The sequence below is a fragment of the Nycticebus coucang genome, chromosome 10 (assembly GCF_027406575.1).
Source record: "Nycticebus coucang isolate mNycCou1 chromosome 10, mNycCou1.pri, whole genome shotgun sequence".
In the NCBI taxonomy this organism is placed as follows: domain Eukaryota; kingdom Metazoa; phylum Chordata; class Mammalia; order Primates; family Lorisidae; genus Nycticebus; species Nycticebus coucang.
In genome coordinates this window covers 49,089,738-49,161,429 of record NC_069789.1, presented here as the reverse complement: position 1 = coordinate 49,161,429, position 71,692 = coordinate 49,089,738, and the positions used below count along the sequence as shown (strand labels likewise).

General features: G+C 42.1%; 2 protein-coding genes and 1 non-coding gene across 3 annotated transcripts; 2 read left to right on the top strand and 1 right to left on the bottom strand.

Moving 5' to 3' along the window:
* Nucleotides 1-9,421: 9,421 nt before the first annotated feature.
* Nucleotides 9,422-9,526, top strand: LOC128597842 (U6 spliceosomal RNA). The gene has a single exon (XR_008383398.1). It is a non-coding gene; the product is annotated as a U6 spliceosomal RNA (small nuclear RNA).
* Nucleotides 9,527-10,226: 700 nt separating this feature from the next.
* Nucleotides 10,227-11,080, bottom strand: LOC128596956 (succinate dehydrogenase assembly factor 4, mitochondrial-like). Its single transcript, XM_053606835.1, has one exon. The coding sequence runs from the start codon at nt 11,075-11,077 to the stop codon at nt 10,757-10,759; it is 321 nt and encodes a 106-aa protein (XP_053462810.1). The 5' UTR covers nt 11,078-11,080; the 3' UTR covers nt 10,227-10,756.
* Nucleotides 11,081-21,867: 10,787 nt separating this feature from the next.
* FLVCR1 (FLVCR heme transporter 1) lies at nt 21,868-59,382 on the top strand. The gene is made up of 10 exons (XM_053607651.1): nt 21,868-22,647; nt 24,105-24,249; nt 34,346-34,486; nt 39,083-39,150; nt 41,975-42,078; nt 43,200-43,310; nt 44,606-44,711; nt 45,198-45,309; nt 55,755-55,819; nt 56,321-59,382. The coding sequence occupies exons 1-10, from the start codon at nt 21,940-21,942 to the stop codon at nt 56,393-56,395; spliced, it is 1,635 nt and encodes a 544-aa protein (XP_053463626.1). The 5' UTR covers nt 21,868-21,939; the 3' UTR covers nt 56,396-59,382.
* The last annotated feature ends 12,310 nt before the right edge of the window (nt 59,383-71,692 follow it).

Genomic DNA, 71,692 nt, shown 5'->3' with positions numbered 1-71,692 from the left:
ACTAGGAACACCATTCAGTTATTAAAATATGCACACACAAAAAATAGCCGAGTATTGGCGGGCGCCTGTAGTCCCAGCTACTCGGGTGGCTGAGGCAAGAGAATCGCCTAAGCTCAGGAGTTGGAGGTTGCTGTGAGCTGTGTGATGCCACGACACTCTACCGAGGGCTATAAAGTGAAACTCTGTCTCTACAAAAAAAAAAAAAAAATGCACACACACACACACTTATATATACACCGTTGATACACACAAATAACATGGCTGACTCTCTAGGGTGGCGCCTGTGGCTCAAGGAGTAGGGCACCGGTCCCATATGCCAGAGGTGGCAGGTTCAAACCCAGCCCCAGCCAAAAACCACAAAAAAAAAAAAAAAAAACCATGGCTGACTCTCAAAATATGCTGAGTGGAAAAATGCCAGTTCCCCTACCCAAAATGTTCACAAGCTGATTCCATTCATATAAAACTCTTGGAAGTACGAAGCACTCTAAGTGACAGAATGCAGATCAGCAATTGCCTGGGAATGGGTAGAGGTTGGGGTCAAGGGTGGCATGTAGTTTTCTAAGGAATTATCAGTAAACCTTGGGCAAGGTGATAAATATGTTTATTATTTTGATTATGGTGATGGTTTCTTGGGTGTATGCATATGTCAAAAACATCAAGTTGTACACTTTAAACATGAGATTTAGTGTATATCAATGACCATTCAATAAATCTATTAAATAAAATTGACCATTTAATAAAATCTATTAAATAAAAAACACCTAGCATATTGCCTAATGCATATCAGGTGGTTAATAAATACTTGTTGAATGAATGATTAGTATATTACTTATGAGTCTTGATTTTCTTTCACTTTCATATTGTATCATGAGAATTTTTCATGTCGTTATATATAGTCACCTTTTAAGTACTGCTCTTAGCCATCTGGTGACTGTGGTGATATTGAGCAATGAGGCATGTAGCACCTTTTCTGAGATGAGTTTGCGAACTTAATTGTCTGACCTTGTATATGTTAATCAATAATAAAAATCTCATATTTGATGACAGTGTAATAACCATCATAAGGATTTACAATAATTTATTTAATTATTGCCTTTATTATCAGATTTTTAGGTTATCTCCACTTTTCATTTTCTCTTTTTTTGAGACAGGGTCTCACTCTGTTGCCCTGGCTAGAGAGCAGAGGCATCATCATAGCTCACTGCAACCTACCTCAGCCTCCCAAGTAGCTAAGACTATAAATACATACCACCATGCCTGAATAATTTTTTCTTTTCTTTTCTTTTTTTTTTTTTTTTGCAGAAAGGGGGTTCTTGCTTTTGCTGAGGCTGGTCTTGAACACTTGAGCTCAAGGGTTTCTCCCACTTTAACCTCTCACTTTTTGATTTTAAAAATAATGCTTTGGAGCTTTCTCCCTATCGTAATAAACCTCTCTCCCTATTGTGACCATCCTTTTCTCTCCTTGCAAAAATCCTTTCAAATAGTTGGGCACAGTGGCTCATGCCTATAATCCTAGCACTCTGGGAGGCTGAGGCAAGTGGATCTCTTGACCTCAGGAGTTTAAGACCAGCCTGAACAAGAGCATGACCCTCCTCTCTAAAAATAGCCAGGCATTGTGGTGGGGGCCTGAAATCCCAGCTACTCGGGAGGCTGAGGCAAGAGGATTGCTTCAGCCCAAGAGTTGGAGGTTGCTGTGAGCTATGACACCATAGCGCTCTACCCAGAGTGACAAGGTAAGACTCTGTCTCAAAAAAAAAAAAAAAATTCTCTCAAATGAAGTCTTTCTTTACTAAATTAAAAAAAAATGCTTTGATCATTACTTTAAAAGGGATTTAGTTTTAAAAATGCTTTGAAAAAAGTTTAAGTGACAAAATCACACAAGCATACATTGCCTTCGGAGAGCCAGCAGAGCCATAAATTTTTTATTCTTAAACATACAAAAGAATGTAACCAAACTCCACAAACCCCTACATGATTTTTATAATCCTCTCCCTTAACTAACTACTTAATACTGAGTCATCTCTGAGAAATGATGTAAGAAGGATTGCATGAGGCCAGGAGTTCAAGACTAGCCTAAGCAATAGTGAGACCCCTGTCCCTACAAAAAAATAGAAAGATTAGCCAAGCATGGTAGTACATACCTGTTGTCCCAGCTAACCAGGAGACTGAGGCAGGAGGATTTTTTTTTTTTTTTTTTTGAGAAAGAGTCTCATTTTGTTGCCAGGTAGACTGCAGTGGTGTCATAGCTCACGTAATCTCAAATTCTTGGGCTCAAGGGATCATTTTGCCTCAGCCTCCCCGGTAGCTGAGACTACAGGCCTGCACCACCATGCCTAGCTAATTTTTCTATTTTGAGTAGAGATGGGTCTCACTCTTGCTCAGGCTGATCTCAGTCTCCTGAGCTCAAGCGATCTACCCACCTCAACCTCTCAGAGTGCTAGGATTACAGGAGTGAGCCAGCATGCCCACCTTGAGGCAGGAGGATTAATTGAGCCTGGGGATTTGAGGTTGCAGTGAGCCATGATGAGGTCACAGCACTCTACCTTGGGCAACAGAGTAAAACTCTGTCAAAAAAGAATAACAAAAAACAAACAAAAAAAGAAAGCCTGAGCTCAGGAGTTGGAGACCCCATCTCTAAAAATAGCCGGGTGTTGTGGTGGGCGCCTGTAGTCCCAGATACTTAGGAGCTGAGGCAAGAGGATCGCTTGAGCCCAAGAATTTGGAGGTTGCTGTGAACTGTGACACCACAGCATAGGAGGGGTTGACAAAATAAAAAGGAAAAAAAAAAAAAAGGAAGGAAGAAAGTAGGAAGTGAGGGAAGAAAGAAAGAGAAAAAAGAAGAGGGGGACTTGACTAAAAAAGGAACAAGAAAGCAAAGTAATTATCTCTTATGTACTTTTCAGTTAATTTGTATTTTGTTAAAAGCCAAGCCCGGGAGGTGCCTGTGGCTCAAGGAGTAGGGCGCCGGTCCCATATGCAGAGGTGGCGGGTTCAAACCCAGCCCTGGCCAAAAACCACAAAAAAAAAAAAGCCAAGCCCATTTTACAAGGTCAGACAATTAAGTTCACAAACTCATCCTAGAAAAAGTGCTGCTCGGCGCCGGTGGCTCAAGCGGCTAGGGCGTCAGGCACATACAACTGAGCTGGCAGGTTTGAATCCAGTCCGGGCCACCAAACAATGACGGCTGCTACCAAAAAATAGCCGGGTGTTGTGGCAGGCTCCTATAGTCCCAGCTACTTGGGTAGGCAGAGGCAGGAGACTCGCTTGAGCCCAGGAGTTGGAGGTTGCTGTGAGCTGTGATGCCACAGCACTCTAGCCAGGGTGGACAGCTTGAGGCTCTGTCTCAAAAATAAGAAAAAGTGCTACGTTCCTCATTGCTGAATGTCACTACAGTCACCAGGTGGCCAAGGGGAGTACTTCCATGGTGACCAAAGTGATATTCAGCAATGAGGTATATAGCATTTTTTATAGGATGAGTTCATGATCTCATCCTATAAAAATTGTCTGACCTCCTGTAAGTTGACTACAAATGAACTGTAGATGCCTTAGTTAAAAGTTCACTGAGAAGATGACAAAATTCAAACTCATTACAAATTACAAAAAAAACTGGAGCCAAATAAAACAAAATAGATTAGCAGTGGAGTCTAGTGGTAAGAGCATGGATTTTGAAGTCAGAAAGATTTGGTTCATATCCTACCTATGCTACCTATTAACTGTACGACCTTAAGTTACTTACCTCAGTGAGCTAATACAAATCAAGAGCTTAGTATAGCCGATCCTCAATAAATGATAACTTTATTACCTTAATTAGGCACTTTAAATAAAAGGATTTGTTCGATTTGATTAGTAAATAATATTTTCTAATCCCCCAGTTACTAATCTGTTTATTGCTATATGACTAGATACTTGGCTACATAATTTGTGGGTCCCAGTGAAAATAATACACTGGACCCATAGTTCAGAAACAATTGAGACTTTCAAGAGAGCAACAGCAAAACATTAAGCCAAGCATGAGACCCTTCTAAGTTATAGGCTCTGTGTGACAGTACAGGTCACATGCTTATGAAACTGGCCCTGCGTGTGAGGAATGGGCCAGTTTCCACAGATTAATTCCATTGGTTTAATAACCTCTCACATGGAGATCAGTAACGTGTATAACCCCCAACTCTGAAAAGAACTTTGAGAATATTAACATGCATATACGTGTAAAGTAGACCTTCATTACTCACAGATTCCCTATTGGCAAATTAGCCTGCTTGATAAAATTTGTTATCCCAAAATAAATACTCAGAAACTTCAAAATTCGAACTATGAGCTGATTGTGCTAAGAGCCTGTAGTCCAGCCACTTGGAAGTTTGAGGCAAGAGGATCACTTGAATCCAGGATCTGGAGGCCAAAGTGTACTGTGATGGTGCCACTGCCCTCCAGTCTGGCTAAAATATCGAGAATTCATCTCAAAACAAACAAAAAAAATTTCAAAAGATGGTCTTTACAGAATATATACTCCTTTTGCACCATTATAAACTCAAAAAATCTTATGTCAGGCCCGGCGTGGTGGCTCACACCTGCAATCCTAGCACTCTGGGAGGCCGAGGTGGGTGGATCTTTTGAGCTCAGGAGTTGGAGACCAGCCTGAGCAAAAGCAAGACTCCATCTCTACTAAAAATAGAAAAACAAGCCCAATGTCCTGGCACCTATATGCCCAACTATTGGGGAGGCAGAGGCAAGAGAATTCCTTGAGCTTAAGAACTACGATGATGCGTAGAGTGTCTCAAAAAGAAAAAAGAGTCATATGTCAAATTATCTTAAGTCAGGGACTGTCTGTATTCTTCCTAAGAGCAATTGTTCAGTACTTGGTAATTCACTATTTGTGATAATTTCACAGAACATAACTATCACAATGACGAGCATTGACTGTATGTATAGAGAAAATATACTACTATTTCTACAGGTATATTATTAGAAATTACCTTTAACACATAGCAACCCAAAGCCTATTTGAAGTCTACTGCTGTGGGTCAGGCTATTGGGATGCTGCCCTGGTGATGGAATATTCTATTCTGTGTCATTCCAACTTTGTTCCACTAATAGAACCTTGAATAAGACAAGTGGCTCTGGGCCTGGTGCAGTGGCTCAAGACTCTAATCCTAATATTCTGGAAGGTTGAGGCAGATGGATTGCTTGAGCTCAGGAGTTTGAACAAGACCCCATCTCTACTAAAAATAGAAAAAACTAGCCGGGCGTGGTGGTGCAGGTCTATAATCCCAGCTACTGGGGAGGCTGAAGCAAGAGGATCGCTTGAGCTCAAGAGTTTGAGGTTGCTGTGATGCTATGATGCCACGGCATTCTACCATGGGCAACAAAGCGAGACTCTATCCCCCCAAAAAAACAGTAGCTCTGGAATCAGAGAGAACATTTACTTTTCCAGCCATGTGTCCTTGGATAAATTACTCAGCCCTCTGAAATCAGTTTCTTCATTTATAAAATGAGAGTAACGTTGTGTATTTCATTAAGATGTGTTTGTGGGGGCGGCGCCTGTGGCTCAGTGAGTAGGGCGCCAGCCCCGTATGCCGAGGGTGGTGGGTTCAAGCCCAGCCCCGGCCAAACTGCAACAAAAAAATAGCCGGGCGTTGTGGCGGGCGCCTGTAGTCCCAGCTGCTCGGGAGGCTGAGGCAAGAGAATCGCGTAAGCCCAAGAGTTAGAGGTTGCTGTGAGCCGTGTGACGCCACGGCACTCTACCCGAGGGCGGTACAGTGAGACTCTGTCTCTACAAAAAAAAAAAAAAAAAATCAACGTTAAGATGTGTTTGTGGGGTAGATGTTTGGGTGGGACGTGGGATTAAATGAAGAATGCATGTAAAACTCTTTGTGTTGTGCCTGGCATCAAATTATTACATGCACTGATAGTTCTTGAGCATCTACCCTGTGAGGTGTGCTGTTTTAGGTATTGGGGACAAACAGGTAATTGCCCTCATGAAGAGGCGTTCTAATCTAAAGATTCATTGTAAGGCCGGGCGCAGTGGCTCACTCCTGTAATCCTAGGCTGCTGGGAGGCCAAGAGGGGTAGATTGCTGGAGGTCAGGAGTTCGAGACCAGCCTGAGCAAGAGGGAGACCCTGTCTCTAAAAAATAGCCAGGCATTGTGGTGGGTGCCTGTAGCCCCAGCTTCTCGGGAGGTAGAGGCAAGAGCCTAGGAGTTGGCTCAGCACCCGTAGCATAGTGGTTATGGTGCCAGCCACATATATTGAGGGTGGCAGGTTCGAACCTGGCCTGGGCCAGCTAAACAACTGGAGCAACAACAACAACAAAATAGCCGGGCATTGTGGTGGGTGCCTGTAGTCCCAGCTACTTGGGAGGCTGAGGCAAGAGAATCGCTTAAGCCCAAGAGTTTGAGGTTGCTGTGAGCTGTGACGCCACAGCACTCTACCAAGGGTAACATAGTGAGACTCTATCACAAAAAAAGTAAATAAATAAAGATTCATTGTAGGTAGTTATTTTTATTCGTTTTATTAAAACTTTGTATTTTACATAGAGAATTATTTTATTTATGTATCTATTTTCTTAGAAGAGGAGGTCTTCAGATTTTTAAATCTTCAGAAATAAATTTCCGAAATACAAAAGTCATAATTAATCTGTTTATAGGAATTAGTGGTAGAAGAAAGAAGACTGGTATTGGAGACAGACATTTTCCTTACCAGAGAGATCAGTTCCCTGAAGAACTACATGAAGAGTCAGGCAAAGCACACCAGACCCTCCAGGTCTGAGCCTGGGTGCAGTAACTGTGAAGACCAATGCAGGGCAGTTGTGAAGCTTCCACAGTAGGGGTGGCGCCTGTGGCTCAGTGAGTAGGGCGCCGGCCCCATATGCTGAGGGTGGCGGGTTCAAACCCGGCCCCGGCCAAACTGCAACAAAAAAATAGCCGGGCGTTGTGGTGGGCACCTGTAGTCCTAACTACTCGGGAGGCTGAGGCAGGAGAATCGCCTAAGCCCAGGAGTTGGAGGTTGCTGTGAGCTGTGTGAGGCCACGGCACTCTACCGAGGGCAATAAAGTGAAACTCTGTCTCTCCAAAAAAAAAGAAGCTTCCACAGTACTTTTTCATTGTTTTTGTTTTATTTCAAGAGATCTAGTGGGTTGGGCACAACTTTGGCACCTGAGGGTCTGGGGCTATACCTAAATTCTCCCTTCCTCCCCCCCTTCATCTAATAGTACAGCAAAAAACAAAGAAAAACAAGCAAACAAAAAAAAAACCCAACTTGTCCCTTCATAGAGTGCATCCTAGAGGAAAATGTTCTACATCCATGAGCATTTGCTTTCTTAGTTATATAATGGGGCTAATAGCAGTACAGGGCTGTTGTGGGGATTCAATGAGATACTAACAGAAAAGAAGGGAAGCATTCTGAGTTGTTCTACAAATGTATAATATTAGTTTAGCTTATTAATTCAGAAAGTTATGAAAAAAAAGAAAGAAAGTAAGTTATGGCCAGGTGCAGCGGTTCACACTTGTAATCCGAGCACTCTGGGAGGCCAAGGCTGGTGGATTGCTTGAGCTCACAAGTTTAGGACCCCGTCTTTTTTTTTTTGAGACAGAGTCTCACTATGTCACCCTGGGTAGAGTGCTGTAGCGTCACAACTCACAGCAACCTCCAACTCCTGGGCTTAAGCAATTCTCTTGCCTTAGCCTGCCAAGTAGCTGGGACCACAGACGCCCTCCACAATGCCTGGCTATTTTTTCCTTGCAGTTGTCATTGTTGCTTTAGCAGGCCCGGGCTGGGTACGAACCTGCCAGCCTCTGTGTATGTGGCTGGCGCCCTCCCCACTGAGCAATGGGCGCTTCCAGGACCCCTTGTTTACCATAGAAAAACTAGTTGGGCATTGTGGTGGGCACCTGTAGTCCTGGCTACTCCAGAGGCTAAAACAAGAGGATTGCTTGAGCCCAGGAGTTTGAGGTGTTGTGAGCTATGATGCCAGGACTCTATCCAGGACAGAGTGAGACTCTGTTTAAAAAAAAAAAAAAAGAAAGAAAGTTATGTGTGCTGCACCCAAAAGTAACACTGTATTGTTATTTATGGTGTGATAAATTGTCACATAAGAAACCCAATTTGGATAATTCTTAAGCAAACAATGTTTGCTTGCTCAGAGATTACACCCTCACCAGGGATTTCAGCGTGCATTCTAAGGCTGCTCTTACTCTCATTTTTCTGGACTTGCTTTGGTTTGCTACTTATTTCAAACCTCGTCAAGATCTTATTTCATTCCCACTCCAGAATTATAGGATGCAATACTAGGTATGCACTGCTTTAGCCAATTATGTGAAATTGAATTTAAACTATTTAGTTATATTTCAGAACAAGGGAGAACATGATTTAACTTGTAAAATAAATTGAATTTAAAATTTTGCCATAGGGCAGCGCCTGTGGCTCAAAGGAGTAGGGCGCCAGCCCCATATGCCGGAGGTGGCAGGTTCAAACCCAGCCCCGGCCAAAAACTGCAAAAAAAATTTGCAATAATGAGGCAGGCAACTTTCCTAATATTAGTCACTGCTCCTTTAAACTATTTGCTAAGTTAAGGGCAAGTGATTCTGTATGGCATGAACTACTAAGTGAAAGTGAAAAGTTTTCTAGATACCGAGGGTGTTATGAAATAAGATACAAGATATAGTCTATAGCTTCAAGAAGCTGGGATCTATATAAAAAATAAAAAATGTAAAGGAAAGGCTAGGTAATAGTGCCAGGAAGAGTTACATGAGTGGCAGTGACAGTGGTATGAGAGTCAGAAGAGGGAGAGGTTTCTAGGCTGTAGTCCTGGAGATAGATTTAGGAAGGAGCTGAGAGTTGAGCTGACGTGGACCGTAAAGGATGGGTAGGCTGAGGCCAGGCATGGTGGCTCATACCTGTAATACTAGCACTTTGGGAGGCCAAGGTGGGTGGATTGCCTGAGCTCAGGAGTTCAAGACCAGCCTGAAGGAGAGCAAGACTCCCCTCTCTAAAAATAGCTGGGCATTGTGGTGGGGGCCTGTAGTCCCATCTACTTGGGAAGCTGAGGAAAGAAGATCACTTGAGCCCAAAAGAGGGTGCTGTGAGCTATGATGCCACAGTGCTCTACCAAGATCCAGTGAGTGAGACTCTGTCTCAGAAAAAAAAAGGACAGCACCTGTGGGTAGGGCTTCGGCCTCATATACCAAGGGTGGCGGGTTCAAACCCAGCCCCAGGCAAACTGCAACAAAAAAAAATGGCCAAGTGTTGTGGTGGGCACCTGTAGTCCCAGCTACTGGGGAGGCTGAGGCAAGAGAATCACCTAAGCCCAAGAGCTGGAGGTTGCTGTGAGCTGTGACGCGAGAGCACTCTACCGAGGGCGACAAAGTGAAACTCTGTCTCTAAAAAAAAAATTAAAAAATAAAAAATGTTTAAAAAAAAAAAGAACATGGCTCGCTTCGGCAGCACATATACTAAAATTGGAACGATACAGAGAAGATTAGCGTGGCCCCTGCGCAAGGATGACATGCAAATTCGTGAAGCGTTGCATATTTTTTTTTTTTTTTGTAGAGACAGAGTCTCACTTTATGGCCCTCGGTAGAGTGCCATGGCCTCACACAGCTCACAGCAACCTCCAACTCCTGGGCTTAAGCGATTCTCTTGCCTCAGCCTCCCGAGTAGCTGGGACTACAGGCGCCCGCCACAACGCCCGGCTATTTTTTGGCTGCAGTTTGGCCGGGGCCGGGTTTGAACCCACCACCCTCAGTATATGGGGCCGGCGCCTTACCTACTGAGCCACAGGCGCCGCCCCGTTGCATATTTCTAGATGGAGACTTTACCTCTTTTATGTTTCTATGGGTGGAGGTGGAACATATCCCACTTAGTAAAGTATCTCAAGAATGGAGGAAAAGTATCCAATGTACTCAGTACTATTATGAAACCAATTTACAATCTTTCATATGAAGAATAGATCACAACTATGGCCCAGGATGAAGGAGGAAGGTGTGGTGGGAGAGGAGGGGTGCACGATAATTAAGTAAAGAGGGGAGGGATATATCAACCAGTATGATGTAAGCATTCCAAATTGTATATAAAATCAGCACATTGTGCCCCATAAATGCATTAATGTATATATGATCTACCTTTTTATGATTTAATAAAATAAATTTTAAAAAAGGGGAAATTATAAATAAAAAAGAACATGAAACAACATTGTAGAAGAAAGTATAGGTTTTATTTATTTATTTTTTTTTTTAATCATTTAAAAATATTTTATTTACATGTACCTTTTACAAGAAACTGATTAAACTGAAAAAAAACAATGAAGTAAAAGTTTACAGCTTGAATCATCTTTACATGCTGCAATAAATTTAAAGATACTAGGTGCTAATGTAAAAATATTTACCCTTTCCTAATTTATGGCAGCATATTTTTATCTAAAGCCATCAGATATATTTTTAAACACATTATGGAAATTACATGACTAAATGTAAGGGGAAAGGGAAGGTCAGGGTAAGGGAAGGATGGGTGGAGGGAGGGTAATTGGTGGGACCACACCTAGGGTGCATCTTACAAGGGTACATGCGAAACTTAGCAAATGTAGAATACAAATGTCTCAACACAGTAACTAAGAAAATGCCAGGAAGGCTACGTTAAACAGTTTGATGAAAATATTCCAAATTGTATATAAAACCAGCACATTGTACCCTACGACTGCATTAATGTACACAGCTATGATTTAATAAAATAATAATAATAATCATACTTCAATTAAAGAATACATGACTTAAAAATCAATACAACGGCCCTTTCGTTCCCAATCTCCGTATCGTGTAGGTTCTGGGCCCCTGGGTCCACCTTTTTCTTTGGTAACTGGATTAATATCATCTGGAAATTTTTCTAGTGGTTCCTTCTCAAAGTGGGAATCTTCGGGTGCATCAAAACGACCTTCTGGTAACTTTGGCTTCTTCAGTGATTGTTTGATGAGTTCCGACTTTTCTCCTGGAGAAGAACTTGTTTTCCTCAAAGAATGAAATAGAAGGGGTGATCTTGTCCGTGCCGTGGCCAAGGCGCGGCTAAGCAACCCCGGGAGACTCGATGAGGACATGGCGCGGACGCTCCAGCATTCCCCGGTTTTATTTATTTATTTATTTAATTGAGATCGTCTCACTTTGTCACCCTGGTAGAGTGCTATGGTATCATAACTCATAGCAACCTCAAACTCTTGGGCTCAAGCAATCTTCTTGCCCCTAAGTAGCTAGGACTGCAGGCATCCAGCACAATGACCTTCTATTTTAGAGATGGGGTCTCACTCTTGCTCAGGCTGGTCTTGAACTCCTGAGCTCAAGCAACTCACCCACCTCGGCCTCCCAGAGTGCTAGGATTACAGGTGTGAGCCACCACGCCTGGCCTTAAAGCATAGGTTTTAAAATTGCTTGTACTTACCTAACAAACACAAACATTGTAACCTGATCACAAGTACCCTTATAGTAATCTGAAATAAAAAACAAAGAAAGGGATTTTTGTGCTAACTGATGACCTGGGAGAAATCAACTTGAAATATAATGCTCAGGTCCAAGGTCCTTACCTAGGGCCTCTTGTCATAAACTCAACCAGAGATAATAAATTTCTTTTCTTGGTTTGATGACTTTACAAGAAAATCCAACTTATAATATTCCAATACCTTTGGTAATGTTTTTGTAATCATCATAATCATTGTGTGCTTTATTATTTTAGATACTTCAACATTTGGGCGGTGCCTATGGCATATAGGACCAGCACCCTACTCCTTTGAGCCACAGGTGCTGCCCTAGTGACACTGGTATTAACAGTTCTGACGCTGAAGGGATCTCTGAAAAGCAAAAAGCAGCTTCTGCCTATTATTCAGAGGGAATTCTGTAAAGCAGAGAGCAACCCTGAGGAAAATAGTTAAAAACTGGCAGAACAAAGCATAGGACCTGAGAAGATTAAGGTAGACATGAACTTATTCAACGGCGGAGGGAACAACAAGGCAGCGGACACGTGTGTAGACTGAGAGGGGGGTGTGAGAAGATGAGAGCAGTCATTTTTCTCCCAGAGTGAATGATGCTGTGTCTGAGACTGATTCCACAACAGATGTTAAACCTGCACCAGGGTAAAAGCACATGTAGTGAGAATAAGATAGAACCAGGCAGCTAAGGTGGACATGATACAGCTGGTCTGGTCGGTTTAGATCCTGCCTGACCTTCACCCTCTACCTCCCATTTGACACAGCTGGTCTGCTCAGTTTAGATCCTGCCTGACCTTTACCCCCTATCTCCCAACTTGACACAGCTGGTCTGGTTAGTTTGGGTCCTGCCTGACCGTCACCTCCTGTCTCCCAATCTTACTGTTTTATAAATTTAGCTTCCACCCTAAAGATGTGTATCTTGAGTAGTTTAGGTGGATTGATTTTGGAGATTAACTTTTTTTTTTTTTTTTGAGACAGAGTCTCATTTTGTCACCTTTGGAGGGTGCCATGGCATCACAGCTCACAGCAACCTCAAGCTCTTGGGCTCAATGATCCTCTTGCCTCAGCCTCCCAAGCAGCTGGGACTACAGGCCCTGCCACAAGGCCTGGCTATTTTTAGAGACAGGGTCTCACTCTTGCTCAGGCTGCTCTCGAACCTGTTAGCTCAGGGAATCCACCTGCCTTGGCCTCCCAGAGTGGTAAGATCACAGGCGTGAGCCACCGTGCCTGGCCCTGAATATTAACTTTTGAAGTGGAATGTTGTAAGAGGTCACTGAGTTATGCTAAGGATTAATGTGATCTTTGCTTTGAACTATACAAATTAAAAAAGAATACCACATTGGAAAAGGGGTAGCTTTGGGTATATAAGAAGTAAAAATTTGAGTAAGGATTAGTAAGCCATTTCAGCCACCCCTCTACTGTTAAGTTTTGTCTTAACTTTTGTAGAGTTTTTTTTATGTCTATCAATAAGGTGTGAATACTTTAATGTGGTGTGTACTCTTTATTTCATCCTGGTTTTTCCTCTCTGCTCAGAGGGGGCGTGTCAACGAAAGCATCTGGCCAAGGTAGGTGGATTGCTTGAGATCAGAAGTTAGAGACCAGCCTGAGCAAGAGTGAGACCCCATCTCTAAAAAAAATAATAATAGGGCAGCACCTGTGGCTCAGAGGAGTAGGGCGCCAGCCCTATATGCCAGAGGTGGTGGGTTCAAACCCAGCCCCAGCCAAAAACTGCAAAAAAAAAAAAAAAATAATAATAATCAAATTAATAATAATAATAATAGTAGCTGGGTGTTGTGGCAGGTGCCTGTAGTCCCAGTTACTCCAGAGGCAAGAGGATCACGTGAGCCCAAGAGTTTGAGGTTACTGTGAGCTATGACGCCATGGCACTCTACCAAGGGTGACAAAGTGACACTCTGTCTCAAAAAAATAAAAATTATTTATCTGACCACTCAAGATCCCTCTATTTAAAGCTCCAGCATGCTTTCAATACCATCAGACCAACCAAAACTTTTAAGACAGAACAAGCCAGCTGGGCATTGTGGCAGGTACTTGTCCCAGCTACTCAGGGTAGCTGAGGCAAGAGGAGGTTGAGCCCAACAATTTGAGGTTATAGTGAGCTACGATGCCAGGGCACTCTACCCAGGGTGACCAAATGAGACTCGAAAAATAAATTAATTAATTAAATAAAAATAAGACAAAACAAGCTAAAAGCATATTGGAAGTAAAACGATTTACCTTTAGAAAGCTAAGTGTTACAATCACAGCATTTTGTAAGCCAAGGTGGGGGGATCAAGGTAGGAGAATCAGGGTAGAAGATCAAGGTAGGAGGATTGCTTGAGGCCAGGAGTTTGAGACTAGGCTAGGCAAGATAGCAAGACCTCTGTTTCTAGGAAAAACAGAAAAATTAGCCAGGTTGGTGGCACACACCTGTGGTCCTAGCTACTTGGGAAGCTGAGGCAGGAGGATCTCTTGAGCCTAGAAGATTGAGGCTGCAGCGTGAGCAATGATCATGCCACTACACTCCAGCCAGAGTGACAGAGCAAGACCCCATTCCTAAAAAGAAAGAGAAAGAAAATCTGTTTTAATCAAAAGTTTTGACTTATTAAGTTTGTGAGTACGTTTTAAGTGCTTTGGATGATTTGCTTTGTTAAATGTAAGCAGTGCTGTACTGACAAATGTAGCGTTTGCCAATTTCCATTATATAAATATTCCCATTTTGGTCAATTTCCTGTTACCTTCAGTGATGTCACTGACACTGAAGTTGGAAAGAGATGTTCTCAATCAGCTTTCTACAGCCTGTGCAAGCTGGTTCCAACACACCACTGCCTGTAAGTCTTCTTGTTTTAGATCTTATGTTGTGTTCAGAATTACTAGGGTAATATAAACTCATGAATTTAAACTTAAATTGTGGGGTGGTGCCTATGGCTCAAAGGAATGGGGCACTGGCTCCGTATACCGGAGGTGTCAAGTTCAAACTCAGCCCTGGCCAAAAACTGCAATAAATAAATAAATAAATGATCTTAAATTGTATTAAAATGTTAGAAGAATTTGGCATTTTTAGATTTAATCTGATGTTAATCAAGTAACAAATAATTTTAAATGAAAATTTTTTTTTTTTTTTTTTGTAGAGACAGAGTCTCACTTTATGGCCCTCGGTAGAGTGCCGTGGCCTCACACAGCTCACAGCAACCTCCAACTCCTGGGCTTAAGCGATTCTCTTGCTTCAGCCTCCCAAGTAGCTGGAACTATAGGCGCCCGCCACAATGCCCAGCTATTTTTTGGTTGTTGTTTGGCAGGCCCAGACTGGATGGGAACCTGCCAGCTCCAGTGTATGTGACTGGCGCTTCAGCCGCTGAGCTACAGATGCTGAACCCATAGAAAGTAACAGCTTTAAATGGTGATTTAAACACAAGTAACAATGTTTTTTTTTTCTTCTTGAACACAATAGGCACCTGTGGCTCAAGGAGTAGGGTGCCAGTCCCATATGCTGGAGGTGGCGGGTTCAAACCCAGCCCCGGCCAAAAACCACAAAAAAAATAAAATAAAAAACAAGTAAAAATCAAAAATAAAATAAAATATCAAATGACAATTGCTGGGGAATGGGGAACAGCCAAGGCTAAATATGTAAATGGAAATCTCAGGTTATCTTGCTTCCTTTTTTTAAATTTGTCATTCTGAATCCATTATCTTTAAGGCCAACTTATTAACTAGCTAATCTGATCGATTAATTTATGCAAAAAGGAGAAAGAATAAGATATGACAGGGGCAACTTAGTTATGATTTGACATTGGTTATACTTAAATGACTCAACAGGGAAATTTTAAGCCAGACAGGAAAGGCAGATCTGCATCAGCAAATTCTTGGGGCTAATACAGGCAGTTGAGGTATTAGGCCATGTTCCAATGTTTAGTTTCTAACTGTGATGATAAAACTTGGTCACACTGGCAATTTCTTTTTTTTTTTTTCTTTTTCTTTTTTTTTTCTTTTTATTAAATCATAACTGTATACATTGATATGATCCTGGGGCATCATACACTCGCTTCATAAACCATTTGACACATTTTTATCACAGTGGTTAACATAGCCTTTCCGGCGTTATCTCAGTTACTGTGCCAAAACATTTACATTCTACATTTACCAAGTTTCGCAAATACCCCTGTAAGATGCACCACAGGTGTAATCCCACCGATCCCCCTCCCTCTACCCACCCCCTCTCCCTTTCCCACTTCCCCCTATTGTTAAGTTGTAGCTGGGTTATAGCTTTCATGTGAGAGTCCCAAATTAGTTTCATAGTAGGGCTGTGTACATTGGGTACTTTTTCTTCCATTCTTGGGATACTTTACTAAGAAGAATATGTTCCAGCTCCATCCATGTAAACATGAAAGAGGTAAAGTCTCCATCTTTCTTTAAGGCTGCATAGTATTCCATGGTATACATATACCACAATTTATTAATCCATTCGTGGATCGATGGGCACTTGGGCTTTTTCCATGACTTAGCTATTATGAATTGGGCTGCAATAAACATTCTGGTACAAATATCTTTGTTATGTTGTGATTTTTGGTCTTCTGGGTATATGCCCAGCAGAGGAATTACAGGATTGAATGGCAGATCTATTTTTAGATCTCTGAGTGTTCTCCATATATCTTTCCAAAAGGAATGTATTAATTTGCATTCCCACCAGCAGTGCAGAAGTGTTCCCTTTTCTCCGCATCGACGCCAACATCTCTGGTCTTGAGATTTTGTGATATAGGCTAGTCTCACTGGAGTTAGATGATATCTCAAAGTAGTTTTGATTTGCATTTCTCTGATGATTAAGGATGATGAGCATTTTTTCATATGTCTGAAGGCCACGCGCCTGTCTTCTTCAGAGAAGTTTCTGTTCAAATCCCTTGCCCAGCCTGCGATGGGATCCCTTGTTTTTTTCTTGCTGATGTGTTTGAGTTCTCTGTGGATTCTGGTTATTAAACCTTTGTCAGAGATATACCCTGCAAATATCTTCTCCCATTCTGCGGGCTGTCTGCTTGCTCTGCTTACTGTGTTCTTAGCTGTGCAGAAGCTTTTTAGTTTGATCAAGTCCCAGTAGTGTATTTTTGAAGCTGCTTCAATTGCCCGGGGGGTTCTCCTCATGAAATACTCACCCAGACCAATTTCTTCAAGGGTTTTCCCTGCATTCTCCTCTAGTATTTTTATAGTTTCATGTTTTAAGTTTAAATCTTTAATCCAATGAGAGTCTATCTTAGTTAATGGTGAAAGGTGTGGCACACTGGCAATTTCAAAATCACTAATGATCACAGACAGCTGGGAAAACTGTGAACCTCACAGGCAGGTTAAAGAAGTGGGGAGTGATCACTTTCAGTCTTCCCTCTCCCTCGTCAGAAAACACATTTCCAAAGTAAATTTGGAAGATGCTCCCAGTCTTGATGTGTAGCTCAGAGATTTAGAAAAATGGGAGAATAATCTGCTCCTCTTCTATCAGTTTGTTTTCATTGTACTGATGACCTCAGCTGGCAGGATCAACAGGAAACGAGATGAAAACATAGGAGAAAAAATCCTGGGACTTCCTTTCTAGGAATAGAATAAATACATACAATTAAAATGTCTCAATGGGTGAAAGAAGTATACACAGGAGGATTCTGAACTTTTCTGAGTCTTTTCTACTCCTCTACTCCCACCTTGGTCTTCCCACCAAGAGCCTCTGCTACTCAGGTGGCCAGAGCCTGGTGCTAGTGGATGCAACTGCAGGCAAGGTTGCCCCAATCTACCCACCTTCCCTGGGAATACCATGGATCAAACACCCAAAAGAATTGTTTTGGTTTCCATCTTAACCTCTGAACCTCTTAAACTGTAGGAAACCTTTGCGCAGAAACAGCCACGTCACTCCTACTTAGCATCTTGGACCTTGACTCCTGGATGATATTCAGATCCCGTATCACCAACCAATTTCTTATTCAAATCTTTCCAATCTGGCATCCCACACCCATAAGGTAGCTCAAACTCGACTCCTAGCCAAGTGATGCTCCCTGTAATGTCCTCTCTGACAGAGACTAAGGTTCATGTTATGTTACACATCCAAACATGATAAGTATGACTCATCCCTAAACTGGTTAATAAGTACCCACCACAGAAGGAGAGAGAGAAGGAGAGAGAAAAGGCAAGATTAAGGAATTAGAATGGCGTAGCACTACAAAGACACATGGCTGAGCATTCTCCTGTTCTATACTCCATTCTTTACTTTATGGAACTTTGCTGAAATAGGCAAGGAACTTAATCCTTTCATTAGAAATACTTTATTTATTTTTCATAAATCACAGCAACTCAAAGTCATAAGAAATCTTAGGGCCCGGTGCGGTGGCTCATGCCTAGCACTCTGGGAGGCTGAGACAGGAGGATCCGTTGAGCTCAGGAGTTGAGACCAGCCTCAGCAAGATTGAGATCTCATCTCTACTAAAAACAGAGGTAGGCACTGTGATGGGGACTTGTAGTCCCAGCTACTCAGGAGGCTGAGGCAAGAGGACTGTTTGAGCCCAAGAGTTTGAGGTTGCTGTGACCTATGATGCTATGGCACTCTACCCAGAGTTACAGAGTGAGACTCTGTCTCAAAAAAAAAAAAGAAAAAAAGAAAGAAAGAAATCTTAGATCTCACATAGGTAATTTTTTTATTGAACGCAGGAATCATATCTATAATATATCTGTCTGCCGTAGATGATCATCTAATGGCTCTCTGTATGGTGGTCTATTCAACTGTTGATCACCTTCCACACTAAAAAATCTGTCTCTTATTAAACGAAGAGTAGTTGAGCACACCCTTGTGTGCTGTCCTTCAGGGGCAGCCCTGCCAGCATCCTCCAGGGAGGCCCTACAACCATCAGTCTAATCAGAAAGATCTTGGAGTAACTCCAGGAGGATTCAAGCAGGCTTAAATAGACAAGATGGAGTCAAATCAAGGGGGATATGACTATGAGAAACACAAAGATATGAGTTGATAATAAGGGGTATGGGTAAAATTTGTAGAGGGCTAGTATAGATCAGACTTTAGGCCATTTAAATGCTTTATATTTACGAGTCATTTATTTCTCACAATCATCTCCCAAAGAATATTGTTCTCATTATACAGTTGTATATGCACACACACATATACACACACAGAATAACTAGTCCAAGGTCATACACTAGTAAGTGAAAGAGCTAGAACTTGAACCCAAGACCTTTGGTTCCAAAGCCTGAATACTTAACTGCTACACCAGATCACCTCACTACCTGTAACTGAGAATGCCTACCATGCCAGGTATGGGTGAAACATTTTAATCTTCATAACAATCCTAAAAAACATAATCCTATAATCCCATTAGAAAACAGCTAGGTAACTTACCCAAGGTCACATAACTACCCTGTTTCCCCAAAAATAAGACAGTGTCTTATTTTAAGGGGTGCTCCCAAAGATGTGCTAGGTCTTATTTTCAGGGGACGTCTTATCTTTCCTGTAACTAGGTCTTATTTTCGGAGGATGTCTTATTTTCGGGGAAACAGGGTAGTGAGTACTTAAGTTGGGATTCAAACCCATCTATCCTGTCTCTAGATCCGATGTCTTTCCCTACTTGGTGGTATACTCTAGGTAGGTGGCAAGAGAGTTAAATACTCGTACAGAGCTCTGTCATATGCAAGGAAAGCATCTGAGGAGGATAGGTGCCAGCTGGTAAAAATGTGGAGGGAAATTAGGAGCTGACTGGCTGTCCAGAATACCCAGGGAATTCCCAACCCAATCTCTCTTGCTGAGAACATAGAGAGACATGATCTCTGTGAGTACCAGGGGACATGATCTCAGGAGGACCAGGCATGGTGGCTCACCCTATAATCCTAGCACTCTAGGAGGCTGAGATAGATGGATTGCTTGAGCTCATGGGTTCCGACCAGCCTGAGCAAGAGCAAGACTCATCTCTACTAAAAATAGAAAAAACTAACTGGGCACTGTGGTACAGCCCATAGACCCAGCTACTCAGGAGACTGAGGCAGGAGGATCACTTCAGCCCAGGAGTTTGAGGTTGCTGTGAGCTATAATGACACCACTGTAATGGTGGTCACTGTTATCCAAAATAGCCATTATATGCAGGGTACTACTGGACAGTCCCTGGCAGGACCGCATGGGCCCATGTGCCGCCATCTAAGAGTTATACACATCCAAGGCCTTCTGTCATAAAGTTAGGAAACTGGACACTCCAAGGACCATGGTGCCAAGGACCCAGTGCAGGAAGTGCGCTGAGTAATGCACTTAGTAAAGTAGAGACTAACAGCAAATTTAGTTTAGAGTAGGAATGCTTTGAAGATAAAACCACTTTAAGATAAGGGGATATTGTGTAACCTTGTAACCTATGAAGGGGAATCTGTTTAACATAGACTGTGATGATTAATAACCTTACTTTTACTGTGAGAGTATAAAAATAACAAAGGGAAACAGGACAGCAGAGCAGGTCTTTGAAGAAATATATTCACTGCTCTCCAGAATTACTGGCTTTTCTGTACAATAAAGTGAAACTGCTGATCTCTTGTCTGCTTCTCCATTCATTGGCTCAGTGACAGGCAGACCTACTTCTTCTCTGGCAACAATGGTCTATCCCGGGCAACAGCCTGAGACTCTGTCTCAACAATGTTTGTTGAGGAAATTTAAAAAAATTTTTTTCTTTTTACAAAAAGAAATGGGTTTATTTGAAAAGCAAGTAATTTTTTAAAGTATTCAATAGTAACACAATGCTCATTGGCTGCATTCATTCAGTAAATATTTATTGAACACCTACTATATGCCGGGTATTCTTACAACTGTTGGAAAACAGCAGTAGCAGCAAAAAGCAACAAAACCTTCAGCCGTGTTCCCTTATTGAAGCTTACATTCTAGTGGGGAGGGAGGGGAAAAAACAACAGAAAAAGTAAATATAAGACATTCCAGATCAGGTGTCCTCAAACTTTTTAAACAGGGGGCCAATTCACTGTCCCTCAGACCGTTGGAGGGCCGGACTGTATTAAAAAAAAAAACAAAAAACAACTATGAACAAATTCCTATGCACACTGCACGTATCATATTTTGAAGTAAAAAACAAAACGGGAACAAATACAATTCACACCGCTTCATGTGGCCCGCGGGCCGTAGTTTGAGAATGCCTGTTCCAGATGCTCAGAAGAAAAAAAAAGCAAGATTCAGGAATGAGGGTGTGTCGGGGCAATTTACATAGGGCAGCCACAGATCACATTAGAATGCACAGATTCATCAGTTTAGGACATGTAGCAGTCCACCTGCACAGAGAGGTGCCTGATGTTTTATACATGACCAAAACCAAAATGTAAGAGGCAATAAGAAGACGTATAGGGCTTAGAGTTCTAAAGATCATCACTTTTTAAGATAAATCCATAGTGAGAACTCCTATACTACATATACTTAGTTTCAATTTCACTCTAAGAATGAATGGTTGGGGTCTCTTTGTTTTTGTTTTTACATATTGTTTCCTAAGGAGCAGCAGGGCTCCTTCTTTTCCTAAGGAGCAGCAGGGCAAGGCTACCCGTGCCCTGGAGAACAGAAATATGTCTCGCTTTTTTTTATTCTCCAGAGCACAAAACAGTGTCTGACACATACTGTTCCAACCAAGTTTGTCACCTGGAACCCGCTGCACAGCACTGAATAGACGTGTCCAGGAACTATTAACTACATGCGTTGGTCTAAGGGAGCCTGGACTGCTGTTCTCGTCTCCTCATCCAAGGCAGCAAGGTGGTGGCAGGGGAATTCCAGCTTCACAAGGGCAGATTTCCCACAACATCTTTCACTAGCTGGACTAGAACGTTTTCTGCAGTTTTTCCTCTGCCGAGATAGCACGTATTTATGAAACGTGGTCCTCTAAAGTCAGGTTCCCACCTAGAGGGACAGCTGTGTTAGGGCGAGAAGCCAAATCTGTCCCTGGCCTGCGCGCTGGACGGTGCCCTTGAGGAGTCCTTCTCGGGGGCGAGGGTGATCCACCCCGCTAGGTTTCTGCCGTCCCTTCCGCTGCCCCGAGCTGCCCAATCTGCAGGCCGCCTCCAGCCCACCCCCGGCGCGGAGAAATCCGAGCTCCCCAGCTCTTCCCGGTAGGAAGGCACACGGCTGGCCTCTCTCGCCAGCTTTCCTCTCTGCCTTTTCCCCGGCCTTCTTCCCTGCCTTCCCCGCCGGCAGCCCCTGGATTGGCTGCCGCGCCGGGCGAGGGCGCTCGATGATTGGTCGGTGAGCGGTCATCGCGCTGACGCGCCAGTGTCGGGGCGGGACCGACACTGAGTGGTCGCGGCGGCGGGTGGAGAGGGTTCCTTAACCTGCGCACGCTGGCAGCGCTGGCTGCGGTTCCCGTAGTGCGCCTCCGGGGAAGGAGCGGCGGGCCGTGGGGGGAGGGGGGAGGGATTCCGGGAGGGCCTCGGGCTCCGGGCCAGGGGTGCTGGGGCGGAGAGGCGGCGCCGGGGAGCCCTGGGACATGGCGCGGCCGGACGATGAGGAGGGGGCGGCGGGAGCGCCTGGGCACCCGCTGGCGAAGGGATACCTCCTAGTGCGGAGGGGCGCGCCCGCCGGGAAGGAGAGCGTGGATCCGCAGAACGGACTGAAAGCTGGCTGCCTGCCCCTGAATGGGGTCCCCCGGGGCGGGCTGCAGACTCCGCTGGCCCCGGAAGAGGAGACCCAGGCCCAGCTGCTGCCCACGGGCCCGGGAGAGGAGACCCAGGCGTTCGAGGGCACCCTGCTACCCCGGACTGCGCTCTCGGCGCGGCGCTTTGTGGTGCTTCTGATCTTCAGCCTGTACTCGCTGGTGAACGCCTTTCAGTGGATCCAGTACAGCATCATCAGCAACGTCTTCGAGGGCTTCTACGGCGTCACCTTGCTGCACATCGACTGGCTGTCTATGGTGTACATGCTGGCCTATGTGCCCCTCATCTTCCCGGCCACCTGGCTGCTGGACACCAGAGGCCTGCGGCTCACCGCCTTGCTGGGCTCCGGCCTCAACTGCCTGGGCAGCTGGATCAAGTGCGGCAGCGTGCAGCCGCATCTCTTCTGGGTCACCATGTTGGGCCAGTGCCTGTGCTCCGTGGCTCAGGTGTTCATTCTGGGCTTGCCCTCCCGCATTGCCTCTGTGTGGTTTGGGCCCAGAGAAGTGTCCACTGCTTGTGCCACCGCCGTGCTAGGCAATCAGGTAAGGACTAGAATGACAGGTGAAAGTCGGATAATTAAAGGACCAGAAAAAGTCCTGTTGTGGACTCTCATGATCTATATGGATGAGCCTTCAGGAGGCGTGAGTAGTCCAAAGAGGCAGTCTTGGATTAAAGATCAGTTTACATTTCTTTGTAAGGACAGAATTTTCAAAACCAGTTTAAAGTGACCACCTTGTCCTCTTGCTTTGGAAATTACCTATAAAATTATTAGCTGCATTGGTCTGTATATGCCTAACATGATAGAAAACTTGTCAGTGCAATAATGAGCAAGACTCAAGGAGGTATTGGTTTTTTCACCAGTGTATTCTTTGCTGGATTCTGGGAAGATTGTTTCTGTTTGAGTGGCCATTGTGAACAGCTTTTTAATTTTATATATTAGCACTCAGCAAAGTGCCTATTACATAAAAATGCTTATAAATGACTATTGCCAGCCTGAGCAACATAGCAAGACCTTGTTTCTACAAAAAAAATGAAAAAATTAGTTGGGCTTGTGGCTGTAGGCCCAACCTCTCTGGGAGGCTGAAGCAGGAGGATTACTTGAGCCCAGGAGTTTGAGGTTGCAGTGAGCTATGATGAGGCTACTGCACTCTAGCCCAGACAGGAGAGTAAGACCAGGTCTCCAAAACAAAAAAAAAAAAGAAAAGACTTCTAAATGGTCTGGTGGTAAGGACTTCACAGCATTACTGAGTCCAATTACCAATTTTTAACAGTAAGACAATGCCAGACAACTGACAGATTAGGAAATCCACTGTACAAGAGTGACTGACCTTGCCAAGCTCCATTAAAGAGTTAAGTAGTCTTTCCTAACACCATAGGTTCAAATTCTATTAGCATTCAGTTGCATTTCTAGATTAAGACTGATTATTTTCCTGTAATTTAAATTCTGTATAAGGTGTCTTATGAAACTTCATATAAGTTATATTCCTTCAGCTGGAAGGGAATCTAATTAAAAATCTGTATATCAAGAACTTCAGCTCTCTCTATATATATATCAATACATGTAGTTACTTAACAAAAAAAGTTATTGTTTTACTTGCTCTAACAAGATCACATTAAGATATATTTAAAATACATGAAAAGACTAACTGTACTTGCTTTTTGTTTGTTTGTCTTTTTCTTTTTTTTTTTGTACTGGCTTTTTGCTTTATAATTTACTTCCTTTATCTAAAAGTACAGAAGAAGGGGTACGTTGAGTCTTAGTAGTTATATATCCAAAATAATTTGACTGATAACTTAGTTGTTTACATCTGCATAGTTGAATAGGAACCTTTTCTTCTTTCACATTGATAAAATTATATTGAAGGTTAATATTTTCCCTTTAACAGCACAGTAAGAATAAAGACATTAAAACATTATAAACACTACCTGTCCTCTTTATGTCAGAATTGACTTTTTTCTGTAATGAGAATAGCTGTTAACAATACTATTTATTTTACAGCTTGGCACTGCGGTTGGCTTTTTGCTACCACCAGTTTTAGTGCCCAACACACAGAATAACACAAACCTCCTGGCTTGTAATATTAGCATCATGTTTTATGGAACATCAGCTGTGGCTACACTTTTATTTATTTTGACAGTAATCGGTAAGTGAATTATTTTCCCTATAGCTTGGATAAATGCACGACAAAAATTTGAAAATAACCCTGAAATTTTTTATTGATAAATGCCATTTGCTTGTTTCATTCTTACCATGCACTGCTTGCTCAGGTAACGAATGCTCTAATTCCAGGGGTATGTTATAGTCCACTGTCTCTATCTTAAACTGGGTTTGAAGACTAATTCATCTCATTCATCTCCCTACTAATTTTTCTTCTTGATAACTGTTGGTTTCAAACATATTACCTGCCACCTCTTCTCATATTCATCTATGTGGTCTGTATGCTATTCCTACCCAGCCAGAACTAAGTTCTTGTCATACTTTCAAGTGATGCAAACAGGCTGAGGTCTTCCTTTTAATGGCAAATCCTCCCAAGAATCCCCAATTTAACAGTTAACTGGATCTGAAAATATTGACCAGTGAATGATCCTGGCAGCAGCAAGCTGAATTTCAGCAGAATTTCAAACTGTGGCAACTATCTGCTTGTTAGGTTACTCCAGCAAAGCACGGCTGCCACCCTTTGTCACTGAGTCCTCTCATCGGGGCCTATCTCTTGAAGCAGTCAGTCAAAATGAGCTGCGAGCAGCCATCATCAGTTTGGAAGAAGCTTTGGGAAGGTCTGCCTTTTTAAGTTTATTTTTAATGGGAAGCAGTTTTGATCTCAGGGAAAAGGATAGGTAGGGATTATTTAAGTAATACTGCTGTTAACATAACTGTAATATTGCCCTTTAGATACTCTATATCTAAATTGATTTGAAGAGGGAAGTAACTACCTATAAAGGTGAAAGACTGTCTTTTCGTCATTAAAACTCATAATTAAACTGTATTATAGCTGGAGTTTTAAAAATTTACATATTTTTACTATGGTTATAATAGTAATGAAAAACTTATATTTTATGATCTCCAGATATGAAATCCTCAGGTTTCAAAGAAATGTATGCCGAAGACTCTAGAGTGTTTCAATAGAGCCTGCCTTGGTAGATGAACTGCAGGATCCAGGTATAGGAAGCTCAGCCCACATACTTAATTTCCCTTAAGATAATGAACAAAATGTTCTCCTGGTAGCATGTGAAGTGTTCTGGTGTGTCTGGTCTACTTATGGTTGGTTTTTGTTTGCAGTTAGTTAGGGAGTGGCATATTTGCTGTGTCCAGACTACTCAAAAAGGACAAATTACCCAGATACTATTTTAGTTTAGTTTAACAAAGTTTTAAAAAAAAGATACTGTTAAAAAAAAAAAAAAAAAAAAAACCTCTCCACCCCCCAGTAAAACCTTTTTAAGTGTGCTTTTCTGGTAGCCACATTTGATTTGCTAGATTAAATAAGAAATGCTGTTTATATATTTTGCATAAATGGACCTTCCATTGGCAGTAGGGATTTTTTTTTTTTTTTTTAAGAAGACATGCACTCGGCTCAGCGCCTGTGGCTCAAGTGGCTAAGGCGCCAGCCACGTACACCTGAGCTGGCCGGTTCGAATCCAGCCTGGGCCCACCAAACAACAATGTCAGCTGCAACCAAAAAATAGCTGAGCATTGTGGCGGGCACCTGTAGTTCTAGCTACTTGGGAGGCTGAGGCAGGAGAATCACTTTGAGCCCAGGAGTTGGAGGTTGCTGTGAGCTGTGATGCCATGTACTCTACCCAGGGCAACAGCTTGAGGCTCTGTCTCAAAAAAAAAAAAAAAAAAGAAGACACGCAATCAGCAACAATGTCTTTAAACCTACATTCCTTACTGATTCATGACTGAAACCATGCCATGGCCCTGGAGGGCTAAGGAGAATGATCCCGTATGTAGAATTTACCACAGGACTTCTTCTTTTTTTATTTTTTGAGACAAAGTCTTACTTGGTTGCCCTCAGTAGAGTGCTATGGTGTCATAGCTCACAGCAACCTCCAACTCTTGGGCTTAGGAGATCCTCTTGCCTCAGCCTTCTGAGTAGCTGGGACTATAGGAGCCCACCACAACACCCAGCTATTTTTTGGTTATAGTTGTCATTGTTGTTTGGCAGGCCCGGGCTGGATTCAAACTCACTAGCTCTGGTGTATGTGGCTGGAGCCCTAGCTGCTGAGTTACAGGTGCCGAGCCAGTAGTAGGAATTTTTATTTATTTATTTTTTTAGAGACAGAGTCTCACTTTGTCACACTCGGTAGAGTGCTGTGCCGTCACAGCTCACAGCAACCTCCAGATCTTGGGCTTAGGCGATTCTCTTTTGTCTCAGCCTCCCAAGTAGCTGGGACTACAGGCACCCTCCACAAAGCTTGGCTATTTTTTTTGTTGCAGTTTGGCCAGGGCTGGTTGGAACCCGCCACTCTCAGTATATGGGGTAGGGGCTCACGTGGGCCGATACCCTACTCACTGAGCCACAGGCGCTGCCCAGTAGGGATTTTTAAAGTACAAATTCTCTTTTGATGGCTGGTTTTAATTTTTTTATTTAAATCTACAATGCTTCTCTCTTTGGAAGAAGCGAGAATAATAGATTGTGTCATATGTGTCATATATGATGCATATGTTTAAATTGTTACAAATATGAGATTTTTATTTGTAAAAATGAGGGAACAAAGAGGTATAATAGGGTATGACCATTTTTGGTGTCATGTGTTGAGAAATTAAAAGAGAGGGCTGTTTGTGTACTTAATTATTTATGTACTTATAGCTTATGGATAGAGAGTAGAAATATAGATAGGAAAAATAATCAGGAAAAAGTGGAATAGAATAAAAAAGGGCTCTTTGTCAAGTTTTGTAGTTTATAATTTTAATCTTATGATACCAAGCATAGTGTAAAAAGCAAGATAGAATGTGGTTGTAATACAAAGATGTTAAGTTGGAAATAGCATTTACATGAAAAATCTACTTGTTTTTCTTGTACCCAAGTATTTTCTTTTCTTTTTTTTTGAGATGGAGCCTCAAGCTGTAACCCTGGGTAAAGTGCTGTGGCATCACAGCTCACAGCAACCTCCAACTCGTGGGCTCAAGTGAGTCTCCTGCCTCCGCCTCCCAAGTAGCGGGGACTACAGGCACCTGCCACAATGCCCAGCTATTTTTTGGTTGCAGCCATCATTGTTTGGCAGGTCGGGCTGGATTTGAACCTGCCAGCTCAGGTATATGTGTCTGGCGACTTAGCCACTTGAGCCACAGGCACCGAGGTCCCAAGTATTTTCTGTTGAAGAAATTTGGATTATTTAAAAGATGCTTGAAGTTCCTTAATTACTAAGAGATGATCCAACTTCCCTCTAAATTCAACCCATAATTACATTGAAAGTCCAATCCAATTATTATTTTTTTTTTTTTAAAGACAGTCTCACTTTGTCACCCTTGGTAGAGTGCCATGGTGTCACAGCTCACAGCAACCTCCAGCTCTTGAGCTTAGGTGATTCTCTTGCCTCAGCCTCCCAAGTAGCGGGAACTGCTCTGCTTTTGTTCCAGTTCCAAGTTCTTGCATAAAAGGTAATGCCAGTGTATTCGAAAGCTATTCCTTCTGTCTTCCCCCATCTTTCCTTCTCTCAGTCCCTTCCTCTGTTCTCTTCTCTCCCTCTTTCTCACCAATTCCCCCTACTGTCTTTGCTCTCTCTAATATAAAATACACTTATACTTTTATGTCCTAAAAAAAAAAAAAAAAGCTGTTCTTGTCCATCAGAGCGGTAAACTACCCTGTTTCCCCGAAAATAAGACATCCTCTGAAAATCAGACCTACTTACAGGAAAGATAAGACGTCCCCTGAAAATAAGACCTAGCGCATCTTTGGGAGCACACCTTAAAATAAGACACTGTCTTATTTTCAGGGAAACAGGGTATGTCATTTAACTCAAGTGTGTCTGTTAAAATCCTTTACTGATTTACTAAAATGAGTGGATGACAAAAACCAAAAGTAATCACAATAAAACTGTTTAATGGAGTGGCGCCTGTGGCTCTAAGGGCTAGAGCGCAGGCCTCATATGCCAGAGGTGGCAGGTTCAAACCCAGCCCTGGCCAAAAACTGTTTAATGTTAATGTTTTCAAGCACATGTGTGTATAATATGTATATATAACTTTATTTTTGATTCTTATATTTAAGATAACTAAATGTAGGCTGTAAACTTTTTTTTTTCTCTTTCACCTCTCCCTAAGTTGTCATCATAGCTGTAGACTTTTAACAGAATATATTTTACTTAGTCTATAAGAATTTCACGCTCTTCTTCCTGATTATTGAAAACCCATAGTTGACCACTTCCTTAAATTGACGTAAGTTTCTTTTTTTGGAGACAGAGTCTCAAGCTGTCGCCCTGGGTAGAGGGCCATGGTATCACAGCTCATAGCAACCTCAGACTCTTGGGTTCAAGCGATTCTCTTTCCTTAGTCTCCCAAGTAGCTGGGACTACAGGCGCCTACCACAACGCCCAACTATTTTTTTGTTGCAGTTGTCATTGTTTTAGCTGGCCCGGGCTGGGTTTGAACCCTCCAGCCTTGGTATATGTGACCGGTGCCCTACCCATTGAGCTACGGGTACCTCCCAATTGATGTAATTTTCATAGACTGGACATGCACCACATGTATGTATCAGTACAGTAGGCCTAGTTCCTTATGTTGACCACCTCCATATATTGACCAGTTTGTTACAGTCCCTTGGGTCGTCAGCATACTAGGTTCTACTGTGAATATTTCTTTTCTTTTTTTTTTTGAGACAGAGTCTCACTTTGTTGGGGCAGCGCCTGTGGCTCAGTGAGTAGGGCGCTGACCCCATATTCCGATTGTGGTGGGTTCAAACCCAGGCCCAGACAAACTGCAACAAAAAAATAGCTGGGCGTTGTGGCGAGCGCCTGTAGTCCCAGCTGCTCGGGAGGCTGAGGCAGGAGGATCGCTTAAGCCCAGAGTTGGAGGTTGCTGTGAGCCATGTGACATCATGGCACTCTACCTGAGGGTGGTACAGTGAGACTCTGTCTCTACAAAAAAAATGAAAAAGAGAGAGAGACAGAGTCTCACTTTGTTACCCTCAGTAGAGTGCTGTGATGTCATAGCTCACAGCAACCTCAAAATCCTGGCCTCAAGCGATTTTCTTGCCTCAGCCTCCCGAGTAGCTGGGGCTACAGTCACCTGCCACAATGCTTGGCTGTTTTTAGAGGCAGGGTCTCACTCTTGCTCAGGCTGGTCTCAAACCCGTGAGCTCAGGCAATCCACTTGCCTCGGCCTCCCAGAGTGCTAGAATTACAGGCATGAGCCACCTCGCCCAGCCTACTCTGAATATTTCTTTAAAAAGACAATATCTTGTGTCACACTTAATAATTGTAAAATTCTTTTTTTTTTGGCCGGGGCTGAGTTTGAACCCACCACCTCCGGCATATGGGGCTGGTGCCCTACTCCTTGAGCCACAGGCGCCACCAGTAATTGTAAAATTCTTTTAGATAATATCATGTAATCCTCATAACAGCTTGTTATTATTTCCATTTTATGGATGAGAAAGCTAAAATTGAGGGACAGGAATTGACTTCTTCAAAGTCTTGCAGTGAGCTGGGGCAGAGTCAGGATTCAAATATTTGTTTTTCTTGTAATAAGGTAATATATGTAATATTTGCTTGAATTACTCAAGGACAAATAATAAAATCAAAAGATAAAATTATAACTTGATTTTAAAAAGTGCAAGTGACCCTAAATGGGAATAAATTGGCTACTTATTTATCACAGGAGGAAAAGTTTAAATGTGGTACTCAGGAATACTTTGGCTATTTTATAAGCCTAATGCCAGGGATGGGGAATAATTGTTAATTATTTTACTAGTGCAAGTTTTGGGTGGGGAGACGAGAAGATGGTAGAATTTTTACTTTTCAGTTTCAAAAAAAGGAAGAAAAGGCCATATTTCGTCCTTTCACAGTAGCATGTCAGCATATACAAGGTCATAAATCAATGGCTTTTTGTTCTTCTTCATATAGATATTTTTTTTTTTTTTTTTTTTTGAGCAGTGCCTGTGGCTCAAGGAGTAGGGCGCTGGCCTCATATACCAGGGGTAGCAGGTTCGAGTCTGGCCTCAGCCAAAACTGCAAAAAAAAAAAAAAAAAATTTTTTATTTTTAATTTCAACTTCCTTGTTCATTCTTCTTTGTTTGAAGTACTCTTTTTTGTTGTTCATTTGCTTCTTCCTCTGGCGATGTTCTTGATGTTAGTAGAGACGGGGTCTTACTCTGGCTCACTGCTGTTCATACTGGTCTCGAACCTCTGAGCTCAGGCAATCCACCCGCCTCCGCCTCCCACAGCGCTTCAACTGCAGGCGTGAGCCACCACGCCCGGCCTCTTCATATAGATTTAAGTTTGACAATACTATAGCATATAGTTGGTAGACAAAGGCTTGATTTTTGCCAAAAGATTGACTGTCTCAAACTAAAGTATAACACTTGTATTCAGAAAATAAATCTAGTGGACTTAAATACAGGTAAGGATTGTTTTCCTTTTTGGCTTTTGAGTTTAGATTTAGGCCATTTAGACTTATTTACAATAGTGAGTACCTAAGTAAACCTAAGTAAAAGATGTAAAATTCATTAAAAGCCAGGACATTGAAGCATAGTTTATATATTCTGAAACTTTATTTTACCACTGGGTGAGTTCTATGTTTCTAGTGTTAATAAAAAGATATATCTCTTGACTCAGTAGGATACAAAAAAAGAGATTTTTCAGGGCATCCCAACAGTGTAAAGATCATATAAGGCAGTGGTTCTCAACCTTCCTAATGCCTTCTAATGCCACAACCCTTTAATACAGTTCCTCATGTTGTGGTGACCCCCAACCATGAAATTATTTTTGTTGCTACTTCATAACTGTAATTTTGCTACTATTATGAATCATAATGTCAATATCTGATATGCAGGATGTATTTTCATTGTTACAAAGTGGTCACGATCCACAGATTGAGAACTGCTGAGTAAGGTGAAAGAAAGAGAAGAATTGCAACAACTTAAAATGTTTTATGTTACCAGTCTTCCAGCAAAAGGATATTAAAAAGTAAACATTTATGAGTTATAGCTCCTCTGGAATTAATTTTGAGATCTGTAAAAATAGAAGTATATGGCTGGGTGCCATGGCTCACATGTAATCCTAGCACTTTGGTAGGACTGCTTGAGGTCAGGAGTTGGAGCAAGAACAAGACCCCAGCTCTACAAAAAATAGAAAAATTAGCCAGGTGTGGTGGTTTGCACCTATAGTCTCAGCTACTCCAAAGGCCAAGGCAAATTGCTGCAAGGATTGCTTGAGTCTAGGAATTTGAGGTTATAATGAGCCAGGGTGACAGAGCAAGACTTTGTCTCTAAAAACAAAAAAAAATATGTGTTTAATGTTTTGGTCAGCAAAGAATTTTACCTTTTTATTTTTAGCAGAAAGCAGGAAAATTAAGGAATTATGGTATTTCATGGAAGTTGTAAAGGTTATTTCTTTTTTTCTTTTCTTTTCTATTTTTTTTTTTTTGTTGTTGTTGTTGTTGTTTGTTTTGAGACAGAGCCTCAAGCTATTGCCCTGGGTAGAGTGCTGTGGCATCACAGCTCACAGCAACCTCCAACTCCTGGGCTCAAGCAATTCTCTTGCCTCTGCCTCCCAAGTAGCTGGGAATACAGGCATCCGCCTCAATGCCCGGCTATTTTTTGGTTGCAGCCGTCATTGTTTGGCAGGCCTGGGCTGGATTCAAACCCGTCAACTCAGGTGTATGTGCCTGGCGCCTTAGCTGCTTGAGCAACAGGAGTCAAGCCTGTTTCTTTTTTTCTTTTTTTCTTAGTAGTTCTCAAACCTGCTTGGCTTTTGGTACCACTTGAGGCGTTTTGTGTTTAACACAGATTCTCAGGTTCCATCCTGGAGGTTCTGATTCATTAAACCTGTGGTAAAATCTCACAATTTGTATTATTTTTAAATTTCCAGTTGACATTTCCATCAGATTTAACCTACTTTCAAATTACAAAGCAGGCCTTCCGTGCCAGAATTAAGAAATAGCCAATGTAAGAGAAAAAAAGAGAAAGAAAAAATTCTAATTTTTTTTTAAAGAGTCTCACTTTGTTGCTCTCAGTTGAGTGCCATGGCCATTGTGTCATAGCTCCCAGCCACCTCAAACGCTTGGGCTCAAGCGATCCTCATCCCTCAGCCTCCTGAGTAGCTGGTACTACAGATGCCCACTACAATGCCTGATTGTTTTTTAGAGATGGGGTCTCTCTCTTGCTCAGGCTGATTTTGAACCCCTGTGCTTAGGCAGGGGTTCAAAGCAGCTAATCCACCTGCTTCAGCCTCCCAAAGTACTGGGAGCCACTGTGCCCGGCCTCCCTTTATCTTCTTTTTCTTTTTGACTTTATTTTGTATTTTATTTTGTTTTATTTTTTTGAGACAGTCTCAAGCTGTTATCCTGGGTAGAATGCCGTGGTGTCACAGCTCACAGAAACCTCAAACTCTTGGGCTGAAGCTGTTTTCTTGCCTTAGCCTCCCAAGTAGCTGGGTGACACCGCCTAAGGTGTACTTTTTAAAATGAAATTAAGATGCTTTAATTATCAATGACATCTAACATTTGTGGTAATAGAGACATGTTATATGAAAATTTTCTCTGGATACCTGGCAAAATCATTGAGTACAAGCATCAGAGTATATTAGATCCAATGAAATACAGTATTTTTCCTTCATTATAGTTAAAAATCATCGTAGTTGGGTGCTGCCTGTGGCTCAGTGGGTAGGGCACTGGCCCCATATACCGAGTGTGGCAGGTTCAAACCCGGCCCCGGCCAAACTGCAACAAAAAAATAGCCAGTGTTGTGGCAGGTACCTGTAGTCCCAGCTGCTTGGGAGGCTGAGACAAGAGAGTCACCTAACCCCAGGAGTTGGAAGTTGCTGTGAGCTGTGACGCCGTGGCACTCTACCAAGGGGGATAAAATAAGACTCGGTCTCTAAAAAAAAAAAAAAAAAAATCATTGTAGTTAAAAGTTTTGAATTAGTAGTTAAAAATTTTCAATCAATACAAAAACTAGGTTTTAATTTCTGTCCTACCATACTTTAGAAGGTTAGCTTTTTTGTCAATTGGTCTTTACTTCTGGTTAGTCTAACCCTATAGAAATCTCTCCCTAACCATCTATGGCAGGAAGTTGATTGATCCTTTTCTTCCCAACTGTGTTTTAGCCCTGAACCCACCACGTACACTTCCATGTCCAGGGCCTGATCAACCTTTTTTTGACCTCACGGCACACTTAAATTATGTTGATCAAAAAAAAAAAAAAAGAAAGAATATACTGACTGTGCTTTCAACTTCTTTCAAAAATAATTCTATGATCTTTAAAATTTTTCACAGCACACTGGTTGAAAATCACTGCTCTACATGCTTGGCTGAGAAGACTATGAAATCTCTTAACTAGAAATGGGCACTGCTAAGCTTACAGTATCACACACCACGTACCATACTTTTATGTCTCTTAGCTCTGCCCCTGTACTTTCCGTATGCAGGTTGAGTGAGTCAGCAAGGAAAACTTAGCTCTGCTTCCCTGAACACATCTGGGCCTTTTTAGTTCCAAGGTGTAATTGGATCAGATGATAGACTTTATATCAAATTTTATTAAAATAATACTAGCTAGGGCAGCGCCTATGGCTCAAAGGAGTAGGGCGCACGCCCCATATGCCAGAGATGGTGGGTTCAAACCCAGCCTTGGCCAAAAACTGCAAAAATAATAATAATAATAATACTAACTCAGTATAGTCCTCTAAAAGGTTAATAGTATATTGTCTTATTCATATCTGATGTTTACCTCTAATTAAAGATTGAACTGAATTTTGAAATAGCATGGATGATTATTTGATGTAGTAAAAGTTAATTTTGCTTAAGTAAAAATGGAATAATCAGTGGGCAAGGTCATGGCATATGATTGATGGTTTTGCAATTCATTTATATAAATTGGCCAAATCTCTGAGTTTTCTTCAGTTTCAGAGGACTGAGATGATAATGGCAAACCGTTCTTCACTTAGAAATCAGTGAAAATGAAAAACCTTATCATGAGGGACTTTCACTACCTCTTTAAACTTAAAAAAAGATACCTATAATAATGTATTATATATCAACACCATATTGCATATACATTAATTATATATAATCACTTTCATATATGTTCTCAGCATTCAAAGAAAAACCTCAGTATCCACCAAGTCAGGCTCAAGCAGCTCTTCAAGACAGTCCCCCTGAAGATTACTCCTATAAGAAATCAATCAGAAACCTGTTTAAAAACATTCCTTTTGTCCTTCTGTTGATCACTTATGGTAAGTGGTTTTCTTTTATTTTCTTTAATGTCTAGATAAACCTTCAAGCATTATGGATTCTTTTTTTTTTTTTTTTTTTTGTAGAGACAGAGTCTCACTTTATGGCCCTCGGTAGAGTGCCGTGGCCTCACACAGCTCACGGCAACCTCCGACTTCTGGGCTTAAGCGATTCTCTTGCCTCAGCCTCCCGAGTAGCCGGGACTACAGGTGCCCACCAGAACGCCCGGCTACTTTTTGGTTGCAGTTTGGCTGGGGCCGGGTTTGAACCCGCCACCCTCGGTATATGGGGCCGGCGCTTTACCGACTGAGCCACAGGTGCCGCCCGCATTATGGATTCTTTATAAAAATAATTGTAGCATAGTCATGAACTTAGATTTTGAACTAAAAGGAAAAAAGTCTAGGCTGGATCTTACTTGTTTTTAAAATAGGGGCAGTACCTGTGGCTCAGGGAGTAGGGCGCCGGCCCTATATGCCGGAGATGGTGGGTTCAGGCCCGGCCCCGGCCAAAAACTGCAAAAAAAAAATTAAAATAAAAAAAAATAATAGTTCTCAAACAGAGGTGCTATCTTCTTTGTGAGTTTTCATAAAGTATTGTAAGTTGTTTACGAAGTATAGTTTTGGCTGCAATAAGTGTGTCAATGGAAATGCTATCGACCATTGCTTTCTTAGACCCTGTGCAAACTGGCATATATTAGGTGTCCCAAAAGTCACCCCTCAAGTCACCATACATAGGGAAAATGGGAAATTGTAACTAAACATACCTTTATTTACCAAATATTCATTACAAAATTTTACAGAGGTGGCCAACATGTAGAGAGTATTTTGTAAATATTTTATAAAATTTTGTAATGAATATTTTGTAAATAAAGGTATATTTAGCTACAATTTCTCATTTTCCTTATGTATGGTGACTTCAAGAGCAACTTTTAGGACACTGTACTTTGACTACTCAATCAAAACTAGACTTTAAGGAGGTCGCCTTAACCAATTCTAACAACAAAAAAATTCTTTTCCTTTCAGCTGACAGATAATTCATCTTAACATGGTAACTTCGTAGACACAGTTGGCTTTCTTTAGAGTCCTTGTTTCTTACATTAACGTTGTTTCAGCACTCCTTATTTCTTACCTCACTGCTGTTCTCTTTTTCACAATTTTTTAGGATTGCACACCCTCGTACATAAATGTTGTAACAGATTATATCCTGACTTGAACTCTGACCCTTTTGTTTAGTGGAAATTGTTAATCACAAAAGTAGAACATTTAATCTAAGAAACTTGTGTGTTCCCATCACCTATGTCTACCGTTGCCCAGCTTCAACAATTATTAATTATCATTTTGCCATTCTCACTTTATCCATTTCCCCTGCTTTTTCCTAGAATATTTTATTTATTTATTTTATTTTTATTTATTTATTTATTTATGGAGACAGAGTCTCAAGCTGTTGCCCTGGGTAGTGTGCCATGGTGTCACAGTTCACAGCAACCTCAAACTCCTGGGCCCAAGAGATTCTCTTGCCTCAGCACCCCAAGTAGCTGGGACTACAGGCGTCCACCACAATGCCCAGCTATTTTTTGGCCTGGGCTGGATTCAAATCTGCCAGCTCCGGTGTATGTGACTGTTGCCCTAGCCGCTTGAGCTACAAGCGCTGAGCCCCTAGAATATTTTAGAGCAAATCCCAGATACTATATCATCTCATCCTTAAATACTTCAGCATGCCATAGTTCCTTTTCTTAATTTTGCTGGTACCTCCCTGTTTAGATTAAACCTAATATTCCTAACTAGGATACAGAGAAAATACAATGAGTCACTATGATATGATAGAACAAATTCATTTAAGACTGCTTTTTTCTTCCAGTCTTTTATCTCTTTCTGTTTCCCAATACAAAATTCTCTTTCAGCCAAACTTATAACCAACCCCCATTACAGACCTACACACTCAGACACAGATATACATCCATGCATACACACTACTCTAGTTTTGGTAATTTCTCTTACCTGAAATATGTTCCTTTTTCCTTAAGCAGTTCTACATGTGTTAATGTTTACCTCACTTATTGTTCATTCTTGTTATTCATTCTTTTATTCTTTTATTTCACCAATAACTATTAAATACTGACAACATGTATAATAGTGCTCTAGAGGCTGTGGGAGCTAGAAAGAAGCATGATATATAAATTCTGCTCATAAGCAATTTATCATCCAGTTTGGGAGATAATATAATATCTGAAAAGTAGCCAACATTGTGGAGATGCACGTATTTATCAAAAAGGTAACAACACGAGAGAAGTTGTTGTAAGGCGAGTGCATGCCAAACGCCTCAGGCTGCATTACCAGATAGAAGAAGTGAAAGGAAGGGCTGAGGATTGCTGCAAAAGCCTCATGGAAGGGGCTGGTTGAGCTGGGTCTTAAAAAATGGGTTGTATTTTGATAGGCAAAGGGGAAGGGGAAAATGGGAATGAGAGTCTTAGATGGTGTCTTCTCTGATACAGAGTTTTAATGTCCTCATCTTTAATATCACATCACTTAGTGCTCACTTGATTATACATAAATGATTAGGTTAAAATTTGTTTAGTTTGTTAGGATTTTTTTTTTTTGGTAGAGAGAGTCTCACTTTATGGCCCTCTGTTGAGTGCTGTGGCCTCACACAGCTCACAGCAACCTCCAACTCCTGGGCTTAAGCGATTCTCTTTCCTCAGCCTCCCGAGTAGCTGGGACTACGGGCGCCCGCCACAACGCCCGGCTATTTTTTGGTTGCAGTTTGGCCGGGGCCGGGTTAGAACCCGCCACCCTCGGTATATGGGGCTGGCGCCTTACCGACTGAGCCACAGGCACAGCCCCAGTTATTTAGGATTTTTTTTTTTTTTTTTTTGAGACAGCATCTTACAGTTTGGGATTTATAAAAGGCTTCCATACATACTACTTCTTGTTTTCTTTCTTTTTTACAACAGAGTTTCACTCTGTCACCCAGGTTAGAGTACAGTGGCATCATCATAGCTTACCTGAACCTCACAACCTGAAACTCCTGGGTTCAAGGTACCCTCCTGAGTAGCTGGGATTACAGGTGCTAGCCAATATGCTTTTTTTTTTTTTTTTTTTTTTTGTAGAGACAGAGTCTCACTTTATGGCCCTCTGTAGAGTGCTATGGCCTCACACAGCTCACAGCAACCTCCAACTCCTGGGCTTAAGCGATTCTCTTGCCTCAGCCTCCCAAGTAGCTGGGACTACAGGCGCCCGCCACAACGCCCGGCTATTTTTTGGTTGCAGTTTGGCCGGGGCTGGGTTTGAACCCGCCACCCTTGGTATATGGGGCCGGCACCTTACCGAATGAGCCACAGGCGCCGCCCTGCCAATATGCTTTTTTATAGACATGGGGTTTTGGTCTTGCTCAGGCTAGTCTTAAACTCCTGACCTGAAGCAATCCTCTTACCTTGGCCTCCCAAATTGCTGGGATCATGGGTGTGAGACATTGTGCCAGCCTCATGTTATTTCATTTAGTTTTCAACTTTTCTGAGATATATTATTATTCCTATTTTATAAATGAAGGAACTGAATTATTTTAAATTTTATTTATTTGTACAAATAGGTAATACACGCATATTGTATAAAAATCAAATGGTATAATGGGTATACAATGTAAGGTTCATCTTTTCTCTGTCCCCAGGGACAATCACTGTTATCATTTGCAACTTATTATTTGAGGTTGATATACAACCTTGGTAATCAAAATCAAATAAGAACAATACATATAACAGTACCCCTTCCCAGAGACAATCACTATCATCATTTACAACTTATACATGCAAGGAGACATTAGAGTTCAAATCCAGTGACGGTTCCTGATTACCTGCTGTTTTTATTCTCTCTTAATTAATTTTGGCTTACAAATTGCCTAGTAAGTCTTTAAGACAAGGATAAGATCTCTGAAGCAGGGATTCCCTTATGCTTAGAACAACCATTGGCTATAGTACATTGTAGGTGCTTAGTAAATAATCCACCACTTGGGCTAGGCACAGTAGTTCATGCCTGTAATCCTAGTACTTTGGGAGGACAAGGCAGGAGATTAGCTTGAGGCCAGGAGTTGAGACTAGCCTGAGCAACATAGCAAGAGCTCATCTCTACAAAAAAATTTTTTTAAATTGGGCTGAGGTGGTGGTATGCACCTGTAGTCCCAGCTACTCAGGCTGAGGCGGGAGGATCACTTGAGCTTAGGAGTTTGAGGTTGCCATGAGCTATGATAACATCATTGCACTTTATCCTAGACAGCAGAGTGAGACTCTGTCTCAAAAGCAAAACAAAACATAATCTACGGGTTGATTGGTTGCCAAACATAGTGTTGTATGTGGGATATGATTTCTGGTCAGTGTATCTCAAATCTAAATAATAGTAATGTTAGAACAGAGTTCTACTGTTATATATCTAGAAAATTTAGGTGTTAAATTGATCAGTCTACATAATGAAAGGGAATGGCAATAGTTTTAATTTTCTTTATCAGCTGTCAAAAAAATACATTGTATTTTCACAATTGTCACTCAGTAGTCCACATCACTTCATAATCTGATAAATGACCCACTTAAAATTTTCTCTTTATTACTGTAGGTATCATGACTGGAGCATTTTATTCAGTCTCAACATTATTAAGTCAAATAATATTGACATATTATAAGGTAAGCTTCTGTTTCTATCTACCATATTGCATGCATGGCCAAGAATTTTTCTTTAGCAGTACGATTCCTATTAACATGATCGTGAGATTAAGGATTATGACCTTGTTGCTATAAAAGGTTTACATTTGTTTTTTTGTTTGTTTTTTAGGTTTATATTTGTTTTAATTGAGACTGTATTTTTTAAGAAATAAAATTTCCACAAATTTAAAGATCTAATCAGCTTTTATTAGTGATTCATATGTTGGGCAACACCACATCTAAAGATTTTTAAAGGTGCTCCTATGAACTGAATAGAGGAGGTAGGCTTTAGAGAGAGAAAAGGCTGAAGAAAGCAGAAACAAGCAGCAAAAAGTGGAGTGGTCGTTACAAAGGGTTTTGTTTTTTTGTTTGTTTTGAGACACAGTCTTACTTTGTCACCGATAGAGTGTGCTGGCTTCATAGCTCACAACAACCTCAAACTCTTGGGCTCAAGTGATCACCTTGCCTCAGCCTTCTGAGTAGCTAGGACTACAGGTGCTCACCACAACCCGCAGCTATTTTTATTTTTATTTATTTATTTATTTTTATTTTTTGAGATAGAGTCTCACTTTGTCACCCTTGGTAGAGTGCTGTGGCGTCATAGCTCGCAGCAACCTCAAACTCTTGGGCTCAAGGCGCCTGCCACAATGCTCAGCTATATTTAGAGCCGAGGTCTTGCTCTGGCTCAGGCTAGTCTCAAACTTGTAAGCTCAGGCAATCCACACCCTTGGACCTCCCAGAGTGCTGGGATTACAGGCATGAGCCACCACACTCCGCCTCGCAGCTATTTTTAGAGATGGGTCTTGGTCTTTCTTCTGATGGTCTCTGAACTCCTGAGTTGAAGCAATCCACCTGCCTTGATCTCCCAGAGTTCTAGGATTACAGATGTGAGCCCTTTACCCAGGCCAGGCCCAAAATTGTGCTTGCCACTCCGGGAGACCAAGGTGGGCAGATTGCTTGAGCTCACGAGTTTGAGGCTAGCCTGAGCAAGAGTGAGACTCCGTCTCAAATAAGAAAATAGTGATCTATGATGCCTTGGCATACTATCGAGGGCAACAAAAAGAAAAAAAAAATAGAAAAGCTAGCCAGGCGTGTTGGCAAGTGTCTGTACTCCCAACTACTTGGGAGGCTGAGGCAAGAGGATCACTCAAACCCAGACATTTGAAGTTATGTCTTGTGAGCTATGATGCCATGGCACTCTACCTAAGGTAATGACTCTGTCTCAAAACAAAACGCAATACAATAAAGTTGAGCTTGATTACATGGCACCTAGCCCTAGTGACACGATGCTGGTTTGGTTTGGTCTCTTGGGCCTAGTGCAGGAGCTCAGTCCAAAACAGTGGCCTCCCATCATTTTTATTTAACACATTTAGTCCAATTTATAAAATGTACAACATGGAAAGCAGAAGTTATTGCTGTGACAGTAACTAGTTTGGGGTTTTTGTGAGAAATAAAGTGGTTATACATAAAAAGAGAAAACATTTTGTCTGGGTACAGTGGCTCATGCCCATAACCCTAGCAGTCTGGAAGGCCAAGGCAGTGGATTGCCTGAGCTCGTGAATTCGAGACCAGACTGAGCCAAAGAGAGACCTAAGCTCTAAAAATAGCTGGGCATTGTGGCAGGTGCTTATAGTCCCAGGTACTTGGGAGGCTGAGGCAAGAGAATCACTTAAACTTAAGAGTTTGAGGTTGCTGTGAGTGGTGATACCACAGCATTCTATTGAGGGTAACAAGTAAAACTCTGTCTCAAAAAAAAAAAAAAGATAACATTTTAAGGGAAAATCAACATTTAGTAAATAACAAGTTCTGACTGACCCTTTACTTTTGAAAGGAGAAAGCAGTTGTACTATGTAAAGCTATTGGATTAACCTCTTTTCCTGACATCTGTAACTTATAGTCATACCTTACTTAAGGATGGAGATACATTTTGAGAAATTCATTAGGTGATTTCAATCATTGTGCAGACATCATAGAGTACACTTAGGCAAACGTAAATGGCATAATCTATAACCTAGTACTCCTAGGCTACAAATCTGTAGAGCATGTTATAGTGAATACTATAGGCATTGTAGGGCAATGGTGAGTATTTATTTATCTAAATATACCTAAACATAGGAAAAGTACAATAAAAATACAGTGTTATACTCTTAGGGGATCACTGTCATACGTGCAATTTGATGCTAACTTAAGTATCATCATGTATTACATGATTATGCTTAAGAATCCCAACAAAGAGGTGGCACCTGTGGCTCAGTGAGTAGGGCGCCGGCCCCATATATCGAGAGTGGTGGGTTCGAACCTGACCCTAGCCAAACTGCAACAACAAAAAAATTTAATTGAATTGAATTAAAAAAAAAAAAAAAAAAAGAATCCCAACAAAAATCACTATACTTCTAACTGTAGAAGACCAAGGAAAATTTTCGTTTTTTATGTCTTCCCATTACTTGAGACTTTTTTACTAGCTTTAAAATAGAATGCTCTTTATGTATTCTTTTTTTTTTTTTTTGAGACAAAGTCTCACTATTTCGCCCTCAGTTGAGTGCAGTGGCATCACAGCTCACAGCAACCTCAAACTCTTGGGCCTTAGCCTCTTACCTTAGCCTCCCAAGTGATTCTCTTGCCTTAGACTCTCAAGCCTTTATGTATTCCTTATCTGCCCTTTATTCCACTCTAACACATACTGGATCTTCTATCTTGTGCTTAACTTTATCTGATTATTTTCATTGACTATGAGGAGGTATAGGACTGTGATGAGTCTATTTGAATTAGCAGCGTCAGATTAACTTCTTATGTAAATTGTTCTCAGGGGGAAGAAGTGAATGCTGGAAGGATTGGACTAACACTGGTAGTAGCTGGAATGGTGGGCTCTATTATCTGTGGCTTTTGGCTGGATTATACTAAAACATACAAGTAAGTGAAGGTAGATAACATGTATGGTATATAACTAAAGATATTTCCATTTTAAAGGAAACTTTGGTTTTTATTTTTAAGAAATTGAAAGTGCAGCTCGGTGCCCATAGCTCAGTGAGTAGGGTGCTGACCACATACACCGAGGCTGGCGGGTTCAAGCCTAGCCCGGGCCTGCTAAACAATGACAACTGCAACCAAAAACTAGCTGGGCGTTATGGCGGGCACCTATAGTCCCAGCTACTTGGGAGGCTGAGGGAAGAGAATTGCTCAAGCCCAAGAATTGGAGGTTGCTGTGAGCTGTGACACCATGGCATTCTACCAAGGGTGACATAGTGAGACTCTGTCTCAAAAAAAAAAAAAAAAGAAAGAAATTTAAAGTGTTATTATTTAAATACTTGGATTCTAAACACTCTTAAGGTTATCTTCACTTAATGTTTCAATATTCTATACATTCTTTTTTTTTTTTTTGAGACAGATTCTCATTTTGTCACCCTCAGTAGAGTGCCATAGTGTCACAGCTCACAGCAACCTCAAACTCTTGGGCTTAAGGGATTCTCTTGCTAGGATTACAGGTGTGAGCTACCATGCCCAGCCTACACTCTGTTTTAATGATCATATTAGTTCAATGTTGAGACTCTTGTAAGCTTCTGGAGGTAAGAAAGGCATTTGGAGGAGGTGGAATTTGATCTCTATCTTGAAGCATAAATAGGGAATACCCCATTTGGTGGCATAAAAAGGATTGCATCCGGCTCGGTGCCCATAACTCAGTAAATAGGGCGCCAGCCACATAAACCAAGGGTGGCGGGTTTGAGCCTGGCCTGGGCCTGCTAAACAACAATAACAACTGCAACCAAATAAAAAAAAAAAAAAAAGGATTTCATCCATGAGTATCCCTCCTTCCTATCTGAACATGGGATATGACGTGGGTTTTGTTGTCTGCTGCTATTGGGTGTTAAACTTAAAGTCCATGTTTTAGTGGATACGTTTCCCATTGACAAGAAGGAGTGAATTTTGAAAAACAAAGATAGATTACGTACACATAGAGCAGTAGCTGGTCAATGATTTTTACGTGCACAGGAAAATCAGACAAAATACTAACAATTTTGATGCTTTTGTTTTAGACAGACTACTCTGATAGTTTACATTTTGTCTTTTATTGGAATGGTTGTATTTACTTTCACATTGGACCTTGGCTACATCATCATCGTGTTCATCACTGGAGGGGTGCTTGGGTAAGTATCAAATATATTTAGGAGGAATGATGCCACAATGTTATAATTCTGAAGTGTTATTACTCTGGTTTTTACATTTTTTAAGTTCATCCAAAGGTTCTTTAAAGGATCTGTTTGTGCGTATAAATGTGATTTTTTTTTTTTTTTTTTGAGGCAAAGTTCTGCTTTGTCACCCCAGTAGAGTGCAGTGGCTTCATTATAGCTCACTACCACCTCAAACTCCTGAGCTCAAGCAATCCTCCTGCCTGAGCCTCTCCAAAAGCGAGGACTGCAGGCATGTAACCCCATAGCACCCAGCTAATTTTTCTATTTTTATTTATTTATTCTTTATTTTATTTTGAGACAGAGTTTCAAGCTGTCATCCTGGGTAGAGTGCCGTGTCGTCACAGCTCATAGCAACCTCCAACTCTTGGGCTTAAGTGATTCTCTTGCCTCAGCCTCCCAAGTAGCTGGCCTGGGCTGGGATTGAATCCGCCAGCCTGGGTGTATTATGTGGCCAGCACCCTACCCACTGAGCTACGGGCACTGCCCAATTTTTCTATTTTTAGTAGAGACAGGATCTCATTCTTGTTCAGGCTGGTCTCGAATTCCTAAGCTCAAGGGATCTTCCCGCCCCAGCCTCCTATAGTGCGAGAATTATAGGCATAAGCTACTGTGCCTGGCCTAAATATGTAATTCTTAAGAACTGTAAAAAATAAAATTGTTTTTGATATACTACATGTAAATAGATAACCCTTATTTAATCCAAGTAACTTTATTTACAAAGACAAATAAAAAGACTTACAAAACTAAACGCAAATTTTTCTAAGGAAAAATACTTAGGAATTATTTTGCTTCTCAGTTCTTGTGACCTTGGACTGATAAGTCAGTAATAATCCTTATTTTCAAAATGTGAGGGTGTTCCACCTGCCCCCTGGGTAAAGGGCTTAACTACAACTTGAACGTTTTTTTTTCTTTTAGAGACAGTGCCGCACTTTGTCTCCCTCAGTACAGTGCTGTGGCCTCACAGCTCACAGCAACCTCCTGCTCTTGGGCTTAGGCAATTCTCTTGCCTCAGCCTCCCAAATAGCTGGGACTATACAACTTGAACTTTACCTTAGAAATGAAAATAACATAACCTAAATATTTGTACTCTCCTATCAATATGAAATAAAAAGTCTTCATTTTCACACAGCAACTTCAAAATATTGACTTACATGGTTCCTTCATAGGCCTGAGAGGTAGAACAATTGTATATCAGTATCTGATACTGTTCTTCTGATAATTCTTTCTATAATCTGGATTTATTTTCCTAGTTTCTTCATGACTGGTTACCTCCCCTTGGGTTTTGAATTTGCTGTTGAAATCACTTACCCTGAATCTGAAGGTACTTCATCTGGGCTTCTTAATGCTGCTGCACAGGTAAACCTCTGATTTCTTTTAAACCTGAGATGATTACTTTATCAAATATTTTGTTAATCATGAGTTTGACCATGGTTTTGATTTTAACAATTCCATTTTTCAGGCAGTGCCTGTGGCTCAGTGAGTAGGGCGCCAGCCCCATATACCAAGGGTGGTGGGTTCAAACCTAGCCCTGGCCAAATTGCAACTAAAAATAGCTGGGCGTTGTGGCGGGCGCCTGTAGTCCCAGCTACTCGGGAGGCTGAGGCAAGAGAATCATTTAAGCCCAAGAGTTTGAGGTCACGGTGAGCTGTGACCATGGTCACACTCTACCAAAGGCGAGAAAGTGAGACTCTATCTCTAAAAAAAAAAAAAAAAGTTCCACTTTTCAGTTAATGTTGCCAGAAGCCAAATCATATGAACAAAATAAGTTAAGAAAAATTCTGGTGAAAATTTTGTGTTAAAGAAGAAAATGCAATAAAAATTATTTTTCTTGTTTTATTTTAGATATTTGGAATTTTGTTCACCTTGGCTCAAGGAAAGCTCACATCAGAGTATGGTCCTAGAGAAGGGAACATTTTCCTCTGTATCTGGATGTTTATAGGCATCATTTTAACAGGTAAGTCAGGGAGTTTGCTTGGCAAAAGTACTTCTGTTGTGTTGTTTTTATATTTGATTTTCACAGATATTGCTTCTCAATTGCTTGGCAGAACTCAAGGGGGAAGAAATGAGATAAAAAGCAGGACATTATTTGTTTTCTTCTAAGGATATGAATCTGTTGCTTTGCTTTGCAGGTTCCCAATTCAATACAGTTACTCTGCATAGAAAACAAAAAACTGTTGTAACAAGAATAGTAAAGAGGCTGGGCACGGTGGCTCACATCTGTAATCCTAGAATTCTGGGAAGCAAAGGCAGGAGGATGGATTGAGCTCAGGAGTTTGAGACCAGCCTGAGAAAGAGTGAGACCCCATCTCTACTAAAAATAGAAAAACTGAGGCAAGAGGATCACTTGAACCCAAAAGTTTGAAGTTGCTGTGAACTATGATGCCACAGGGTACTCTACCCAAGGTAACAGTGAGACTCTGTCTCATAAAAAAAAAAAAAAAAAGAGTAGTAAAGACCTAGAGTCGGGTGGAACTGGACTCAAAATCTTTTTTTTTTTTTTTTTTTTTTTTTGAGACCGAGTCTCAAGCTGTCACCCTGGGTAGAGTGCTGTGGCATCACAGCTCACAGCAACCTCCAGCTCCTAAGCTCAAGCGATTCTACCGCCTCCTTCTCACAAGTAGCTGAGACTACAAGCGCCCACCATAATGCCTGGCTATCCATTGGTTGCAGCCATCATTGTTTGGCGGCCCAGGCTGGATTTGAACCCACCAGGTCAGGTGTATGTGGCTGGCGCCTTAGCCGTTTGAGCCACAGGCACCAAGCCTAGACTCAAATTCTGATTCCACTTGTCACTGGCTGTGTGACTTTAGACACATTACTTAATGTCTCAAATTCTCCTTTCCTCATATATGTAATAGGGTATTAAAAGCCTGCTTTATAGGGTTATTATGAGGACTGAGTCGGTTCTCAAAAAGCTCCCAATACAGTGTCTAGCACCTAGAATGTGCCTAATACATGTTAATTATTAATGTAATACACTAGTGATGGTAAGAAGTTGAATGGTGGTAGGAATACTATGTGGAATGGCTAGCTAGTACTTACACTTCGTAGGTAATAAATATGACAGGAAAGAGAATAATCCTTAATCTGTAGAGAAAGGATTTTTACCCATAGTTTGCTCATGCACATGGGTGCAAGAATGGATTTGGAAGCAAAACTTGGTTCAGCACTGTGTCCAGCCCCATGTTGGCTTCTACTATTATTAGTATTTTACTTTGAATTTCTTTCTGCATCCTGTTATCAACAAGTGGGAGAGAAAGGGTGGGCGCAGTGGCTCACATCTATAATCCTAGCACTCTGGGAGGCTGAGGCGAGAGGATCCCTTGAGCTCAGGAGTTCAAGCCCAGCCTGAGCAAGAGTAAGACCCCGTCTTTGTTAAAGACAGAAAAGTTAGCTGGGTGTTGAGGCAGGCGTCTGTAGTCTCAGCTGTTGGGGAGGCTGAGGCAAGAGGATTGGTTGAGCCCAGGAGTTTGAGGCTGCTGTGAGCTGTGACGCCATGGCATCCCAGGGCAACTGAGTGAGACTCTGTATCAAAAAAAAAAAAATGTAGGAGAGAAGCTATGGATACTCAAGAATTACAATCAGCCCTCTGTATCTGTTCGGTTCTCATCTATGGATTCAACCAGCTGCAGAGTAGGAAAAAAGTGGATGGTTGTGTCTGTACTGAAAATTTACAGATTTTTTTTCTTATCATTATTCCTAATCAATAACAGTATCACAGCAGTTTACATAATATTTACATTATATTTGGTATATTAAAAGCAGTCTGTAAACTATGTAGGAGAATATCTGTAGGTTGTATGTAAATATGCATTTACATATTATATAAGGGACTCAGTCCCCCATTTTATATAAGGGACTCAAGCATCCGTGGATTTTGGTATTTAAAGGGGATCCTGGGACCAACTTGCCTGGGAGACCAAGGGAAAACTGTATTTCCTTGATATGGTTATGACTTAATTTGAGGATAGAGTTTATCAGAAATACATGAATCAAATCATCTTTTTATGTTTGTTGAATATTTAGTTTTGAGACTTTCTTTTTTTTGTTTTTTTTTTTTTGCAATTTTTTTTTTTCTTTTTGGCTGAGGTTGGGTTTGAACCCACCACCTCTAGGCATATGGGGCTGGCGCCCTACTCCTTTGAGCCATAGGTGCCGCCCTAGTTTTGAAACTTTCAATATGAAATCTTACCAGTCATAAACACAACTAGCTAATAAGTCGCTATCATTTCATTCATTGTATTGGAAGAGTTAATGTACCCTTTTCCTCTAAGAAAAACATCCCATCATGAGGGAGTTTATGGTCCTTTCTCTTCAGTTAGTAAAATAAAACATACAAAACTGTGAAATGGCTCGGCGCCCATAGCACAGTGGTTATGGCACCAGCCACATATACCAAGGCTGGTGGGTTCGAACCCGGCCCAGGCCAACTAAACAACAATGACAACTGCAACAAAAAAATAGCAGGTTGTTGTGGTGGGTGCCTGTAGTCCCAACTACTTGGGAGGCTAAGGCAAGAGAATCGCTTAAGCCCAAAGAGTTGGAGGTTGCTATGAGCTGTGACACCACGGCACTCTATCAAGGGCAACATAGTGAGACTCTGTCTCAAAAACAAAACAAAGCAAACAAACAAACAAAAAAAAAAAAAGCCCTGTGAAATGCATAATACATTAACAACTACTAATCTTTTATAAATAATTCAATGTTGGTTCTTAACTTCCAGGCAAGTACCATATCTCTATCAATACAGTGTTGTTATTACACCAAAAAGAGGAGTCATTTTATATTCCCTTTTCACATTATTTTTGTATGAGATTCATGAATCTTAATTCAAACAAATCAAATCTAGAAAAATCATTAAGAAGTGAAAAAGTCCTTTAAATTTTGGTTATATTGATGCCTGTACCATCTGAAAATGCTAATTAATTTCTTTCATTTGTTGAGTATTTTCCTGGAGAGTGCTTGATGGATTTTTCTAAAATATTGCTATCAGTAATGAAGAAGCATTTAAAGGAACAGTGGATTTCAAAGGAAGCATTGGTTTTCTAGTTTCTGGTCCAGCATATAAAAAACTTGGAAGTCACTTCATACTAACGAGAAGCTAAACAGACCAAAAAGTCAGCAACTCTTCAAAGGTCTGTAAGAGAAGTGAGATCACTGCCTTCAAAAGTGGGGAGTCTAACTGGGAAATACGCAGAATCACAACTTACCAGAACAGAAACCCAGGAGCTGAAGCCTCCATGGGAACTAGTGTCAGGTAGGAAACCTGAACTATAATCGACAAATCTCTGGAGGCTCAGAGTAGAGGACTCTGAGGAGTAAAAGCTCTGGGCCAAGAAAGGCCCAGGCATGAGTGCCCTCACACTTTGGTGAGATTTACTTCCTGCTCCGACAGGAGGGGAAAACAAACCATTTTGAAATACTAGAACATTCTGTTCTTCTTAACAAGGTCTGCCCTCAAGAAACCTTAACCAGAGTCTAACCAGCTAGTGGGTTGTCAGAGCCTAAATGACATAGGAAATACCCAATTCTAGCCCATCCTGTCCCACCTGAGAAGGGGTTAAACCGAGAAGCATGTGGAGTCCATCGTTGGAGGCACAGGCTCACTGCAAGACAGAGGCCTGGCCAAAGAGTGCATAACACCCCTTCTCTCTACCTTACCTCCACGTCACTGACAGCCACCAAAGACCAAGGCCTAGTCATAGGGTGCCCAGCACCCCCCTCCCTCTACCTTACCTCCACGTCACTGACGGCCACCACAGACCAAGGCCTGGCCATAGGGTGCCCAGCACCCCCCTCCCTCTACCTTACCTCCACGTCACTGACGGCCACCACAGACCAAGGCCTAGCCATAGGGTGCACAACACCCCCTCCCTCTACCTTACCTCCACGTCACTGACAGCTACCAAAGACCAAGGCCTAGTCATAGGGTGCACAACACTCCTCCCTCTACCTTACCTCCACATCACTGACGGCCACCACAGACCAAGGCCTGGCCATAGGGTGCCCAACACCCCCCTCCCTCTACCTTACCTCCACATCACAGACGGCCACCACAGACCAAGGCCTGGCCATAGGGTGCACAACACCCCCTCCCTCTACCTTACCTCCACATCACTGACGGCCACCACAGACCAAGGCCGGGCCATAGGGTGCCCAGCACCCCCCCCCTCTACCTTACCTCCACATCACTGACGGCCACCACAGACCAAGGCCTGGCCATAGGGTGCCCAGCACCCCCCTCCCTCTACCTTACCTCCACGTCACTGACGGCCACCACAGACCAAGGCCTGGCCATAGGGTGCCCAGCACCCCCCTCCCTCTACCTTACCTCCACGTCACTGACGGCCACCACAGACCAAGGCCTGGCCATAGGGTGCCCAGCACCCCCCTCCCTCTACCTTACCTCCACGTCACTGACGGCCACCACAGACCAAGGCCTGGCCATAGGGTGCCCAGCACCCCCCCCCTCTACCTTACCTCCACATCACTGACGGCCACCACAGACCAAGGCCTGGCCATAGGGTGCCCAGCACCCCCCTCCCTCTACCTTACCTCCACATCACTGACGGCCACCACAGACCAAGGCCTGGCCATAGGGTGCCCAGCACCCCCCTCCCTCTACCTTACCTCCACGTCACTGAAGGCCTATTTACAGCAGTTTTTGTTACTTAGTACATCATGTCCCACTGTCAAGAAAAATTTACAAGACATACTGAAAGGCAAAAAACGTGGTTTGAAGAGAAAGAGCAAGCACAGGACCAGCTCAGATATGGCAGGGATGCTGGAATCCTCAGGCTGGGAATTTAAAGCAACTACGAGTGACATGCTGAGGATTCTAATGGGTAAAGCAGACAGTCTGCAAGGACAGATGGGCAGTATATCGGAGAGATGGAAATTTTAAGCAAAAACCAAAAAGAAAAGTGCTAGAGACCAAATACACTGTAAGAAAAAGGAAGAATGGGAGGTTCCAACAAGGCTGTCTGGCGGACATTTCCTTGTCCTGTTTGCCCCCTGGTGACCCTAACGCTAAAGCAATTCGTGAGAAGACAGCAAGTTCTCCTCTTCTACAGAAGGATTTTGCAGGCAATCAGCCAAGTTCCTGACGATGCTGATCACAAATACCTGAACGACTGGGCAAGGGAAGAATTCAAAAGGAACAAAAGTGCTATCGAAGAGGATACAATCCGGATGATTACTCAAGGCAACACGCAGCTCAAGGAGTTAGAAAAAACACTTGCTTTAGCAAAGCAAGTTTAGCTGTTCTAAAGGACTTTTTTTTGTTGTTTTTTTTTTGGCCGGGGCTGGGTTTGAACCCGCCACCTTCGGCATGCGGGACTGGCGCTCTACCCCTTTGAGCCACAGACGCCGCCCGTTCTGAAGGACTTTTAAAGTCTCCATGCATTTTGTTGAGTTTGGGCTCAAAAACAGGCTTAACGGCCAAGTCTTGCTGTTTGTGTATATGGTGTTTGGGGAACATATCAGAAGATGGAGCATGGTATGTCATACAGAGCAAAAGAAAGTACATCAAAACAATTTGCCTTAGCACTGGAACACACCCTGAGTTTTGAAATTGTTTCTTGACATGACAGCAGTTTTTGAAAGAAGCAAAAGCCACTATAATAAATGGTCAGTTAGCACATGAAAAGACGCTCAACATAGTTAATCGTCAGGGAAATGAAAACCAAAACTACAATGAGATATCACTTCACATCCACTACAGTGGCTATACTTAAGAAGAGAAGTAATAGGGCTGGGCACAGGGGCTCACGCCTGTAATCCTAGCACTCTGAGAGGCCGAGGCAGGTGGTTTGCCTGAGATCAGAGACCCTGTCTCTACTAAAAAAAAAAGGGTAGAAAAACTAGCTGGATGTTGTGGCAGGCGCCTGTAGTCCCAGCTACAGTGGAGACTAGAAGATTGCTCACACCCAGGAGTTTGAAGTTGTAACTATGATGCCACAGGCAGTGAGAGTCTGTCTCTAAAAAGAAAAAAAAAAGTAATAATATGTTGGTTAAGAAATTGGAACCCTAGCCGGGCGTTGTGGCGGGCGCCTGTAGTCCCAGCTGCTCGGGAGGCTGAGGCAAGAGAATCGCTTAAGCCCAGGAGTTGGAGGTTGCTGTGAGCTGTGTGAGGCCACGGCACTCTACCGAGGGCCATAAAGTGAGACCCTGTCTCTACAAAAAAAAAGAAAAAGAAATTGGAACCCTTATACATTGCTGGGGGAAATGTAAAATGGTATAGTGATTTTGGAAAACAGACTCATTTCCTCAAAAATTTAAACATAGAGTTGTCATCTGATTTAGCAATTCTACTTCTAGGTCTATAACCATCATTTGACAATAAAAAGAAATGAAGGGCTCATAGATGATACCTATGGATGAACCTTGAAAACCTGTTAAGTGAAAGGAGCCAGTCATAAAATATCACAAATTGTATGATTCCATTTCAGTGGTTGTCTAAAGTGGTAAGTGAAATGAAGAGAAACTGCTAATGGGTATAGGGCAGCAGTTCTCAACCTGTGGGTTGCAACCCACAGGAACTGTATTAAAAACTCATGGCATTAGGAAGGTTGAGAACCATTGGTAAAGGGTTTCTTCTCAGGGTGATGAGAATATTGTACAGTTAGATGGTGGTGGTTGCACAACTATGAATGTACTCAAATCCATTGAATTGAACATTCTCAATATATGGTATATGAATTATATCCCAATAAAGCTGCTTAAAAAAAAAAAAGGAAAAGGAAAAATGTCTACGATGGGCTCATTAGTAGACTGGCGATGGCAAAGGAAAGAATTTCTAGGCTTCAGGGTTTGTCAATACAAACTTCCAAAACTGAAAAGCAAAGAAAAGAACAACTGAAAAAACAGAATAGAATATTTATGAATGTGGCACAAGTTTACAAAAGGTTTAACATACATGTAATGGGAATATCTGAAGGAGACAAACAAGAGAAAGAAACAGAAGAAATATTTGAAACAAAAATGACAGAATTTCTCCAAATTAACGTTGGGCACCATAGATACAGGAAGCTCAAAGTACATCAAACAGGATCAATGCCAAAAAACTATACCTAGGTGTATCATATCCAAATGGCAGAAAATCAAAGATAAAGAAAATCCTTGGACAAAAGCTTGATAACTAGGATCTGTAGAGTACTTAAATTAACCAACATAAAAAAAAAAGCCAACAATCTCTTATATCACCAGGCAAGAGAGATGAATAGAACCTTCTCTAAAGAAGACAGACGGAATGGCTAACAAACATGAGAAAATGATCGTTGTCCCTAATCACAAGAGAAATGCAAATCAAAACCACTCTGAGATAATCACCTAACCCCAGTGAGAATGGCTCACATCAAAAAGTCTCAAAGCTGCAGATGCTGGCGTGGATGGGGAAAGGAGGAAACACTTTTACCCTGCTGGTGGGACTGCAAACTAATACAACCTTTTAAGAAGGGAGTATGGAGAATCCTCAAAGAACTCAAACTAGACCTCCCATTTGATCCTGCAAATCCCATTACTAGGCATCTACCCAGAAGAAAAAAAATTGTTTTATCATAAGGACATTTGCACTAGACTGTTTATTGCAGCTCAGTTTACAATTGCCAAACTGTGGCAACAACCTAAATGCCCACCAATCCCAGAATGGATTAACAAGCTGTGGTATATGTATACCATGGAATACTATTCAGCCACTGAAAACAAGGAGACTTTACATCTTTTGTATAAACCTGGATTGAGTTGAAACACATTCTTCTTAGCAAAGCTTCACGAGAATGGAGAAGCAAGAATCCAATGTACTCAATTCTGATATGAGGACAATTGATGACCTAGTACATGGTGGGGGGTGGGAGAAGGGGGGAGCAGAAGGAAGGAGGGAAGGGGGTGGGGGTCACTGTGTGTGCCACACCTCTTGGAGGCATGCAATCAGTGTAACCTGGTTCTCTGTATCCTCAATGAATCCTCAACAATAAAAAAAAGAATCTTGAAAGAAGACAGTGAGAAAATCCACCTTATTTATAGAGGAGTGTGGGTAAGAATTATGTCCAGCTTCTTCCCCAAAACCATAGAAGAAAAAATGTGGTGGCAGGGTTGAGCAAAGTGGATCTTACTGTAGTCTTAGCACTCTGAGAGGCCAAGATGGGACCAGTAGTCCAAGATTAGCCTGAGCAAGACTGAGACCCTGTCTCTACTAAAAATAGAAAAACTAGGGCGGCGCCTGTGGCTTAGTCGGTAAGGCACCGGCCCCATATACCAAGGGTGGCGGGTTCAAACCCAGCCCCGGCCTAACTGCAACCAAAAATAGCCAGGTGTTGTGGCAGGCGCCTGTAGTCCCAGCTACTCGGGAGGCTGAGGCAAGAGAATCGCTTCAGCCCAGGAGTTGGAGGTTGCTGTGAGCTGTGTGAGGCCACGGCACTCTACCAAGGGCCATAAAGTGAGACTCTGTCTCTACAAAAAAAAAAAAAAAACTAGATGGGCATTGTGGTGGGCACCTCAGTCCCAGCTACTCAGGAGGCTGAGGCAAGAGGATCCCTTGGGCCCAAGAGTTTGAGGTTGCTGTGAGCTATAATACAATGTCTCAAAAAAAATTGCCAAAGTCACTCTAACCTTCAGCAAACACTCTCTGATCAGTCAGCAGCTATCAAAATGGTGAGCCCTTCCACCAGCAAAAAGATCACAACATGTTGAAAGCTTAGATGATTATTAGCATTTTTTTTCTTTTTTTGAGTCAGAGTGTCACTTTGTCACCCTTGGTAGAATGCTGTGGTGTCATAGCTGACAGCAACTTCAAAGTCTTGGACTCAAGAGATTATCTTGCCCCAGCCTCTAAGTAGTTGGGACTATCACCACCAGCCACAACACCTGGCTAGTTCTTTTATTTTCAGCAAAGATGAGGTCTGGCTCTTGCTGAGGGTGGTCTTGAACTCCTCAGCTCAAGGCAATCCACCTGCCTCAGCCTCAGCCTCCCAGAATGCTAGGATTATAGGCCTGAGCCACCATACCCAGCCTGCAGTGAACTATTTTTTAATCAAGGTATGTACTTTTTTTAGACATAATTCTATTGCACACTTAATAGACTACAGCATAGTATAAACATAACTTTTACATGTGCTGGGAGCCAAAACATGTATGACTTGCCTTATTGCATTATTTGCTTTTTTGAGATGGTCTGGAGCTGAACCTGTATCTATATATATACAGATATATATATATATGTGTGTGTGTGTGTGTGTATAAGGAGACTTCACATCTTTTATATAAACCTGGATGGAGTTGAAACACATATACATAATATATACACACTATATATATATATATACACACACACACAGAATATATACAGGTATATATATGTGTGTATATATACGTATATATGTATCACACATATATATTTATATATCTGAGCTATACCTGTATTGCTTTCTGGTTAGAATACCTTCTTCTAGAGTCTCACTTTATTGCCCTCGGTAGAGTGCTATGGCATCACAGCTCACAGCAACCTCCAACTCATGGGCTTAGGCGATTCTTTTGCGTCAGCCTCCTGAGTAGCTGGGACCACAGGCGCCTGCCACAATGCCCTGCTATTTTTTTTTTTTTTTTTTTTTTTTAGAGACAGAGTCTCACTTTGTTACCCTCACTAGAGTGCTGTAGCGTCACAGCTCACAGCAACCTCCAGCTCTTGGGCTTAGGTGATTCTCTTGCCTCAGCCTCCCAGGTAGTTGGGACTACAGGCATCTGCTGCAACGCCCAGCTATTTTTTTTTACAGTTTGGCCAGGGCTGGGTTTGAACCCGCCACCCTCGGCATATGGTGCCGGCGCCCTACCCGCTGAGCCACAGGTGCCGCCCTCATTTTTCAAATTTCAATTTAAATATATCTCCTCTGGCAAGCATTCCCTAGTTTCCTTTGATTGACATAGGCATTTTTTCCTCTCGTTTTCCTCTCCTGTACATACTTGCAACATGGCAATTACCATACAACGCTACGATTGTTAATATGTCAGTGTTTCCCAAGATTGGAAAATCCTTTATAGAAAAAGAATTTTGCTTTTCATCTTTGTGGCTTTGGTTCCTAGCATCCTGTATTTTTTAGTAATGAATGACTTGCTGATTGTTAACAACTTAGGGAGGAACTACTATTTTTTCTAGCTATAAGAATGGTTTTATTTATTTATTTTTTTTTTTCGCAGTTTTTTGGCCTGGGCTGGGTTTGAACCCACCACCTCTGGTATATGAGGCCGGCACCCTATTCCTTGAGCCAAAGGCACCGCCCAGAATGGTTTTAAATATTCTAATACTATAATGTGTTAAATTTGACAATACCAAAAAAGACTTTGAGCTGCTTAGAGAAAAATATATTCACAGTTTAAAGTAACTCTGTTGGTGCTTCTCTGTTTCAGCATTAATCAAGTCTGATCTGAGAAGACATAACATAAATGTAGGAATTACAAACGATATTAAAGCGGTAAGTAATGATTATTTTTACAATCACACTATGGAGAAAATTGTACATAGTCTATATGTGAAACTTTTTTTTTGTTTTGATTTTTGTTTTGAGACAGAATCTCACTCTGTTGCCCTGGGTAGAGTGCAGTGGTGTCATCATAGCTCACTGCAAACTCAAACTTCTGATCACAAGCCATTATCCTGCTTCAGTCTTCCCAATTGCTGATACTACAGAAGTCTACCACACCTGGCTAATTTTTTTATTTTTCATAGCGATGGGGGTCTCACTCTTGCTCAGGCTGGTCTCAAACTCCTGATGTGAAGCAATCCTCCCATCTCAGCCTCCTAGACAGTGCTAGGGTTATAGGCATGAACCACTATGCCTACCCAAGAAACTCTCTGAGAGAATACATGTGAAACACCAACCTTCTCTATCAGCTGTTTTTTTTCCCTGATCAGTTGATCTTTTATAACGTCATCTGCCAGAGGCATTATTTATCTTCTGATTTTTTTTTAACAGGTGCCAGTTGACAGTCCTACAGATCAAGAACCAAAAGATGTTACATTGTCCAAGCAGTCAGAATCAGCAATTTGAGGTGAAAGGAAAAGTTACTCTCCTGCTGCAGTTGGGCTAGAGTGTGAACATCCTTGGAGTGTTATGTGAGCACCATGGCTGAGTTATAGGTGGTAGGGAATGGATTCTTACTTGAAAATTACTTCAAGAGCTCCAAATATACAGTTATTATTTTGCTAATTTAAGCAATGTTTTGCTTAAAATACTTTTGTGTAAATCCTGTTAACACTACCATTGATCAAATTAGTGTTGCATTTTTAGTCTTACATTGTGTCTGAAAGTAAGTTTCTTGACATTTACTTTTCAAAAGTGGGTGTCTTTTTTTCTTTTTTTTATGAAAAGTGGAAGTTTAGGGGACTTTGTGAAAAGGATAATGTGGGGGTCCATTCCCCATAAGACACATAAGTTTATGCATTAAAAATACCCACTGGAACCTTATGTACCATATATCCCAAATTGGCTACCTTTGTACTCTGCCGACCACCTCTCTAAGCCACTTCAGTAGAGTACAGTGTACCAACATGATGCTATAGTATTGGGGTCAGACTGCCAGAGGACCTCTAAGATCTTTCCCATTTCTCCTACTGTTGTCACAAAATGCTTTGAAAAACATACTGTCAGTAGCCACAGAACCTATTCTGTGCGCAGATTCTACCCCTGACTTTGGTCTTGGAATTATCTTCTGATTAAGCTTTGGGGCCTAGATGCGAGCTCGCTGTCTGAAGTTCTTCCCTGTGCTGCCTTTCCATGAAGGAGAAATGCTAGCATTGTATTTTTTTTTTTTACTCCAGCTTGAAATGGGGTTGTTTTTGTTTTTGTTTGTTTTTTTTACTCAGAGATTTTGTTTACTCTCTTCTCTTTTTTTCAATATATATCTTTAAAACAAGAAAATTTCAAAAACAGCCGAGTGTTGTGGCGGTTGCCTATAGTCCCAGCTACTAGGGAGGCTGAGGCAAGAGAATCACTTGAGCCCAAGAGTTTGAGGTTGCTGTGAGCTGTGACGCCACAGCACTCTACCAAGAGTGACAAAGTGAGACTCTGTCCCAATTAAAGAAAAAAATTTCATCATTCTTGTTACTGGCTGTTTCATGATTTCTTGTATCACATCCTATATATTGCCTTGAAGATTCCTGAGCTAAGGAAATCTATAATAACTTCAGATAGCCTAGGTCTCCCCATGTAGTGGAGACCTTTTGAGTGCTGTTTTTAGTTCTCCAGTATCATTTTTACAACCATTCTCCTCTGAAGGTACTATGCCCACCTACATGCTCCATCGGTGTGCTGGGGGAGTCGATTCTTTTCTTCACCACAGAGTGTGTGTGGTCATCATACTGTAAAAGAACAGTCTGCTCTTTTACACGCTCAGGGTAAGGAGAATAGGACCAAATATATTTCCACAGTGCCTACCACTGTGTTGTGTTTACAGTGAGGATTTAAATGTTGACGTCCTGATTCTCTAAGCGCACAGGGAATATCTTTACAGAAATGACATCTGATCAGCCATTAGCACATACATTTTGTGCACTTATCCAAAAAAAACCCAATAAGATGTCGTGAATACCCTTGAAGTGAATAGAAAGTTTGATTAAAGCAGAAAAGATGCATTAGTTTATACTGATATTCTAACACTCTCTGCAATCTAGAAATAACTATAAATTATGTAGAATCCGACCCTAAAGCATGTGTTACCAAAAGAATGGCTAAGAATCAGGAATTCTGTGTCCGTGTCCTTGATGTAGTTCTGTCTATCCCTGTAACTCTGGATAAGTTGTTTAACTTTGGGAAACATTTTCCTTATCCAAATAAATGTGTTTAGTTTTAAAATGTTAAATGCCTCTTTCATCATGGAGTAGACCCAATCATTGTATTACAGGAGTTGAAATCTAGCCAGATGAAAATTTCCTGTACAATTGGGTAAAAAATTGTGATTATTACCTTGTGGATATGAAGGACTTCTGATTCTCTTTTTAGCCTTATTGGTCAGGTGGTAGTAAGTAGCTTAGGCAAAACATACCCAAGCTTCCTTTGATATTATATTACAGGTAAAAATGTCTAAAAAGGTATTTTAAAGTCTGTCCCAAATAATTGTTTTATTTTTAAGCTGTCAATGACTTTTTTGGAATGATTTTTAAAATAATCACGTATTTGTTGACTTCCTAAGGTTTTGAATAAATTACACATTAAAAATCGGAATACTTTATTTCTGAAAAGCGTATACGTATATGTGTCATATGTATTTTTCCTTGTTAATTAGAAAAAGGGTAAAATATGTGATAAAATACAAAATGAATCGATAATTTTTCTGTATTTTGAGTGAAAGTTGTCTGTAGTATGTTATACAAGAATAATCCCACAGTCATGTGTCTGTTACCAATGGAGATAACAGTCTGAGAAATGTATTGCTAGACAATTTCATCATTGTGTGAACATCATAGAGTGTTCTGATACAATCCTACGTGGTGTAGATAGCCTACTTCAGAGCTAGGCTATAAGGTATCACCTTTTGTTCCTAGGCTACAAACCTGTACAGCATGTTACTGTACTGAATATTCTAGGCAGTTGCAACAGTGTAGTATTTGTGCATCTAAACATATTTAAACATAGAAAAGGTAATGTGTTGTACTGTGATGCAACAACAGCTATGACTTCACTAGGCAATAGGAATATTTCAGCTCCATTATAATCTCGTGGGACCGTCGTTGTATATGTAGTCCATCATTGTTGGAAATATCATTATGTGGCACAGAAAACTGTATGTTTTGGGAAAGTGGAGTCAGTAATAATCACTATAAATTTTAATAAAATAATTTTAGGAAAGAAACTGGATGTTTCAGAAGCTGTTGCATTTTTAAATGTCACAAATATAGCTTTTGCCTTTTGAAAATGTTAAGAAATGTCTTTAAAAATATGTTTGTATGCAAAGCCAGCAGAATGCCTGTCTTAAGTTATTATTCATGTCCTGATTTTTGCTCTTTATATTGTAGTTATTCAGTATTTCAAACTCAAAGTAAATTTATTTTTTAATGTTAATTTTATTTGGCTATTTTTTTTTTTAAGTTCTGATACTTAGGTACACATGGGGAATGTAAAGGGATTATAAGATTTCAGAATGGGCAAGGGGGAAAAGAGGCAGTTTATGTAACACAAGAAAGCCAACCAAGTCACCCAGGGTCTGGGTTAAAAGCTGGTGTTCTTTTTTTTTTTTTAATTTGGCCGGGGCTGGGTTTGAACCCGCCACCTCTGGCATATGGGACCGGCGCCCTACCCGCTGAGCCACAGGCGCCGCCCAAAAGCTGGTGTTCTTTTAAAAGTAACTTCAGAAGGTTAGGTGCGGTAGCTCACACCTATAATCCTTTTTTTTTTTTTTTTTTTAGTGCTCTTTTCTTTTATCCTTTACCAAAAGTACATCTTCATGCCCATGTCTTTCTACACATCTCTCTCTCCCCTACTTATTGGTTCCTTTTATTTTTAACTCCAAACTTAGAAAAAAAAGGAAAAAGAAGGTGGTATACAAAGTCTCAGTTAAGCTTCCCTAAAATCCTGTGATGTTAAAGGAGTTAGATGTTTAACTCAGCTTTAAGATTCTGTCAAAACAGTGGGGTAGGACAATTGAACTTGATCTCCCAATGGCAGAGAAGTTGTGGAATCCACATGGGGTTGTATTTCACTTTCTACTTTAGAGATGGAGCGACAAAAGCAGGTCCATCGTCAGAGCCTATACACAGGCAGGCCACACTGAGGGGGTGATTTCTCTAAGTAGAAAACGAGCTACTTCTTTGGCTTTTTCACTTTGAGTAGGAAAAGCTTTGAACCACCCTGAGTAAGTACATACAGATAGCAGGCACCCTATAATCCTAGTACTCTGGGAGCTCACACCTGAGCTCAGGAGTTCAAGATCAGCCTGAGCAAAAGCAAGACCCATCTCTACTAAAAATAGAAAAAGAAAACCTAGCCAAGCTTAGTGGTGGGCACCTGTAGTTCCAGCTACTCTGGAGGCTGAGGCAAGAGGATTGCTTGAGTCCAGGAGTTTGAGGTTGCTGTGAGCTATGGCGTCACAGCACTCTACCCAGGGTGACAGATTGAGACTCTGTTTCACAAAAGAAATGAAAGTTGGGTGTGGTGGCTCACACCTGTAATCCTAACACTATGTATTAAAGGCCGAGGTCAGCAGATCGTTGGAGCTCACGAGATCGAGACCAGCCTGAGCAAGAGCAAGACCCCGCTCTGAAAGTAGCCAGGCATTGTGGCAGGTGTCTATAGTCCCAGCTACTGGGGAGGCTGAGGCAAGAGGATCGCCTGAGCCAGAGAGTTTGAGGTTGTTGTGAGCTATGAAGCCACAGCATTCTACCAAGGGCTACAAAGTGAAACTCTGTCTCAAAAAATTAATTAATTAAAATAAAGCATCACACTTAAAAAATATATATAAGTTACTTCAGAGTGTGATAGAAGCAAGATGACAGCATCAGGGCTATCTTCTTTTATCTTCCCGAAGAAGCATTGATTTTGACAACTTCCTCTAGACAAGCAGTACTTCCTGGGAATCCAGTAGTCCAGTTTAGAAGTCACAGCACACTGTTGGAGCAATGCTGTCTGAGAGTAGACGCATTAAAGAAAGTAAGAAGAATGGTTGCCCTTTACCCTTGTCACTCCTCAAAGGTGGCACAGCCTGTAATTTCCCCTGTGAGAAAGTGAGAGCGTAGTGAGGGAATACTCGGCTCCCTCAGCTGTGTGGGATGCTGCCAAGAGTTTGTTTTGGAGTGTTTCTTGAGACAGAGCCTCACTCTATTGCAGGCGTCCTCAAACTTTTTAAACAGGGGGCCAATTCACTGTCCCTCAGACCGTTGGAGGGCCGGACTATAGTTAAAAAAAAAAAAACTATGAACAAATTCCTATGCACACTGCACATATCTTATTTTGAAGTAAAAAACAAAACGGGAACAAATACAATTCACACCACTTCGTGTGCCCGCGGGCCGCAGTTTGAGGACACCTGCTCTATTGCCTAGGCTAGAGTGCCATGGTATCAACCTAGCTCACAGGAACCTCAAACCCCTGGGTTTAAGTGATCCTCCTGCCTCAGCCTCCCGAGTAACTGGGACACTGGCACCTGCCACCATGCTCAGCCAATTTTTCTCTTTTTAGTAGAGATGTGGTCTGGCGCTTGATCTGGTTGGTCTAAAACTTCTGAGCTCTTCTACCTGAAATGTGCTGATCATTAAATAAATAAATAAATATGAAACTCCTGAGCTCAAAGGACCCATCTGCCTCAGCCTCCAGAGTGCTGGGATCACAGGCATGAGGCCACTGGCCTTTCCTGCCCCAATCAGAATATCGAGGTCATTGGTATGGGTGAGTATTGGGAAGGGACAGGAGCTAGGAAGCAAGGCCATAAAACCTAACTGCTTCAGATTCTCCATTAGGAAGTCTGTCCACCAGCGACTGGGACGCCTTACCTGCGAACACTTCCCCACATATGGCCCTGGGCACCTCGGATGCTCCACACACTTCACTGTCTATCCCACCGCCCATGCTGGCTCCTGGAGTACACCCCCATGGACAGTGACCACAAGCATCTGTTAGGTCTTTAAATATGAAATGTCTGATTTTGAATCAAAAGTTTATTATATCTCAAGAAGTAGTACAATTAATCAAAGTATGTGCCTAAATTATCGACACAGTTTTGTCATCTTAATAGTGGCTTGTTTATCCCAGCAGTGGAGAAGCCTGGAGAGTGAGTGGCAGTGAAATCACAAAAAATGTTTTGCACAGCTTCTTGAGAATTGAATATTTTTCTTTTCTTTTTTTTTTTTTTTTTTGTAGAGACAGAGTTTCACTTTATTGCCCTCGGTAGAGTGCCATGGCCTCACACAGCTCACAGCAACCTCCAACTCCTGGGCTTAGGCGATTCTCCTGCCTCAGCCTCCCGAGCAGCTGGGACTACAGGCGCCCGCCACAATGCCCGGCTATTTTTTTGTTGCAGTTTGGCCGGGGCTGGGTTTGAACCCGCCACCCTCAGTACATGGGGCCGGCGCCCTGCTCACTGAGCCACAAGCGCCGCCAGAGAATTGAATATTTTTCCTTGCAATAAGTGGTCCAAAACCTGGAAGAAGTGGTAGTCAGTTGGTGAAAGGTGTGGTACACACAGTCCAAGTCCAACGTCTGTAGTTTGAGCAGTGTTTGTGCAAGATGTGGTGGAATGTTGTATTGCAAGAGGGTTGGCCTGTCTCTATTGACCAATCTCAAGTGCTTAATTGTAAGCACCCTCAATCATTTTGTCCAACTGGTGCAGTAGACACCTGCTGTAATGGATTGACTAGGTTTCTTTTTATGGAGACAGTCTCACTCTGCCACCCTAGGTAGAGTGCTGTGGCATCATCATAGCTCACAACAACCTCATACTCTTGGGCTCAAGAGATCCTCTTCCCTCATTCAGCCTCCTGAGTAGGTGGGACTACAGGCATGCACCGTAACGCCTAAGTTTTTCTATTTTTTAGTACAGGGTCTTGCTCTTGCTCAGGCTGGTCATGAACTCCTGAGCTCAAACAACCCACCTGGCTTGGCTTTCCAACATGCTAGGATTACAGGTGTAAGCCACCGTGCCTGGCTGATTGACCAGTTTTCACGAAGCTATAGTGGATAATACCACCATTAGACTTTTTTGGATGAACATTCACTTTTGAACTGTGTTTCAATACTTTATCTAATCATTGTGTAGAATGCTTGCAGTCATCCAAAGTAATTCATTTTTGGCTTGGCGCCCATAGCTCAGTGGTTAGGGTGCCAGCCACATGCACCAGGGCTGGTGGGTTCGAACCCGGCCAGGGCCTGCTAAACAACAATAACAAGAACAAACAGCTGGGCGTTGTGGCCGGCACCTGTGCTACTGGGAGGCTGAGGCAAGAAAATCGCTTAAGATCAAGAGTTTAAGATTGCTGTGAGCTGTGACGGCACTCTACCAAGGGTGACAAAGCGAGACTCTGTCTCAAAAAAAAATAATTCATTTTCATTGTAAAAATAGTGTATTGTGCAGCAAAGAAAGGTAAACTGAGATGATTTCTCTTATGACGCTCATTTAATTCATGCAGAACCCACCTATGCAGTTTCTTTACCTTGCTGATTTGTTTCAAAAAGTCCAATATTGTTGAAATAGTAACGTCAAATCTTGCTGCTAATTCATAGCAAGATGGATTTGTTAATGTCCTTATGGTAAATTTTTTTTCTTTTTAATTGTGGAACCCTTTATTCAAAAGACATTTTACTTTAGTTGGGAAAAAGAAAAAAAAAGAAGGCAGTTGAGTTGAAGAGGGGCCAAGACAGCCCATTCCCCTCTTTCCCAGACAACCACCACTGGGCCCCTCAGAGGGAATTCTTAGGGCTCAACGTGGCTTAAAAACCGCTGACCTAGGCTGTCTACTAGAGTACAAGTGAAAAATGCAGTTGGTTCAGCGACACACTGATGTTGCCTAGGCTTTGTTCCAAGGTTTAAAAGGGAGAGCACAGCTAAGGAACAGATAATATCACATCATTAAACAGATACCTCTGGGCAATTTTCATCAGACAATGAAAGTGATGCTTTGTGTTCTTAAACTATTGTATCTTGTGGATTTTTACCTTTTGAATGACATGTAAAGGATAGTAAACCCTCCTTTAATATTGGGTATAGTTCTAAGTAAGTTTAGATTAAATTTTTTTAAATCCCCTTGGTAAATTTTTTTTATTTTTCTTCTGAGTAGTTACCTAGTAATAGGATTGCAGGACCAAATGAAAAGTCTACTGTTAGCCCTTTGAGGATTCTCCATACTTCTTTCCACAAAGTCTGTATTTGTTTGCAATCCCATCAACAGTATATAAGTGTTCCCTTTTCCATATGTATACCATGGAATACTATTTAGCCATAAAGAAAGATGGAGACTTTACATCTTTTGTATTAACCTGGAAGGATTTGGAAAACATCCTACTAACTAAAGTATCACAAGAATGGAAAAGGAAGTATCCAGTGTACTCAATACTAATCTGAAACTAATAGATGAACAATTATACATTCACAAGAGAGAAAGACATAATTAAATTCAAGAAGGGAGGAGAGGGGTTGATAACTCTCACCTAACAGGTACAATGTAAGGGTATAGGGTACACCTCCTGGGTGAAGAACTCAACTACAGCTTGGACTTTTATCTAACAAACACAAAAAATGTAACCTAATTGTATGTACCTTTATATTAATCTGAAAAAAAAATCCAAAATCTCAAAAAAATTTTAAATATATAGTTTTCAGCATTGGTCTTATAAACAGCTAAATGTATGAAGCAAAAACTGTTTGAAATGTAAAGTAATACATAGCATTTTATCTGTGATCAGTTACCCCCAATTAAATAAGAATTAAAAAATCTAAGACCTTTACCAGATCTCATTGAGAATCACTAAAATTACATTTAAATTTTCAGTGGAAAAAACTATTTCCAGGTAGAAAAATAATACCATTTTTATTTTCCATAGCAGGAAAAAAATATATGTAGGTAAATTACACACATTTCTGAAGTCAGCTCTTTCTCTGGAACCTACCCGCCCAATATCAACTTCCTGGGCCAAGATAGCTCTCCCCACCGCCCTCCTTGCTGTCCAAGTAGAGTGGCAAACTAGTAAGTGACAGCCTTCCCTGAAGTGATTTCAGAGGCCTGGACATTTCCCAAGGCTGGAAAATGGCTTTCTAATGTTTCATAGGAGATAAAATATCTTTGGGTCTTTAAAAAGGGATAAGGTTTCAAAACATACACCACCAAGAGGGAATTCCTCATCTAACATCTACACTAAAGTCTGACAGATGTCCTGTGAACATGTTTGAAATGGAAGGAAGAGGAGATGGGGCCTGGAGGCCCTAAACTTGCAGGGGTCCTCAAACTATGGCCCGCGGGCCACATGCGCCGGTGTGATTGTATTTGTTACCGTTTTGTATTTTTACTTCAAAATAAGATATGTGCAGTGTGCATAGGAATTTGTTTATAGTTTTTTTTTTTAAACTATAGTCCGGCCCTCCAACAATCTGAGGGACAGTGAACTGGCCCCCTGTTTTAAAAGTTTGAGGACCCCTGCCCTAAAGCCTTGAGAAAGGAAAAGAGCAGGGAAAAGTGGAGAAAGGAATACAGGGCTCATTAAGGTGAGACATAAGAGCCTTTTTTTCCATTTAGACAAATGATAAATTAGGCCTCTGCATTATCTTGCTATATATACTCATTTGCTTTTTTCCCTTCATTTCTACTATTTTAAGCTAATCATGAAATGGCAACAATAAACAGAACAAAGTGGCAGAGGCCAGTAGAACCTTGATTTCTGTCTGCAGCCGCTAAACTTTGGTTGATAAAATGCTGCTTGAGCACGCCTCTCTGTTCCTCAAATGAGGGAAACATTTGATTCCTCCCGGGACTGAACTGGCCCCAAAGATCCTAAGATAAACAATACATTAGGTTGTCATAAAGTCTCATAATGCATAAAAGTGAGGCTGAAATAAGAGTGATAGTGATTTTCTTTTTTTCAGTGAAAAGGCTGAATTCTTCCAAACATATTTTGAGCCAAAACCAAGACAGGTGAGCTCTGGGTCCTTCCCGCCAGGATTCATCTATGGATGGAGTTTTCCACTACATAATTGGGAATTTAGTATTTATTTACTTATTTATTTTGCCATTTTTTTTGGCCGGGGCTGGGTTTGAAACCGCCACATCCGGCATATGGGGCCGGCATCTTACTCCATTGAGCCACAGGCTCTGCCCTATTTTTATTTTTTTTGAGACAGAATCTCCAAGCTATTGTCCTGGGTAGAGTGCTGTGATGTCACAGCTTCACAGCAACCTTAAACTCTTGGGCTTAAGCAATTCTCTTGCCTCAGCCTCCCAAGTAGCTGGGACTACAGGCACCCACCACAACACTCAGCTTTTTTTTTTTTTTTGCAGTTGTCATTGTTGTTTCAGCTGGCCGGGACCAGGTTCAAACCCACCAGCCTCAGTGTATGTGGCTGGCACCCTACCTACTGAGCTACAGGCACAGCCCAGGAGTTTAGAATTTAAAAACATGTCCCTGGAAAGATTACACACGGGCATAGATTCATTCTTTGCAATCCTACGCAATAGTCAGTACTATTATTCTGTATTTTTTTGAGACAGAGTCTCACTTTGTCACCCTCGGTAGAGTGCCGTGGCATCACAGCTCACAGCAACCTCCAACTCTTGGGCTTAGGCAATCCTCTTGCCTCAGCCTCCTGAGTAGCTGGGACTACAGGCACCTGCCACAATGTCCAGTTATTTTTTGTTGCAGTTTGGCCAGGGCTGGGTTCATACCCGCCACCCTTGGTATATGGGGCCCGCGCCCTACCCACTGAGCCACAAGTGCCACCCGGTACTATTATTCTCAAGGCAGTTTCCTTGAACCATATGTTATTTATGTACATTATCTCACTGCCTCAATTGCTCCATAAGCCTTTTGAAAGTATCTATATGTTGTTTAAGATAAAAACATACCCTTTGGAAATTAAAAAATAATAAGTAAAAATATTTTCTATCATGTAGATAAATAAATAAAAATAAAATAATAAGATAAAATAAAGTAAAAATATGGCTTTTGGGAGCCAAAAATCTTGGGCTTGAAACCTGTCTTTGATCTTGGGAAAGTAATTTAAATCCTCTGAATTTCTGTTTTCTCCTGTAGTCAATAGGACAATATTTCCTACCTTGCAGGTTTGTGATGAGGATTAAATTTAAGCAGAAGGCACCCAGTAGGTCCTGAAGCAGTCAGATCCATTACTGTTCTCATTTTAAGAACAGTAATGAATGAATAGGGAACTTGCAGTTGATAACACACACTCGAGAAGCAGTTGCCTGATTTAGGAGAACATGGTGCCTCAGGGCTTTAACTTGACGTTATTTATAAGTAGCTGCCAATAAAATCATTATTGTCCAAAGCATGTAGTCACCTCTGTGCACATGCAGGTACAGGGCTGGACATCGTGCAGAGGAAATGAAACAAAATGAATTCAGAGGAGATCTGGGCCAATGGGACGGCAGTCAAGGGACCTAGCCACCAGAAAAACAAAACAGAGTTGCTTTTGTGCTTAGGAAAAATGGTTTCTATGTTTATTGTACAACTTACAACAAAGGAAATTAAAAAAGAAAAAACTAGAAAGGAAGCCACCAACAAACCCACCACCACCCATGCGCAACTCTTCATTTTTCCTTGCTCCTTTTTAGTTCACATCCATGCATAATTTTAGTTGTGTGAGACTCTAAAGGCGGGAGATGAGAGGGGAGAGAAGTAAAAAAAAAAAAAAAAAAAAAAAAAAGACCATCCTTCAACAGGTGGCACCACGCCTCAGCCTTTCTCCTGGCTCTATTCGTCTACTGAGGGAAGGATACTATTGTCACAAAGGAGCCCGCGCATTTGCACGTCGAGGGGCAGGCACCCGAGGCAACTCTGCCCGCAGCCCCCGACGCCTGCCTGCAACCCCGAGGCCCGGGACGGCTTGTCGGACACAATAGGCCCGAGGTGGGACCCAGGAATTGGTCTTCCTAACGAGCTGGGGACAGGGGACACTGCCCGCCCCCACACTCTCTCCCGCCGGACTGGAAAGAGGACCTGGCTGTTCTTGTCTGTACCCCGAGGGTGGCTTTTGTATTTCCTCCGAGAAGAGGAACACTGTGGACGTTGGCTTTCCCGGACAGCCCACCCACCACCGTTCAGCCTGCAGGGTGCCGCCGTGGCCGCGGGCAGGGACCCCAGAGGGCGCCGCCCTCGGGGAAGAAGCAAACGTCAGGGTCCGCCCAGATCTCTGCCTCTCCCCTTCCCCTGGACGGCTTCAGAAACGGAAAACAGCGTGGATTTGAAAAGGGAAAAGGGACTGTGAGGAAAGGAGGGTGGGAAGACCTGGCTTCTGGGGAAAAGCAACCTCCCGCCGGGTGGAGGCAGCCTGACTCCCGTCCGCGCCCCGGTGACGCCGCTGAGCAGCAGCGACTCCCTCCCCCAGCGCCCGCGCCCGCGCCCGCGCAGGTTTGGAGAAGGGGCTGGCAAGGGCCGAGGAGCGCTGCCCAGAAACTGGACGGAAGATTCCTGGGCCGCAACCCAGGGCGCTCCTTCTTCCCAGAGCAGAGGCAAGAAGAGAGACACTCCTAGTCTTGATTTTCTTTTCTTTTCTTTATTTTATTTTATTTTTTTTTAGAGACCGAGTCTCACTTTCTCGCCTTAGGTAGAGCGTTGTGGCGTCACAGCTCACAGCAACCTCCAGCTCTTGGGCTTAGGCGATTCTCTTGCCTCAGCCTCCTGAGTAGCTGGGACTATTAAATAGCCCGCCACAATGCCGGGCTATTTTTTGTTGCAGTTTGGCCGGGGCTGGGTATATGGGGCCGGCGCCCTACTCATTGAGCCACAGGCGCCGCCCTAGTCTTGATTTTCACTCCCTCCTCACCTTGGGAACGCCTAGTGACTCTCAGCATTGCTCGGAATCACACAGGACACCACTGCCCTGAATTACTCACCTCTAGAACTACAAGGATGGGTTTGACTAACGCTTTCTCCCCTTGGTTGTGTTTTCCCTGTATTATTTGTAAGCATAGTGAGTTGTATGATAAGGACTTCTTTTTTCTTCTTCTCTTTATATGTTAAAATTCAGTATCTTCTCTGGGTTTCCATCCCACAGGTTAATTATGGGCTTTATTGTTTTATTCATTCAACAAACATTTACTAGCACTTGGGCCAGGAGTTGGGGTTGCACAGCCAAGCAAGGCCTTGCCAGTGGTGGTTGCGTGGGAATCCCGACCTAGTTTGAAAGCCGACTGGGAAAATGATGCTGGAGATAGGTGAGTTAAAACAACATATAGTCTGAGAATGCCCGGAGAAGGCTTACATTAACTCAGGCGGAGCAGTAAGACCAGGAAAATGCAGCCCCTCTCTGGCCTCTTCAGAAGGCTTTTATTGATTTCTAACAAAGGTGCATATGCAAAATGTAAAAATGCTAAAACATTGGGTTGAAAGAATCCAAGTCCCCAGGAAGGTTGGATAGAGTCTGGTAAACGGTAGGGAGTTGCTAACAGACCTGGTATTTAGAAAGGGGTAAGGAGACACTAGTTGTATCCCCATAAAGGAAGTAAACCAGGTTTCCTAATCTAACTACATGTCAGAAGTTCAAAGAGCTTAATCCCTCCCACCTGTTGACTTTCTGCACCAGCCTTTCCAGTCCCAGAGCACCTCAGGCTCTTTTCATCTTCCACAGGTTTGATGAGCCCCAACCCCAGGGATCCTGCATCTGTGTGCTTTCCCCTAGATTCCCCAAGATTGAGGCGGGGCACCCCAATGAGAAGTCAACCTAACTACCCCCCACAATACCTGATGGTAGCTTTTATAGCCTAGTGGGGACAGACACAAGAACTTCAATGATGAGGAAGCTGTGTATGACAGGGGCACACCCGTCCAGTGACTGAGACCTCTACTATTCTTTCTTTTACATAGTACCACACAAGCAGGAGTTTCTGCTGTTAGCAAAAGGTCTAACTGCTTTTAAAACCTGACCTCCCCAGTCTTCCTTTTCAGCTCACGTTTCCCCCTGCATTGTCTCAGCTGACTCTTCCCAAAGCATGTGTCCCTGAAGTTCTTTGCAGTCACTTCCTCACTCTCCAGGAACAGGTGGGCTCTTGACAAAGGGAAAGATTCTCCAGAATTTGAAGGTCCACAAGAAGTCTATCCTGGGTGGAAGACTAGATCTTGAGATAATTCCTTTCCAAAATTCAAATTTAGTGTGCATAACTAGAGGTGCTTGTGATTAAAAAATAAAAAAGACGAGGACGGAGCAAGATGGCGGCCGAGTAACAGCTTCCTTGCATCTGGGCACCGTGAGTCTGGGGAGATAGGACTCCAGGCATCTCTGGCTGGTGGGATCTGCCTATCATCACCCCTGTGAGGATACAGGGAGTCAGCGAGAGACTTCTGGACCCCAAGAGGAGGACTAAAACAGTGGAAAACCGGCAAGTGGTCACGTGTGTTCAATCCGTCTAAACCCGCCCGCAACTGTAAGTTCAGTAGCAGCGAGACTGCAAACCAGAAAGGCCTTACCTGTGAACTGTTTTGGTGTCTTTGGACTTGGCACTGAGTTGAACTGCCTTGGGGAGAGCCTGAGCGGGAGAATTTCGGCCGTTGTCTAGGGCCCCAGTCTGAGCCGCTGAGCCAGACGGAGCTAATAGTGTTTGGCTGTGGGTCACAGGGAGCCATTGTGAGCGATCTGCCCCGGCAAGCTCCGCCCTCAGGGTCCCAGAGCTAGAATCTGGTGGGAGCTGGTAACCCAGCAACCAAGTAGCCTAAGGGTGGGGTCTGAGCTGCCTTGCAGCCCTAACCCTCACTGGGTTTTGGCACACTGGGTAAGTGGATAGCCACTTCAGCAGTGATTCCAGCGACAAGCACTTTCCTGGGAAAGCTTCTGCTCAGCAAGTTTACAAGTTCAAAGTGCCTTTTAAGTGGGCTGAAGAGAGATTTAGGGTGTCTACCTCCTGGGGTTTGAGAAATCAGCAGCGTCCAGTCATATCAGAACTGTGATTAACATCTCATACCCCAGAATACCATGTGTTGCCCAGACAATATTCAATAACATATACATACTGCTTTGTTTTTGGTTGTTTTTTTTTTTTCTTGGTTTGGTTGTTTTTTTTTTGTTTATTTTGATGTTGTTGATGTTGTTTTGTTTTTTAATTTCAACCTTTTCCATACAGATCCTTTTTCTTTCTCAATTTTTCTAGTATGATTATAATTTCCCATTGCTGCCTTTTTCAATAACTAGAACTTCATTTTTGCTAGTGTTTCTACCACTATTATTTGGTTTTTCACCCAATTTTATCCCATAAAGTTTTCTGTTTGCTTGTTTTGGTTTGATTTATAGCATTTTTGTCTTTCCTCTCTACTTGGTGGAGGTGGGGTACTGTGTCTGATCAGGTTAGCAAACAGCTGCTGACCTCAAGGGAACCACCAAACTGGGCACCCCCAGAAGGTGGGGTTTTGCACCCCCAGAAGGTGGGGTTTTTTTTAAGGTTGTGTCAAAGTACCCTACTGTACACCTATATTGCTCTGTCTCCCTCTTTCTGTGCCTCTCTTCTTTTTGTCAATATTCCTTTTACCCACCCTCTCTCCTTTCTCTATTTTTCTTTTTTTTTTCTTATCACTCGGTCCTCCTTTCTTTCATCCCTTTTTTGCTCTTCATCCTTCTCACCCTTCTTGTCCTGTAACCCTTAGTCCACAGGCACGAGAACTTAAAGAGCAAGAGGAAGTGAAAGGAAAATTAGGGCAAGGAAACAGATA

What these genes read in the sequence shown, in the direction of transcription:
- LOC128596956 (XM_053606835.1), bottom strand. Translation starts at nt 11,077, where the DNA reads ATGTCCTCATCGAGTCTCCCGGGGTTGCTTAGCCGCGCCTTGGCCACG.
- FLVCR1 (XM_053607651.1), top strand. Translation starts at nt 21,940, where the DNA reads ATGGCGCGGCCGGACGATGAGGAGGGGGCGGCGGGAGCGCCTGGGCAC. An exon ending in GATTATACTAAAACATACAA is followed by an intron (nt 42,079 to 43,199) that starts GTAAGTGAAGGT and finishes CTTTTGTTTTAG; the next exon opens with ACAGACTACTCTGATAGTTT. An exon ending in ATCACTGGAGGGGTGCTTGG is followed by an intron (nt 43,311 to 44,605) that starts GTAAGTATCAAA and finishes TTATTTTCCTAG; the next exon opens with TTTCTTCATGACTGGTTACC.